Source organism: Sorex fumeus, unplaced genomic scaffold (assembly GCF_029834395.1).
Source record: "Sorex fumeus unplaced genomic scaffold, SorFum_2.1 ptg000177l, whole genome shotgun sequence".
Taxonomy (NCBI): domain Eukaryota; kingdom Metazoa; phylum Chordata; class Mammalia; order Eulipotyphla; family Soricidae; genus Sorex; species Sorex fumeus.
The window spans coordinates 1,976,397-2,045,087 of record NW_026606234.1 but is presented as its reverse complement, the minus strand read 5'-3'; the positions used below and the strand labels follow the sequence as shown (position 1 = coordinate 2,045,087).

Below are 68,691 nucleotides of genomic sequence, written 5' to 3'. Positions count from 1 at the left end.
GGTGAGATCCAGGAAGGAGAACTCGGGCGTCCTGCTGGAGCCAGAAGGCAACTCCGTGTCGGAGCCTTCGTCCGACTGGTTGCTGTAGCAGGGGGACTGGGCGGGGGAGGCACTGGAGGTGGTGCTGTGGGCGTCGGAGTCTGCGGAGACAGGACACTCGTCAGCGGCCGGAGACCGGACAGACCGTGGGCCTTCACCACCCGGCCGGCCGCCTCTCCCCCGGCAGCTGACCCCTCCTCAGGGCAGGGCTGGGCCCAGGGCCTGTCACATGTGCAAGGCAAGAGCTTCACCTCTTTTTTTTTTTTTTTTGCTTTCTGGGTCACACCCGGCCATGCTCAGGGCTGACTCCTGGCTCTGCACTCAGGAATCACTCCTGGCGATGCTCGGGGGATGCTGGGAACCGAACCCGGGTTGGTCGTGTGCAAAGCAAACACCCTCCCTGCTGTGCTATCGCTCCCGCCAAGACCTTCACCTCTTGAGCAACAGACCTCGCCTAGAACAAAAACATTTTTTAATTTTTATTTTATTCTGTTTCTGCTTGAGAGCCACACCCAGATCTGCTCAGGGCTCACACCGGGCTCTGCACTCAGAATTCGCCAGCTCGGGGAAACAGAGGCTGATGGGGTCGGACCCAGGCTGGCTGCGTGTGAGGCGAACGCCCTCCCAGCTGTTCTACCGCTCAGGCCCAAGACTGCAAACACGTCTGGGAGAACAACTGAGCTCGGCTCTCAGGGTGAGAGAAAGGGCTCTTCCCCGCCTGCTCTCAGGAGAGAGGTGGCCGCCGAGTGTCTCATCCAAGCTCAGACACAGGAGGGCAGGCCTGAAAGGCCACTGCCACCTGCCATCAAGGGGACAGGCTGGTGGGCACGAGCTGGGCCGGGAACTCTGGGGCGTGGCACCCCCTGCCCGGCACAGGGCGAGGCGGCAGGAACCCACGGGCGAGGAAGCTGCCACTTGGCCAGACAGCCCCTGAGATGCAGGGAGCCCAGCACAGCACAGAGGGTCCAGACACCAACCAGGGGCCCAGAAAGCCCGCAAGTCAAGGAAGAGACTGCCCAGTGTCCCCGGGACGTGACCCATAACGGACAGTCTCCACCGGCAGCTGCGCCCGCAAGGATGCAGGCGGCGACGGGGACCAACAGCTTCTGCCTCAGAGTCCTGTGATGCCAAAGGGAGAGGCACAGCTGCGCGGCGGCCCTCTCTGGGGCGGGCAGCCCCAACGGCCACCTCCCTGGACGCAGCGTGTCCTCCGCGTTCACTCTTGGCCCTGCCCGGCTCTGCCTGGCTAACGTGGAGCTGAGACTCTCGTGCCCTACATGACACAGCCAGACCCACCCTGGTCTCCGCGGCCTCCACCACGCTCAGCGGACACACCCCGGGCCATTCCTCCCACTCTCCCTGTGTGTGCGGCTCAGGCTCTTCGCGTGTTCCCCATCTGCACATGCCCAGGTGTGTGTGTGCGCTCGGGGCGGTCCTCCCCCAAGAAGCAACACGCCTGCACTTCTCCAGGACGAAGGACGCTCAGCCCCCACGAGGTGCCCCAGAACGGTTCAGCCACACCCCACGGCTCGTCCACGCGGCAGCGACCATGAGAGCCTCACAGGAGAGGCCCTGGGCAGCCGAGGAGGCGCCTCACGTCACCGCACATGGACTCACGAGCCCAGCCAGCCATGGCTGACCACACTCCAAACCCCACACGCACCCCCTCCGGGAAGGACGGTTACGTCCATCGGCACTTGCCCTCGGAGCAACAGAGCTAACAGCGCAAACGAGGATGACAATCGCCAGCCTTCACGGGAGCAGTTGGGCCCAGGGCCGCCTGCCTCTCCCGTCCTCTCTGACAGACCCTGCCCGGCTCTGACTGTGCCCCTGCTCCTTCCTGTCCCCGCCCCTGCCCGCAAACGGCCCCTCCCAGCCCCCCCAGGCCCGATCCCTGAGCACACGGTCCAGAGCAAGCCCCGAGCACCGCTGAGGGCGGCCCCACAACCAGACAAGGAGACCACGCAGGACAGACATCGCAGCTTTCAGGGGCATGCCGGGGGGGCCCTGGCCTTGCACGTGGCCGACCGGGGTTCAACTCCCCGCCCCCCCGTTGGTGCCCTGGCGTGCTAGGCGTGGTTCCGGAGCACAGAACCAGGAGTGACCCCTGGGCACCACCGGGCGTGACGCCCAAACGAAGCAGAACAAGCGTGTCCTGGTCTAGGAAGGGGGAGCGCAGCCGGGCCCTGCGGGAACGCCCAGTGCCGAGCTGTCAGCCGCGTGCCGGGAGTGGCCGGGCCCCGCGCCCCGCGCCCCGCGTCTCAGAGTCCCGCGTCCCACTCACTGTGGCGTTTGAGCTCCTTCTGCAGCTTGCTCATCTGGCTGCTCTTCATCCTGCTGCCCGGCAGCGGCTTCACTTTCTTTGGCTTCAAGGTCGTCTTCAGACTGGGGCCTGCCCTCGCGTCCACCACCTGGAGGGAAACGCTGGGTGTCGGGGTCCTGGCCAGCTGACGCTGGCAAACTGGAGGGCGAACCCCCGAAGTCGCCAGACTTACTCCCTAAAGGGGAGGGAGCGGGGAGGGGAGAAGCCTCCGCCTTGACCCTCTCTCTCTGCTCCGCGAGATTCCTGGACTCCTGCCACCGCAGAGAGAGAGACCCACAGGGGGAGTCTGGTGGTCAAGCAGTTCTCCATTTATTGGCCCCTACCCAGGGGTCCTTAGAGTACACGGGTGGGGGGTCCCACATTCTGGGGGTGCAATCCCACACACAGTGCATTGCTCAGGTAGGACTTGTACAGATGTCAGTCAACGATTTCCATGTCCTACTCGTAGGGCCCGGTTAACAATATGGGTAGGTGGGCACAGTCATGCCCCTCATTCTTGACCAGAGTGCCCGCCTGTGAGGAGTGCTGGAGCGGGACCCCTGGGTCTTTGTAAACAGGGCCAGCTCTTGCCTCCGGGGGCAGGGGATTTGGTCAAAGTCTCAGGCTAGCTGCTGAGCCCCCAACATCTGGGCGGTCCCTGCCGCTCAAAGGCCCTGCCCTCCCCGCGACCGTCAGCCCTGGGCCCTCTGCCGGGCAGCACCTGGGCAAGACCGAGCCAGGGCACCCGAGCCTTCCTAGCTGCACCTGGCCCCCCAGGTTGTTCTGATTTCAGAAAACCTCCACATTCTTGTACTTTCACTTGACCTTCACCACCCAACTGTAAAGGGCCAGTTTAAAGTGAAGGAAAACAAAGCAAAGAGGAAATTATGTATTTCCCCGTTTTTCACTTATCTCATAAATGAGCTCAAGGACAGGGGGCTGGGGCGGAGGGCAGAGATGGGCTGAGTGTCCGACCGCCCAGGGCCGGTGCTCCCCACTTCACCGAGGCCGCCCCCGCTAGCACGCTGCCCGCCACACAGCGCGGCCACCACCAGACACAGAAGGAAGCGGCCCTGGGAACCAGCCTGCGGGCCAAGCCACAGCCACACGGGCCCCCGACCTGCTGCCAAGGGCCACCGGCGCCCCTCCACGAGGCCTCGCAAGGGATGAAACAGCACGGGGTGTGGCGCCGGCCTTGCACGCGGCTGTCCCGGGTTCGATCCCCGGAACATATCCCCCGAGCCTGCCAGGAGTGGCCCTGAGCACCCAGGTGTGGCCCCCAAGAAACCAAGAAAGTGGGAAAAAGAACAAGAGTCCCACAAGAAATCTAGCGCTGTGAGGCAGAGCACAGCTGCATCCCAGCCTGGTCCCGCCCAACCCGACCCGCACGGCTGCCTGCATGGGCATGTGACTGTCTGGGGGTCACACCAACAGGCTGGGGCCTGAGGGGTCAAGCTCGGGGTGCTGGGGTGGAACCCGGGCCTGCCGTGTGCCTGAGCCGTCCTCACGGGCGCTGCCCACAGCACACAGCCGAGGGGACGGTGGGGTCAGGCCACCCGGGGCTCATCAACACAAACGTGGCCCCAGGGCCGAGCCAGGTCCAGCTTCAGGTGGCCGGGCACTGACCCTGGCGCAGCTCTGTCAGCCAGGACACGCTGCTTGTCCAGCGAGGGCCAGGGAGGTCACCCGAGCACGCCGGGGAGACAGCGAGGGTCGCACACTCACGTGGTTCCAGTTCTTCTTGGAGCCCGCGGGCAGCTTCTTCCAGCGTTTCACCAGCAGCACACAGGCGTTGCAGATGTCTCCCGAGCGGGTCTCGTGCAACCTGCCGGGAGCACAGTGTTGGGAGCCAGCACCGATGGCGAGCGTGTGCGTGTGCGTGTGTGTGTTAGGGGCAGGGCACTGGTGGAGAGCGTGTGTGCGCGCACACATGCGTGTGTGGGGTAGCTAGCGAGGGTCCCCGGGCAGGGGGTCCCCGTGCCATCATCTCCCTAACCAAGAAGCCCAAGGGCCTCCACACTCCAGAGTTCACGTCCAGCGTCCTAGACAGGCCAGTTCCAGGTCTCTGTGGTGTAGTTCTCACAAGCCAGTAACTTCTAGACCAGGGAACCAATTCTTTGTGCCACAGCTTGATCACTTGAAAGATCAGGAACGTTTTTTTTGTTTTTATAAAATGTTTTTAATTGTGCTTTTTTTTTTTTGCTTATTTTTTTTGGGGGGAAGGGTCACACCCGGCCATGCACAGGGGTTACTCCTGGCTCTGCACTCAGGAGTCACTCCTGGCGGCGCTCCGGGGACCATATGGGATGCTGGGAATCGAACCCAGGCCGGCCGCTTGCTTGCAAGGCAAACGCCCTACCCGCTGTGCTATCTCTCCAGCCCCATCAGGAATGTTCTGAATCAACAGCAAAACGTAAGGCCTAGACAGAAGAGGTCCTGGGGAGTGTGGTTCGAGTGACACAACGCCACACTCTGGGTCAAACACTGCTGGCTGCAGTTCCCCAATCGTCCAGCTAAGGAGAGCTGCAACTCAGAAGTCCTGGGGCCTGAGTGACAGCATGGGGGGGGGGGGGGTCTGCCCTGGCTTCCCCCTGCAGAGGAGGGTCCCCAAGTGCAGAGACACGAGCCCAGTTCCGAGCACTGCCATTGTGGCCCCCAAACAAAACTCACAAAGAGCAAAGCCAACGGAAACTGGGACAAGGGTCAAAAATGCGACCAAGGGCAGGACTGACCCCAGAGGCCACTGTCTGGTTCTGGCGTCTGGCTGGGCAGTGGCTCCTCTGTGGACCAAGGACGCGGCTCTGGAAGCCCCCCCGGGGGCAAGGACAGCGAGCCGGACACGCCCCTCAGCAGGCCAGGCAAAACTCTATTTCTATGGGAAAGGGGGAACAGGGGAAGGGGGGGCGGGGGGGGGGGGGGGAACGAGAGGCCCCGGGGCAGCTGTACAGGGCGCTGACGCGGCAGAGACGGGCTCACCCGAAGCAGCTCTGGAAGTCCTTCTCGTAGCGCTTGCTGTCCGTGAACCGCGAGCTGGACGACTTGGCCCTGCAGATACAGCAGCCCTCGAGACTCCGGTACATCTTTGGCTTGTGGAAACCGAACATCTTTCCTCCCGGGCGACAGTCTGCGGGCGGAGGGAGGGACAGCCGTGAGGTCTCGGCTCTGAGACCAGGGTTCTGAGCCCCTCTCGGCCCCGCCCGCAAGAAACAAGGCGGGACGGGCCTCTTAGGGAAGTTCCTGAGTGCAGTGACAAAACTCCCCCTCAGGGAGGCCTTAGGAAGATGCCCGCAGCCACACACACAACAAAGAAACACCCTAAACTTCAGCAGGGCCCCCTGCCCGGCACCTCTGCTGGAGGGGCACCCACTGGGGGACGTTCTCAGCACTGGCCGTGCTCACTGACCCTCAGAGCAAGAGACCCTGGCGCCGGCCGCCCCACGCTCCGGCAGTGGGAACGCAGAGAGCACTGATTCGGGCAGGGAGCGAGCGGGTTCTGGACAGAAAGCACTGCACAGGATGTGAACAGAGCAGCACAGGCCCGCGGGAGGCCGAGCAGGATGCCAGGAAAGGGCAGGAGATAAACGCGCCCCACGCCCCCAGAAGGGACAGGGGGCCGCGGGGACCCTGACCGCCCCGTCCAAGGCCAGCAGCAGCCCCATCTCCGTGGCCAGTCACCAAAGCACCGGCTCAGTCCACACCAGAAGAGGGACACCACGCCAGCGCCCCACAAACCCCCGAGCAGGCCCCAACTGCCGTGCGGGTCTGGGGTCCAGTTCTGGAGAGAGTGACGGGGCGAGCAGATGGGAAGGCGGACGCGGGGAACACCCGGCGGTCAGGAGAGACAGAACAGCTGGAATCTGCTTCCAAGGAAACACAAGCACGCTCGGGGCTGCGGATGAAGCTGGCCCCTCAGGGCTCCTGCCCAGAGCACCACGCCCAGGGCGGCCAGGCCGGCCCCAGGCCCCAGGAGAGGACGTGAGCAGAGGCAGGTCGCCTTCTAGGCGGGGATGGAGGTGCCCTGCACCGCGAAGGTGATCCCAGCTGCGACTCAGCCTTCCCGGCCACACCCGGGCCGCAGTTTTGAAGGACCCCCCCCACCCCCCCCCCCGGCACCCGGCACCTCCCAGAGTGTGGACAAGCCAGGCCCCGACAGCAACGGAGCTGGCCGAGTCGCTGCAGGCCTGGAGGCCGGGGAACGCCATGGCTACTGCTAACCGCAAACCAACGCCATCCTGCCCGGCCACCAGGAGCCAACCTGGAGCCAACGGTCCCTGCACTGCTGGGGGCAGGCAGGGCGGGGGGAGGGGAGGGGGGTGCAGAAACATGCAGGAAACTTGCCCAGCCGCCCCCACAACGACACGCCCCCCCTCCCCGTGCCCAGCGAGGGCTTCAGCCAGAAACGGGAGGGAGCAGCGGCCGGAGGCGTCTCCAGACACTCTGCGGCCTCCGAACCCCATCAGCCTTTCCCCAGCCTGCTCGCCCGCCTGGAGGAGGCACCTGGGCTCGCCAGGGAATCCACAGGAGGCTGGTTCGGGGTTTGTTTACAGCAACCCAGTTAAGCCACGGAGCTTTGGGGAAGCCAGAGATAAACTCAGTTTCCCACAAAAACCTACAAACCCACTAATTAAAAAAAAAAAAAAACGCCTTATCTCTGGAGGAAAACCAAGGACACAAACTGTCTCTGGAACCCAGTTCGGGGACGGGGGCAGCGCCTGGACGCCCACACCATTCCAGCTGCTCCTAGTGACACATCGTGTGCAACTGAAGGATTCTGGGGCAAGGACCTGCCTCACTCTTTCTGACGAGGACACTCTGGCACGGGGCTGTGACGGAAGCACGACCTCCCTGCGAGGGGTGGTAGAACCCTGGCAGAGAAAACGGAGCTCTGGGATAAAGCCCCAAGCCAGGAAAGATTCGGCTGTTTAAATGCTGATCGAAGCCGGCATCTGTCTGCCAGGGCTAGCGTGACCGTCGTGAACCCCTGGCTCTCCCGAGGGCCACAGACACGACACGCGCACACTTGGAGGGTGAACTTCACCAGCTCACTGTCCGGACAACGCGGGCCCTGCGGCGAGCCCGCCCGCGCGCCAACAGCACCAGGATTCACACGGTCCAGGCGTCTCCGTGACGAGCACAGTGAACGCTGGCACGGACCCGCCGCTCCCGGCTCCCCAGGGCACTTTCACTCACACCCCCTTGGCTACCGCGGCCACAGCACCGGGCTTTTAAAGCAGTTTGAGACTGATCAGCTGGGCGTGAGCGCGGCGGCAGGGAAGTCTCGGGCTGGCCCCGCCTCCCGCTGAATGAAAGGGGAAGCGGCAGGGGAGGGGCGAAGGCGGGCGGCGGGCGGCGAGGGCCCGCGTCCCCCAGGCCCCCTCGGAGCCAACACGCGGAAGCAGGAAGTGAAGAAGCTCATTCTATTTTCCCCGTCCTTTAACACTCGGGAGATTCCTACCGCTGCAAAAGTAAACTCAAAAGCGTGAGGCTGGAAGGGCGGCGAACACCCAGGAAAACGGAAAAAGTCCGGAACCCGCTCATCGAACAAGTCAGACCTCAAGGCCCCGGCGTGCTTTCCAGAACACCCACAGCTCAACATAACAAAGACCAACTTCTGGGGGCCCCAGCAGTTGCACAGCAGGGAGGGGCCGGCCCTGCACGCGGCCGACCCGGGCTCAAAGCCCTGCACCTCCTGCGGTCTCCCCGAGCACCGCCGGGAGCAATCCCTGAGCGCAGAGCCAGGAGGAACCCCGAGCATCGCCAGGTGTGGCCCCAAGCCCGCCCAAGTCTCCGAACTGTAGCCCGGGGAGGAGGCTGAGGGGTGGAGCAGACACGTGTCCGTCGCCTCCCGGAGCAAGAAGACCTGGGGCAGGAGCTGCGGAACCCGGAAAGCCCGGGGCCTTACTTTCGCTCCCCCTCACCCCCCAGCCCCCACCTCCCGCGGGGAGGGGGCAGCTCAGCAAACTTCCTCCGTGCCCACCCCAGGAGCGGCCAGCAGGAGGGCAGGAGCGGGGAGGAAGCTGGCAGGAACAAAGGCGCAGGGACGAGCGAGCAGGCGAGCACACGGGCCATTTCCTCCCCCTGCCGCCCTCCGGACTGGGGTCCCCACTTCCTCCCTTTCAAGGACCGCATCCCCCCACCCCCCGCCCCAGGACAGAGGAAGAGGCCCAGGCTGGCTGCACTTGTCCGGCAGTCCCCGCGACGCCCACCCGACCCAGAGCCCCTCCTGCAGAAGGGGTCAAGCTGGGTGTCCAGCCGGCCCCAGCTCGGAGCTCAGAGCCCGCAGAGCCGCCCCGGACCGCGCGGCGGCTCAGGGTCACCGACCGGAAATGGCCACGGGAGCCCGGCGCGACAGCCCGGGTCCCGCCGGAACTCCCGGGAGCGAAGCCGCGTGAGTCCTGGGCCACGGCCAACGGCAGCCGCGATCCCCAGGAGTCCGTCCCCCCCACAGTCCCCCGAAGCCCGGCTCCTGGAAAGAGACTCAGCTTTCCAGGTCCAGCACTAAGGCCAGCAAGGTGGACCGTCCCAAGGTGCCACTGCCCGCCTTTCGGGAGGGGGTGTGCTAGCTCCCGGCCACGTGGCTGCAGCTTCACCGGGGCCAGGAGGCCTAAGGACCCTCCTCCGGACGCACCCCAGCCCACAGCAATTCCCAAGTGGGGGGGACTTGCCCTGCACGGGGCCCACCCAGGCTCCGTCCCTGCACGCCATCGGGCGTGACCCAGACTCCCGCCTTCCGCGCCTCACCTGTCCTGCCCCCCTGGTCACAAAGGCCACCTGGCAAGCACCCCAAGCCATAGCCCATAACCATCCACCAGGAGCCCGGCTGGGCCCACCCCCCACCGTGCACGTGGGTGGGCTCAGGACAGCATCTGGACTCCTGGCAGAAGGGCAGAGCTGCCCAGCACGTGGGGCCCTGATAGTCCAGGAGCGTCCACATCCCTGCCCAACTTCTGTCTGAGCCGGGCAGCGGCCGGAACTCAGACCCTTCTAGAATTCCTTCCCCCGACAGAACGCTGGGGTGGCTTTACGGGACACCCACCCAGCACACGCGGCCGGCCCCTCACGCTGGTGTCGCTGGCGTGCGAACCCCCCTGCTCAGACACAGAACCCGCAAGCCTGACGTCACGCGGGGCCGGGAGCAGCGTGCATGGTGGGGCGTCCTGCCAACAGCACCGGCCCTGGGCGGGACGGGAAAGGGTGTCCACAACAAAGGTGGGCATTAAAAAGCCCATGTTTCAGGGGGCCAGGGCACTCTGCAGAAGGCACCGAGGTGCGACCACCCCCACCCCGCACTGCAGGTACCCACAGGAGAGAGATCCCAGAGCAGAGCCAGGAGCGAGCCCTGAGCACGCCGGGCATGGAGTGGAAGAGTAATGATCTTACAAAGCTGGTGTTTCAAAAGGAGGGATTTTCCCCTTTGAATCCTTTTAGCCTGGGCATTTGGGCGGAAAACGGGGAGGTCTAAAGAAAAGGTAAACTGAGTCAACTGCTTCCAGGAGCGATGACTGGCAAAAGCAACCCGAGGCAGCAGCGTTGGGAGCGACATCGATGACACACTTCGCTTATCTGGGCAGGCGTGTGTGGGGGGAGAGGACAGGGAAGAATCTCGGCCGGGGCTCCCGCCGCGGAGGGGACACCCCGAGAGCGCCCCTGGGAGCGGGCAGCCCCGGAACTTCAAAGCCCGCCCGGCCCGGCCCGGCCCAACTGGAACTTCTGCACTGCAGGGGCGCAGCGGAGCAGCTCCCGGGCGGGACAGCGAGGACCCCCTGCCCTGCCCTGCCCTGCCCTGCCCGGAGCCCCCTGCCCCAAAGCGTGACTCAGGACGGCCGGGGGTCCTCGCGCGCCGCCCCCCAGACCCACCCACCCACACCCGGGCCGCGGTCAGCGCCGGGCCAGCACGCGGGCGCGCCGGGCCGGGGCGCGTCCACTGCCCCGAGTTGTCAGGACAACGGCGGCCGCGCGGCCGGGCCCGGCGGGCAGGTCGGGCTGCGGGGGCGCGGGCGGGCGGGGGTCCCGCCACCTGCTGCACGGCCGAGACCCTCGGGCGGGCGCGGGCGCCGGGCGGGCGGCCCCCTCCCGGCTGGACCTGCAGCCGCGGGGCACCGTCCACGTGCGGGACCCCCGATCGCGGCCACGTGCGTCCGGGACCCCGGGTCCGCGTCCACGTGCGGGACCCCGGCCGCGTCCACGTGTCCGGGCCCCGGAGCCGGGCCGGGCCGGCGGGCCGGACCCCGCGGCCCCCAAGGTCACGCGGCCGGGCGCCAACAGGTGCCGGACAAAGCGCGGGGCCCGCACGCGGCCCTTTGTCTCCCGCCCGCCGCGACCCCCCGGCGCCCGCGCGTCATTGTCCCGCGCACGTGCTCGCGCCGGGCCGGGGGCGGGCGGGCCGGGCCGGGCCGGGCCGGGGTCGGGGCCGGGGCCGGGGCCGGGGTCGCCGCCGCGCCCGGCCCGCCCGCCCGCGCGCCCCCGGCCCGCCCGGCCCCCGGCGCCCCGGCCCGCCGCCCCCGCCCGCCGCCCGCCCGCGCCCCCGGCCCGCGGCCCGCGCACTCACCGCGCCGACGCGCCCCCCGCGGCGTGCACGCTCGCCAGGCCCCCGCGCCGCACCTCGGGGTGCAGTTGCCACCGCGGCCGGGAAGGTGCAGCCTCGGCGCCTCTGCGCACGCGCGCCGCCCGCCGCCCGCGGCGCTCCCCGGGCTCATTTGCATGCGGGCGCGCGCGCGCCGGCGGGGGCGGGGCCTGGCGGGCGCGCGCGCCCCCGGCGCCTCTATTGTCCTTTTAAGGGGCGACGCGGCGCGGCGCGGGAAAAGCGGCGGCCGCGGCCCGGGGCGGGGCCTGCCTACTACGGTGACGTCACGTAAACAAACGCGCGCCGCGGGGGCGCGGGGCGGGCCGGGGCCGGGGGCGCCGCGCCTGGGTGGGCGTGGCCGCGCCGGGAGGAGCGGGGCCCGCCGGGAAGGGCGGGGCGGGGGCGGGGCCACAGGTGGGGGCGGGGCCTGCGGGACGAGTCCGAGCAGCGCTGGGAGGGGCGTGGCTACGCTTGTGTGGGGTGGGCGTGGCCGATCTGGGGGCGGGGCCTGCGGGACGAGCCCGAGCAGTGCTGGGAGGGGCGGGGCTACGCGTGTGTGGGGTGGGCGTGGCCGACCTGGGGGCGGGGCCTGCGGGACGAGCCCGGGCCGCGCTGGGAGGGGCGGGACCTTGCTCGGGCGGGCGTGGTCTAGCGCGAGTGGGCGTGGTCTGCCGGCCGCGCACCTGCGGCGTTTCCGGCCCGCGGAGGTCGGGCTGGCAGGGGCTGGCGCTCAGCGCGTGCGTCCAGCATGGGGGCTCGGAGTGGCGCTGCGGCTTCTGCACCCGGGGAGAGCCCCCCGCCTCCGGGCCCCCACCCTTGGCACGTGGCGGGACCGGCCCCAGAGGGCAGCAACCTGCAGGCCAGCTCCCACCAGACCCTAGCTGGGCAGTTGCGAGCAGTGACCAGGCACTGACCGCTCTCCCCGGAGGGCCCTGCCCGGCAGCGTCGCGGGGGCTGGGCGGCCTGCGCACGTGCGCGCGCGCGCGTGGCCAGCGACGATGGACACGCAGTGACCACTCGGACGGTGGCATGTCCCCAGGCGCTGTCCTGGATCCCAGCGGCCGGCCTGAGCGGACACCGCCTCGCCTCGCCTCGGATGTTCGGGTCCCAGCGCCCTGCAGAGCCCGCGAGCCCCCCGCCCCCTGCCCTGCGTCCCGGCTACCTTCTTGCCCGGCCCCTTCCCAGGAGCGCTCCGGGGCTGTCCAGCCCAGACGCAGCCGCTCGTTTATAACGGACCTCCCGGAGATTATTTCCGATTTGTACATTTTATGATCACGTAAGCATGTTTAATGAAAATACAGCTTGAGTGCCGTTTTCTCGCAAGTTAGTGTGAAGAGTGTCTCCTGTAACCGGGGAGCTCGTCCAGGGTCATCCTGGTCAGCAAGTGGTGTTCACTGCAGCGTTCTGGATGGATCCCAGCTGCTGCCCCAGCACCTGCGAGCAAGCCCCTCAGTCCTCCACGGCGGGCTTGTCTCTCTGAAGGACGAAGCCCACCCTCGCACAGAAACCCACCCACCGCCTTCCCGTTCTCCTTCTGAACCACTCCTGATCCTCCCAAAACCAGAGGCATGGCCCCAAGGTGCCCCCATCTCTGTCGCTGGCCTTGGCTCCATTCAGGAAGGACCCCTCACTCGGAGACCCCTCAACAACCTCCTTACCTAAGTAGTCCCGCCCCGTAGCCTACGTGGACCAGCAGGGAGAACGTTGGCTTTGCACACAGCCCGTGTGGGTTCGATCCCCGGCATCCCACATGGTCCAAAGAGCACCACCAGGATTGATTCCTGAGTGCAGAGCCAGGAGTGACCCCTGCGCAACACCAGGTGTGGCCCACAAACCAAATAAATAGTCCCACTCCATTTTCCATCTTTGAAAAGGGGGCAGGAGAGAGAGGACAGTGGTCAGGGCACTGGCCTTGCACACGGTTGACACCGGCTCAGTCAGGTTCGTTAGCCTGTCAGGAGTGAACTCAGCACCAGAAATAAGCTCTGAGCACCAGGGGTTGCGACCCCAAAATCAAGAAAAGAAAGAGAAGGGATAAGTGGGAGGGAGAGAGAGAAGGGACAGAAGGAAGAGAAAGATTGTAATGTCTAGATTTGTATTAGAGTATTAAAGCAGACTTTATTGTTTCTTTTTTTTTCCCACTTTTTATGGGGGGGGGTCACACCCGGCGATGCACAGGGCTTACTCCTGGTGGTGCTCAGGGGACCATATGGGATGCTGGGAATCGAACCCGAGTCAGCCACGTGCAAGGCAAACGCCCTACCCGCTGTGCTATGGCTCCAGTTCCGCTCACGTTTGTTTTTAAAATCAAGGCTGATGCCCTCATAAAGCAGGTCCCAAGCAGCTCAAAGCATTTTGCTGAGCTCAGGAAAGTTAAATACCGCATTTAGCGTGGGGTTAGGTTCCTTAGCAGAAAATGCCTGAAAGACTAAAGGTGCCTCACATCCAAGCATGTATGGTATTTTGTTACTAATTTGCCTAAATCCATTTGAAGTTCACATAGCAAGTGGTCAGAGCAGTGGGGTAATCTTAAGCTCCGAGGAACAGAATTGGGCCATTTGATGGAAAAATACTCCAGCCACCGTTAAGAGCTGCCAGAGAAAGATATCTGTTACTTAATCAAAATCAACTTTTCGAATTTCTGAACTTCTCCTTGGTGTGTTCCTAGAAAGAGTAATCTCTTTATTCATGGGAAAATTAAGCTTTAGGTAACTGTCTTGTGATAATTGAATAACATACTTGAACCATTTCCAGGTAGAATAGTAATATTACTGGTAACGCTCTGCTAAGAAAGACAAGGGAGCTCCCAGATAGGAACCAGAGAGATCTTACTGGGACAAGACTCCAGACCCCTCCTCTGAGCAAGGGGGTCTGGGGCATACTTGGCAGGAAGGAGTGTGAGAAATCAGAAGCCAGAATGTCATTCTGGGGGCTGGAGCGAAAGCACAGAGGGTAGGGCGTTTGCCTTGCACGCCGCTGACCCGGGTTCCAGTCCCAGCATCCCATATGGTCCCCCAAGCACAGCCAGGAGTGATTCCTGAGTGCATGAGCCAGGAGGAACCCCTGAGCATCCTGAGCATCGACAGGTGTGACCCAAAAAGCAAAAAATAAGTAAATAAAAATATTTTTTTTTTAAAAAAAAGAATGTCATTCTGGCCTTGTCCCCTGCAGCAGGTGATAAAGCCCCCCTGGGGGAGGTTCTATCCTGACCCCCACTACCGACCACTTGTCCTTATCTGCAAGACAAAGACAGGCTTTGGCAGTTACAGGCTCTGCACGGCCCCTTTCTCAGGCCCCTTTCTCCGAAATGGCCAGCGGCTCAAGCCAAGTAGAACCACCCAGGTGGGGGCCGGAGAGATACTCCAGCAGGCTGACCCGGGAATCATTTCCGGCACTCCTGACCCCTGCCCGGAGGGAGTCCTAAGCACCGCAGGGTGTGGCCCCAAAACTAAACCGAGTGAAATGAAAAGATGCCCCAGGCCCTGTCTCCTTTCTCTTGCTGCCAATGCCTTGGGCTGAGAGACGTAAAACACTCGTCTGTCTTCCCTGTGGTCCAGCCCTGAGCACCTCCAGCTGAGCCCCGAGCAGCACTAGGTCTGACCCAAGAATCAATCGTCACTAATTAAATCAAGTAAAGTAAAATACATCGTGCCAGGGCCCATGGAGAGAGAGACAGGAACCCCGGGTTCCATCCCTGACATCACATATTTCCTGAGCACTGCTGGGAGCAACCCTGGAGCACTGAGTTAGGGGTAACCGCTGAACACTACTGGGTGTGACCTATCAAGCACCAAAAAAGAAACCCCAAAATAAATAAACGAACCAGCTTACAGCCCAGTGACCAGTGGAAAGAGAACATGTGTGCCTGGCACGGTGGTGTCGGTCATCCTGAAGGACGCGCACCTGGCCGAGTGCGGCTGACTCTGGGGCCGCCCACGGATCTTTGCGGACCCCCATGTCTCCCGATACCCACCTCATCTCTCACAGCCACCATTCCTCAGTCCAGACATGGAATTGGAGCTCGAGAAGGAAGAGCAGAGTTGAGGGGGGGCCGAGAGGGCCCGGACAGAGAGGGCGCCCCAGGCTCACCCCACCAGGCCCCCCGCCCTGCAAGGCCCCTGACTTAGCAGATCACAGTGGGGGGAGCTGGGGACTGTTTCGTGTTCCCGTACAGCGCGGAGGGATGGCCCCAGAGTACTGAGTGGCCACAGCACTGACCGTCCGCGGGAAGGACCGAGCAGTGCAGGAATGCGGCTGGACAGGACGGGCCGTCAGATATGGAATTTCTCAGCCGAGCGCAGCCCCTCGGGGAGACCCATTTTCCTCTCTTTCACTTCGTCTCAGACAGGTCCCTGTGCCGTGTGACCAGCCCAGCTCTGTGAATGTGTGTGCACACACGTGAGTGTGCGTCCGTGTGCGTGTGCGTGACAGAGCTAATGTTTTATTTACACTGTCTTTGTGTTTGGTCTCGGGTCTCCCCAGGCGGTGCTGGGGCTCTCTCCTGGCTGGCCTCTCCCGGCTGTCCCCGGGAGGACTCAGGGACCCCATGTGGTCCCAGAGGTCAGACCCAGGTCTGAAAGCGGGCGGCATGTTAATCTCAAACCTCCAGCTCTGTGGCTGGAGCAATAGCACAGCGGGTAGGGCGTTTGCCTTGCACGTGGCCGACCCGTGTTTGATTCCCAGCATCCCATATGGTCCCCCAAGCACCACCAGGAGTAATTCCTGAGAGCAGAGTCAGGAAGAACCCCTGTGCATGGCCAGGTGTGACCCAAAAAAGAAAATTAAAAAAAACACAAAACCTCCAGCTCTGCCTCGCCCGCCTTTCAGCTTCACTTGCAGTGTGGAGGAAGAGGATGGGGGAGGCACTGGCCCTGCAGGTAGCTCACCTGAGCCGGACCTTGCGGTCCCAAGAGCCCTCGGGAGTGACCCTGAGCGCAGACACTGAGTCCTGAGCACTGCCGAGGAGTTGGCTGTGAGGCATTTTACAGAGACCCTGGCGTGAGGGCACAGGCCATCCACACCCAGCCCAGGGTCAGTCCCTGCCACCACACTGCGTGGCCCTGAGGTCTCCCCACAAGACCTTTGCCAGGTGGCTGAGTGTCCCCAGAAGTGCTCCCTGAAAAACACAAAAATAAAGAGGCTGGTCGGAGTGGGGTCAAGATCTACCTACCTCCCAGGGCTCCCCGAGGAACACCACCTGGACACACAGTTCCAGGCTCGCTCCCCCGCCCCCTGCAGGGAGCAGACCTTGGGAAGGGCTCCTTACAGAAGCTGCGGGCGGGAGTGAGGGCAGGGGCCGCCGCGTGGGGTCACAGGGAACCACCACGCCGAATCATGCAGGAGCACGTGGGATCATCACACAGAATCACATGGATCACGTGGAACCACACGGAACCATCATGCGGGAGCATGTGAAATCACGCGGGGTCACCCAGAATGCAGCACCCCGTGGCATCAGGCCGAGTCCTGCAGAAAGCCTCGTGGCGTCTGGCGCCCCAAGGACGCCCTTCCTAATGGTTTGTGTTTTGGGGCCACACTGTTGGCACTCAGGGTGACTCCTGGCTCTGCTCTCAGGGCTGGCTCCCGGTGGGCTGCGGGGACCCCCTGGGGCGCCGGGTGGAACTCGGGTCAGTCTATGCACGGCGGTCCCCCTGCTCACGGGCTGCCCCAGCACCAGAAGGACACCTGTCTGGGAACCGGCTTGGGTGCTCTGAGTCTCTTGTTGGGACCTCCTAGGACCCCCCAAGTCAGAATATAAAGATACTGAACTGGAGACTCTGGAGCTCCGAGCACTGGCTGAGGCTGCAGGAGGAGCGATGGTGGAGCACCACCTCACCTCACCTCCCGCTCACCTGCACACCTCACCTGTGCGCCTCACCGGCCCGCCCAGCGCCCGTCCCTTCCTTCCTGCGTGCCACTGAGTTCCACCCTCCATCGGGCAAGGGCCAAGCAAAACAGCACCGAGAGCCACATGCAGCCGCGCCCCCTCCCGATAACCCACAGCAGACCTGCCGGTGACAGGCCAGCACAGGGACCGTCCCCGCCTCACGCCGGCACCCCTGCCTGTAGAGGATGGGAAACGGGCACGCTGCAGAGAACGTTGCCTGCGGACGCCACTCACCGGCGCTGCTCAGCCCACACGGCCTCAGCTTGAGTCTGACGCCCGGTCGCTAGGGACAGGGAGACTGGAGGGGGACCGAGGGGACACGCAGGGGTGGAGAGGGAGGGGCACACGGATGGAGACATGGGCGTGCAGGGGTGGAGGTGGGCTGGGGTGGGCCCTGGGAGGGGCTCTTGGCTGTCTGCCGTGCTTAGCCGCACCTCTGCCTCCTGTCCAGCCCCCGGGCCAGGTGCTCCCTCCCCTGGAACATTCCGTCCAAGCACGCCCCCTCAGATTCCCTCCAGCTCTACCAGAGGCCTCGGGGGGCCCTAGCAGGCATGACCCGTGGGGCCAAGTTGGCTCTGAGCACTGCTTGGGAGCACCCTCCAAGTCACCTGCATGGAAGGGCTGCCGTCGGGACCATCTGTGACATCAGGGCGGGGCGTCACTGAGAGGGAGAGAAGACGGGGTGTGTCCCATGCGGGTGCTCTCTCCCGGGGGCCGGAGACACAGGCTTCCACCCTGGGAATGTCCGTGACTCGCCCGCTTGGCCTGTGTTCTTCACCCAGCAGCCGTTTCCAGGGTCCTCGCTCAGGGCTGGGGCAGTCAGAGGCCTCAGTGCCCGGTAAATTACCAGCCCGGCGTTTTGGCAGTGGTGCGGGGCGGTACTGGATGCTGCAAGGCGGGGGCCAGCCCCCTCCCCAGGCAGACGGAACCACAGAGGCTTTCTGCAATTAGCTGGGAACTGCCTTAATGGTTTTGTTTTCCTGGGAAGAGCCCAGCTCTCGATCCTGATAAACTGGTTCTCAGCACGCAGATGCCCAGAGCAGGGTCTCCCCCGGGCCCCCAGCCAAGCCTGGGCCTCCTCTGACCTCCCCCCACCCACAGGGCTGCCACTGTGGCAGACCCCATGGGAGTGGCTCGGGGGCCCTCAGGGAGCCCCTGAAGGATGCAGAACACCCCCGTGTGGGCCCAAGAACGGCAGGGGGCAGGGGTGGCCGGGGTGCCAGCATGCATGTCCCCTCCAGGCACCCTGAGTGTGGCCACGGAGGCCCCCGGAGCACTGCAGGAGTGGGTCTGGCGGCCTGGCCCCATGGGCAGCGCGATATCCGGGCCCAGCTGCTCAGGTGCCGCGGGGAGAGCCTGGGCCCCGAGCACTGCCGTGGGGGACCACAAGGCGGGGACCACAGACAGGGAACTGCTGTGGGCTCTGGGCAGGATGGCCACACTTTGGCAGTGCGCTGGACTGAGGGTCGCACAAAGGCCAGGGAGCTGGGTGGGTGGCACCCAGCTCTGCATGGGGCCCACTCGACCCCCCCCCCCCGGGGAGCATGGCCTGGGATGAGCCCCCGCACCATGTGGAGCCCTGTGTGCAGTTCAGCAGGGAGGAAGCCAGAGGAGGCCTGGCGTCCACTGGGTGCGGAACACAGGCTCAGTGGACTTCGGCAGAACCGAGCACAGAGCCAGGAGTCAGCCCGGAGTGTCGCCGGGTGTGGCCCCAAACAACAAAATGGCCAGAAGAGCCTCACGTTCCTCTGGGGCTCGAGCAGAGGGAGTGCCCACACGGGCAGCCGGGGCAAGCGTCCTGCGGCAGGACGACCCACAGACCCCGAGCGCCGCAGAGACAAGGCAGCGAGGGGGCTGGGACCACTCAAGTCACACCAGAGGCCCATCCACCCTCTGTGTGCCCAGCACACAAGCCCATCTGTCCATGGGTGACGCTCCCCGGGACCTCACAGCCCCTGGGCCCCTCTCTGTCCCCTGAGCAAACAGTCATCTTCAAGGCACTGACTAGAACCTTCCCACAGGCACATCCGCTAGTCCCTACATGAAGGACATTCTAGAACCTTCCCACGGCACGTCCGATAGTCCCTACATGAAGGACATTCTAGAACCTTCCCATGGGCACGTCCTATATACATACCAACACAGAGAACATTCTAGAACCTTCCCATGGGCACGTCCGATAGTCCCTGCATGAAGGACATTCTAGAACCTTCCCACGGGCACGTCCAATAATCCCTACATGAAGAACATTCTAGAACCTTCCCATGGGCACGTCCGATAGTCCCTGCATGAAGGACATTCTAGAACCTTCCCACGGGCACGTCCGATAATCCCTACATGAAGAACATTCTAGAACCTTCCCACGGGCACGTCTGATAGTCCCTGCATGAAGGACATTCTAGAACCTTCCCACGGGCACGTCCGATAATCCCTGCATGAAGGACATTCTAGAACCTTCCCACGGGCACGTCTGATAGTCCCTGCATGAAGGACATTCTAGAACCTTCCCACGGGCACGTCCGATAGTCCCTGCATGAAGGACATTCTAGAACCTTCCCACAGGCACATCTGATAGTCCCTGCATGAAGGACATTCTAGAACCTTCCCACGGGCACGTCCGATAGTCCCTGCATGAAGGACATTCTAGAACCTTCCCACAGGCACATCTGATAGTCCCTGCATGAAGGACATTCTAGAACCTTCCCACGGGCACGTCCGATAGTCCCTGCATGAAGGACATTCTAGAACCTTCCCACAGGCACATCTGATAGTCCCTGCATGAAGGACATTCTAGAACCTTCCCACGGGCACGTCCGATAGTCCCTGCATGAAGGACATTCTAGAACCTTCCCACGGGCACGTCCGATAGTCCCTGCATGAAGGACATTCCAGAACCTTCCCATGAGCACGTCCTATATACATACCAACACAGAGAACAGCCTAGAACCTTCCCACGGGCGTGTCCTACAGGCCCTGCATAAGAAGAGTCTAGAAGCCTGCCCGGGCCTGTGAGCTGAGCCCCTCCACCCCAGGGAGCCCTTGGGAGGGGAAGGCAGTGCCGTGGCCCCGCCACACTGCACTCGCCCCCGGCGTGGCACTCACCCTGCAGAGGAGGGAGTGGGGGGTCCCGTCCCGCAGACAGGCCACCCAGGGTCACTTGCGCGGAAGGACCCAGCGAGTGCCACAGCAGATGAGGGTGCCGGGGAGCCTGGCCCCACTCTGGAGCTGTCGTCTGCCGCTTCCTCACCTCTGTGAGTGTGTGTGTGAGAAAGACAGTGTGAATATATGTGTGACAGTGTGTGTGAAAGTGTGTGAGTGGGAGTGTGTGAGTGTGAGGGAGTGTGTGTAACTATGTGTGAGTGTATGAGTGTGAGAGTGTGTGAGGGAGTGTGTGTGACTATGTGTGTGTGTGTGAGTGTATGAGTGTGAGAGTGTGAGTGTGTGTGACTGTGAGTGCACGTGTGTGAATGTGTGTGTGTGTGTGCATGACTGTGAGTGTGTGAGTGTGTGTATGCGAGAGTGTGTGTGTGTGTGAGTGGGAGTGTCTGTGTGAGTGTGAGTGTGTGGGAGTGTGTGTGACTGTGAGTGCATGTGTGTGAATGTGTATGTGTGTGTGCGTGTGACTGTGAGTATGTGAGTGTGTGTATGCGAGAGAGTGTGTGTGTGTGTGAGTGGGAGTGTCTGTGTGAGTGTGAGTGTGTGAGAGAGCGTGTGTGAGTGTGTGTGTGATAATGCCGCTGTCCCTGGCAAAGTCCAGGCGCAGGACTCCCTCCCAGAAGGCAGTGGCAGGGCGGGCCGAATCCAGGCTGCTTAGCGACCAGGCAGAGTGACAGGTCTGCGTGACCCCACTGGGGGCTCCGGCAGCTTCCGCCAAGGGTCACAGGGCGTCTCTTCCACCTGCATGTCCTCCCTCGCGCCGTGCGCCTGTCAGGAACCGTGGGCAGGAGCCACCGGGGCCCAGCCTGCTCAGCGGCCCCAGCAGACACACGGTCGACCCTGGGCTCAGTCGACTGACCTTGGTCCATGGCTCCTTGGTCTGGGGGCCTGGGAGTGGCCGTCGCTCCTGAGCAGGGAGACGCCACAGCAGGACTGTCCCCGCCGGCAGCGCAATGAGCTAAAGCTCTAACGTTGGGCATTTGGGGGGCTTCCGCGTCTGTCCACAAAGGGTCCCAAAGTCTGAAACATTCTAGTTTTATTCATGTGTGAGTGTGTGTGTGGAGGACTGTGTGTCTGGAAGCATGTGAGTAGTGTGTGTGACTGTATGTGTGTGTGACTCTGTGTATTGGAGTGCCTGAGTACATGTGTGTGCAGGTACGTGCCTGTGCGTGCGTGCGTGTGTGACCATGTGTGGACGCACTGAAAACGTGCGCATGACTGTGAGCACATGTGTGTGCGTGTGTGTGACTGGCGTGTGGAAGCGTGAGCACGTGTGCACGTGGCGGGCGGTGTCCGTGTCCTCCCGGCGCTGGGCGTGCTTTCCGCTTGAGTCACGCTGCCGGCTCCTCTTGGGAAACTCTAGAAGGGGACCAAAGGTCTCCCGAGACCTGCAGCAGTCACTGGTCATTTCCCAGGCTCCTACTGATCTCTACCTCGCTGGGGAGGCCCACGACAGCATCCTGTGACCGGCCGTGTCCCGCCCGGACCTGCCGTCTCGTCCCCTCGCCTCTCAGTGCCTGACCTGGTGGCTCAGCTTTCCCCTGGCGCGGCCCGCGACTGCTCCCAGGGGGAGGGCAGTGGTTCCTGGCATCCCACTTTGTAGGTCGCTACTGAGCACGGGTGCCCCCACATCTCTCCCAGTGTGGGTCCCCACGGGCGCTCATGGACATGGGTGGGTGGGATCGTTACAGCAGAGCCTTGGGCGTGGAGCCCCGGCAGGGCCTGGCCTGCTGATTTTCCTCCTGGGTGCCTGGCCACGCACCGCACCGCACACAACCTGTCCTTGCCGGAGGGCAGAGAGCAGGAGATGCGTTCAGGCAGGGCTGCCCAGAGACCCACCCTCGGCGCCTCCCGCACGGGGCGGTCTGCAGAAGCCCGAGGAGTGCGCTGGAGCCAGGGGCGGCTCTTCCACATGCCGGCGTGTGAGGAGCTGGGGTTCTGCAGGCAGAGAGCCGTGCTGGTGGGTTTCCACTCCTGAAAGGAGCACTCTGGGGGTGCCGGCTCCCTGGGGGCCCCCCGCGGGGCTCTGGGAAGGCTGCTGGGTGCTGCCAGCAGCTGCTCCTCACCAGCTTCTGGCCTGGAACCGGGGCCAGGCGGCCCGGGGCACGCCTGCTGCTGCCTGCTCACTGCTGCGCTCCCTGCTGGGCCGGGGCCAACCCAGAGCCTGCGCCGGAACAAAGTCCAAGGGCAGCTCCACACCCGGGCTCGGGCGGGCCCCGGCATGCCTGCTCAGGCTGGAGCGGCTGGATGCACCGGAGCAGAGGAGGCGAGGGTCGGTCTCCACCCGCTCAGAAAGGCTCCCGACACGACACGGGCCTGTGTCTCCCTGCTGCACCACCGCAGCCTGAGCTGGGTCTGAGCTGGGTCTGAGCTGGGTCTGAGCTGTGCCGGCCGCCCAGCCAGGAGGCACCGAACTCCAGGTTCCAGACCCCCAGCCAGGAGGCACCGGGTCCCCGGGTCCCAGACCCCCAGCCAGGAGCCGCCAGGCCCTCAGGTCCCCGAAACAGTCGAGGGCAGCCAGCCCAGTGCCCTTGGCACAAGCCCAGCCCACAGGTGAGCAACAAGTGTCCGCGCACATTCCGGCAGAGGGGCCGAGACCGTTCCGGCGAGGACCACCACCGGGGATGCTTTCTTCCCCAATGGGCGAGTCCCCACCCACGCATCATGCCAGACTCTACCCACAGACGGGAGGGCTGGGCGGAGCTGGGGCGCGCACACACACGGGCATGTGCAGGCGCAGACACGCACACACACGCACACACACACACACACACACACACACACACACACTCACGTGCATGCACGCGCAGATACCCGTCCCCTGCACAAATGACCCCCCTACCCACGCCTGGACAGGGCCGTCCGGCTCGGAGTGGCGTGTCCAGCCCCATGCTGAGAGGCTGTGCCTGCCCTGCATGGCCAGGAGCCGCAGCCTGAGTGGGGCTGTGTGTGGCCGACAGGCGTGAGGCCGGCTCCCTGGACACTGACCCCTGGGCCCACTGTCATGGGGAAGGGAGGGAGAGTCTGGTGCAGATGCACGCCTGGGGGCGGGGCTCCCTGACGGGGCGGGGCTTGTCACCCAGGGGCGTGGTTTCCTCATGGGGGCGGGGTTTCTTCCTGGGGGCGGGGCTTCCTTCTGGGGGCGGGGCTGTCTGCCCTTCCTTGCAGCCTCGGCAGAGCGTCCAGTGCGGCTGGACGGGGAAGCAGCTGGACAATGGGGCCGAGACTCCAAGGCTCCAGTAGTTAGAGGGGCTGCCCCGGAGGGGGCCGCCCTGGGACTCAGGCTTCCTTCCCTTTCTCTGGAGGCCTGGGCGAGGGTGGAGGTGCTCCAGACTGTGCCTGCAAGCACTTGAGCAGAGGCAGTGCAGGGTTGGGGTGGGGGGGGCACAGGCAGCTTCCGTCACCCTGGTGCTTCTCCCCGCTGCGCCCGGCGGGCACTGCAGAAAGGAGAGGAAATGGCAGTGCCCCCAGCATACCCCCCCCCCCAACCAGGAGAGAGGGGTGGTGGGTGGGTGGAGCCCGGATGGATGGGAGGGGCTGAAGCCCAGCAGGGCAGGGATGGGCAAGGGGCCTTTCAGAATGCAGATGCACGCTCCTGGGCAGGGCGACGGGTCCTCGTGTGGGAACCAGCAGGACAGGTCAGTGGGACAGAGCCCCAGGAGGCTTCTCCAAGCTCCCAGGCTGGGCGTCCCTGGGGCTGGGGCTGGTTTCATCCCTGGGAGAATCCAGCGGGCCCTGCCCGGCTCAGTCCCGTCCTCGGAGTTCACAGCCTGAGAGCTTTCACGTATCTCTCCTACGCTGGGAAGGGAGAAGGTGGCGGAGAAATGAGGAGCCCACTGCTGGCCGCTGCCGGCTCATCGGGAGATTCTAAATCCAGCACAAACTCGCCCACGTTTCAGAACTCCTGGCCTGCCACGGAAGTGCCGGGCCTGTCCTTAGGGACTCACTCAGGCGGCCAGTGAAGGAGCAGCAGAGAAGCCAAAGGAACGTTTCTCCCCGCCCCTCACCTGGTCTGGCTCTCCAGGGCCGGGCGGCCGAGCTGCACACCCCAGGTCGGGAAGGACTCGCAGGAGACACCTCCGACCAGGCCCAGGCCCTGACACTGCTTCTCAGCAGTGGCGCAAGAAGCCAGAAGTCCTGTGGTAGGCTCGCTGTCCTCGGGAAGGGGCGGAGAATCTCCTCCGACTCCCTGGAGAGCGGCCCCGCCACTGTGAGCACTGCAGACGGGACCCCAGGACTTGCCCACATGGTCCCATCATTCCACGCAGCCTGACCCTGCCGTCCTGCAGACTCGGCCCAGAGCTGCATCTGTGCCCAAGTCCGCTCTCAGAAACAAAGGGGCAGCGCTGGCAGCACCCGGCCAGCTGTGCTGCAGACCCTCACCTCTGCTGTGACTCTGATGCGCTGTCACCACGGCTCTATGTTGTATGCACCCGTGCATACATGCCCGTTGGCCTGGGTGTATTGTGTGTCCTGCTGTTCGTAGCCTGTGTATTCCAGGACTGCATGCTGTGTGTATATTATGTGTACCTGTTCATGCATGCCCGTGTATCTGTGCACGCATGCCTGTGAGCCCATGTGCATGTGTGCTGTCCATGTACCTATGCACGAACGCCTGTACCTACACATATGCCTGTCTCCCCGTATCTGTGCCTGCACCCCTGTGTGTTCATGGGTATGTCATACATACCACCCGTGTATGTACCTGTGCATCTATGTCCTGTGTGTATCTGTGTGCATGCCTGCGAGCCAGGTGGATGTGTGTCCCCAACGCATGCATACGCCAAAGCCTTGTGTGTGTGCCAGCGCCAGCACGGTGAGCACGCACCTGTGTGCCCACGCATGCATGCATGAGAGCCGCGTGTGTGCAGCCTGGGGTGCTGTGGGTGCCCGTGTCCGCTCACCTCCACCCCACATGGCTTGAGCTCTCCCCGTGTACCAGGCGTGTGCCAGGCTACCATTCGGGTGCATCTTGCAGCCAGGGGCTGCCTGGCCTTTGGGGGGGCCCCTGTGTGGGGTTTGGGGCTCTGTGACCTCTCGGCCTCGCGTGCAGAGCCCAGCAGCAGCAGACTAACGCCTGTGGGAGACAGACGGCGGGAAATGGGGCTAGGAGTGGAGGGCAGGTCGCCAGGGATCGGGTGGCCGATGAGTTCACATGACTGAAAATGGAACGTCTGTGCAGCAGAAAAATGTCAAGTGAGAGCACATGCACATCCACTAGAGAAAAGGAGTGACAATTTATGCTACAAGTGGAGACCAAAACCAACCAACGCACACTAACAAGAAAGTGGTCATTTCCAACTCACATTGTCTTGCTGGTCCCTTCTCTATCCTAATCTTGTATTCCGATCACCCTGGACAAGAACTGCACGCTGAACATAGGTAATGGGGCATACTTGATAACCGCTCAGTGCTGTTCTGCAAACCATAATGCCCCGGGGGGGGGTGACAGGGAGAGAGGGAGAAAGAGAGAGAGGGAGGGAGGAGAGAGGGAGAGGGAGCAAGAGACGGGGAGAAAGAGGGAGAGGGAGAGAGGGAGAGAGAGGAAGAGCGATGCCACAGAGGCAGGCCGGGCGGGAGGCGGCAGGTGGGGGTGCTGGGGGGGAACTGGGGACACTGGTGATGGGACATGTGCGCTGGTGAGGGGACGTCAGGCAGGAAGGGGGAATGCTGGTCACCCCCAGGTGAGGCTTTCGCCCCCTTGGTGGGAGGCGTCCGGGGCAGAGGCCAGTGTAGGCAGAGGCAGGAGGCACGGGCAGCCCAGCCTTGCCCGCCCGGTCAGTCAGGCGAGTCACTGCCTGTGAACCAGCTGTGACGCGGGGTGTCGCTCTGGGTGCTGGGGGAGGTGCCCACGTGTCCTGCAGTGCTCAGGCCGCGGGGCTGTCCCCGGCCCTCCCATCTGTCTTCGGGGCCACGTGCTGCAGGCTTTGAGCTCTTCCTGCTGCTGCCAGCGCAGCCGTCTCTGGAGGGTTCTCTGTCCCCTGCGTGCCCGTCCCGCGTCTCTGCTCTGCTGCCCTCTGACGCTTTCCAGGCAGCGTTTGGGTGCCTGAGGCGCAATCCTGTCTCCTCCTTCCCTCGGAGCTGGGCAGGGGCACACCATGGGCCCGCCGTGCCCGGGGCTTCACGGCCACTCCTCCCTCTGCTCAGCGTTTCCTCCCACTGACCACGCTCCCCCGTGGCGGCCAGCTAAGCCCGCAGACGCTGCGTTTCTGGCTGGTGTCACCAGGCCCCTTTGTTCTGCCGGTGCTTGGTTGGCTGCACTTGTACACAGAGTCGTCGGGGCTTATCACATTCCTGCGCAGTCTCCCACCCGCCGCCGAGCGAGCGTCCATCTGCAGGGGCCGGAGGGGCAGGACGGGGCGATGGCACTCGCTTCACGCGTGGTCAACCTCGGTTGGGTCCCTGGCACCATACAGGAGTCCCCAAACTCCACCAAGAGTGACCTGGAGCTAGGAGTGAGCCCTGAACAGACACTGCTGGGGATGGTCCAAACGTTAAAACAAGTTTACAATAAAGCAGCAAAGCGAAGTATCAAGCTCACTGTTTTATTACGAAGAACGAGCCTGGGAAGTCTGACTGACACGGACCCTGAAGCCCGAAACCCACACGGTGCCTCGCTCAGGCACATGATGCCAGGTCAGAGCGAGAGCACAGTGGGGAGGGTGTCTGCCTTGCACGCAGCCGACCCGGGTTCAATCCCCAGCATCCCACAGGTCCCCGAGCACTGCCAGGAGTAATTCCTGAGTGCAGAGCCAGGAGGAACCCCTGAGCATTGCTGAGTGTGACCCAAAAAGCAAAAAAATAAAGATTTAAAAAAGAAAAGTGCGTGATATCACAGTATTTTCTAAATCACATATGTGGGTGAGGGTGGAAGAAATCCAGTTATGATGTGTGCTGTAACCAACACAAGGAAAACCAACGAAGTCAGAGTGCAGGGATGCTGGTTGAAAACACACGGGGGCAGGGCTGGAGTGATAGCACAGCGGGGAGGGCGTCTGGCTTGCACGCGGCCAACCCGGGTTCAATTCCCAGCATCCCATACGGTTCCCTGAGCACTACCAGGAGTGATTCCTGAGTGCAGAGCCAGGAGGAACCTCCTAGCATTGCAGGGTGTGACACAAAAAGAAAAAAAAATTAAAATAAAAAAATAAAATGAAGGGGCTGGAGCCATAGTACAGCAAGTATGGCATTTGCCTGGCATGCAGCCAACCGGGTTCCATCCCCAGCATCTCATAAGGTCCCTGAGCACCGCCAGGGGTAATTCCTGAGTGCAAAGCCAGGAGGAACCCCTGTGCACTGCCGGGTGTGACCCAAAAAGCAGAAAAAAAAACACATGAAGCACGTGTCTACATGACACATGACGCATGGGATGCGGGTCCTGGCAGGCGCTTCCCACCAAGGCATGTCCCCACCGAGCCTGTCCATGATGGCCTCGTGGTCCTGCAGCAGGCCGGACTAGACCATCCGCCGGGCCTCGGTCATGCACCCGGCAGGCGCCTGTCTCCTGGGCTAAGTGACAAGCGCCCAGCCACGCACAGGGACCGGAGGAGGCCTGGACGGCAGAGAGCTGCTCACACACCGGGAAGGCAGGCTGAGCCGGCCAGAGCCGGTGTGGATACTGTGTGCTGGGCTGGCCCCGCTCCTACCGGCCTGAGAAGGTTCTGGCAGCCGCTGTGTCGCAGAAAGGGAAGCTGGTCTGCAGAGCTCCTGCCCAGGGCTGAGTCTGGACACTGGGGCCAGCCCCAGCTGCTCCAGACACTGACGGGACCAACTCGGGCTGGCAACTTGCGCGCAGCTGCTGAGACTCCGCAGGAACCCAGAGGAGATGCTGACCTGGCCAGGGCCCAGCCGTCACCCACTCTCCGCCCAGGCCAGGCGGCAGGCTAGGGCCCAGAGGGGGCACCGGGTACCCGGGATAGACTTTTGGAATTTCTGTCAAGGCAGTTTCTTCTTAAGCTGCTGTGAGGTGAAAACATCAAGTCCTGAGGGTTACTTGTAGTTTATTTTGAGGGAGCAATGTCGTTAAGACGGACGTGGGGCTGGAGAGAGAGACGGGGCTACTGGCTTCGCAGGGCGCCGCGGTGTGGACCCAGAATCAAATGACGTGACCTAAACCTACAGTGACCCTACGTGATCCCACATGCAACTATCCATGAAATTTTACAGTGATTGTGCACGTGGAGGGTGGTCTGAAGCCATCCTGCCCCGGGCCCTCGGGGCAGCGTGTCCCTGAGACTGACCCCGTGTGTCTCAGCATTGGGTGTGGCCTCCTGGGGTCGGAGCTGGGGACGTGAACTCCGTACACGGCACAGGGACCCCCAAGCTCGGCTGGGCGAAGCCCCCAAAGACCAGGGTAAGCCACGCAGGGATGAATCTCCTCGCAACTGCATTTCCCGCCTAGGAAACTTGCCGGTCCGACAAGCACTTCCTCAGGTCTGAAGGGTCTTTTTGTCGCTTCCAAATATTCCATTTCTTCTGCCAGGCCCAGTGCTCGGGAGGGGCTGGATACCCCCGGGGACAATCTGGAAAGCCTCAGTCTGAGGAACTGGGGTCCTGGGATCTTGTAAAATCGGGCGTTTCTCCCGTGGGAGGGAACCTGGGGGTGGTTTGGGGTGGGGCTTCCTCCACCGCCTCCCTCCAGCCCTGGGGTCTAGTGGGAGTTGGCCGGGGGTCTCCATAGCCTCGACCTTCCTCTGCTCTTCTGGGGCCTCCGGACGGTCTGGACACCGGGACCGCAGGAACATGGCAGAAGGTGGGTTCTGGGGTCTCCCATGACAGCCAGCCCCAGTGCCCCTCCTTGCTCTACCAGGCCCCCGTCCCGGGTCAGGAGGGCGTCGGGGCCTGTGAGTGGCATCTGGGGCCCAGGGACCTTCCCACCCCAGCTCGGCACCCAGGACTGTGCCTTCTTCCCGAAGGCCCCCAGGACCCACCTGCCACGTCACTCAGCCCTCGAGCTGCTTCCTCGTCCACCGGCCTCCTCTCCCTCCCCTCCCTCTGCTACCGCTCATCCTGGTGGACAAACACTCCAGAGCCTGGAGGGCCTCGGACATCCCTCAGCTTCCTGCAGGGGCTGGGCAGGGCCAGGGCCCAGGTGCCGTGTGTCCTGCCTGCCCGGGCCTCTGAGAGGCAGAACCACGGGGTGAGAAATATGGCTCGCCACAAGGGCCGCCGCTGGCACCTCGGGCAGCTGCCGGCCCGATTAAAACCCAGGAACCTCCTTCACCTTCACCCATGGGGAACTTCCTACAGAACGCAGGATGGGCTCACATCTGAGGGGTGAGACCGGGACTCGAGGCTGTGTGTGAGGACGGGCGCACGTGTGGGGGGTGTGTGTGTGGGGGGGGTACGTGCGTGTGCATGCATGTACGTGTGTGTGCGTGTGTGTGCACGCATGAGTGCGTGCGTGTGTGTGCGTATGCGTGTGTGTGTGCATGTTGGGGGACACGCAGGCCCATACATGATGCAGATGCTGGCCCGGCCGCAGGGGCGGCTCCTTCCTGCCCGCACCCTGCCCGGGGCAGCCGTGAGCCGCAGGACCATTCCCGCACCCTGGGCCAGCCTCCCGGGGGGGTGTCGCTTCTTCAGGAAGAGCCGCTTCACACACCCAGCACATGAAAATACTCTATTTCATACTAAATTCCAGGTTCAAATGAACTACAATACAGCAGTGGCCTCGCAGGGCGAGGCTGGTCGGGGGCGGCAGGGCTGGCCCCGCCCGCCCGCTGGCTCAGATCCCGGGGGAGAGGTCCGCGGGCGGCGGGCCTACCGCGCGGGGCCCACGTCCACGCCCTTGGTGAGCGAGCCCTCCAGGACGATGGGGAAGTCCTGCACATTCTGCAGCACGCGGATGAGCGTGTTGACGGCCAGGTGGTCCCGCAGCAGCGCGCCCTCCTCGTACATGCGGGTGACGGCCGGGCAGGCGGCCAGCAGCGGCACCCACTGCGGGAGCAGCCGGTCCCTGGGGAGAGCGGCCTGAGCTCGCGCGCCCGCCCGCGCCCCCCGCCCCCCGCCCACCCGCCTGCCCGCGCCCCGAGTACCGTGCTCCGAGGCACACCAGGATCTGGAACTTCCCGTCCTTCCCGATCTTCCGGGGCGCCGTGTTGATGGCGGCGACGTACTGGCAGAAGGCCCTGCGCGGCGACGTGGGCCCCAGGTCGTCCCCGCGGCCCAGAAGCTCCTCGTCCGTCTCCTCGAAGTGAGCCACGGCCCGCTCTGCGGGGGACAGACGGCCGCTCGGCAGGTCGGGTCCGGAGGGGCTGCCCGGGGGCCCGCGGCTGCCTCACAGACCCACAGACCCACGCGCTCCTGGGAGCAGGAGCACAGCACACCGGAACCTTCCGTCTGTGCCGGCGTGAACAGGTGGGAGGGGGGAGGTGCGTGGACAGGTCGGAGGGGGGAGGTCTGTGGGGCAGGTCAGGGGGCTGGGCTCAGTCCAGAAGGAGGGGGCTCCTCTCGGCCCCCCTCTGCTGACTGTCCTTTGTGTGCCGTCCAGGGAGGGGGTCGCTCCTCCCCAGGCCTCGTGGGCAACAGGAAATGACGAGTGGGGCCGGGAGGCTCAGGGGCCGGCCCTCGCACCATCCGGGCTTGGGGGGATCTCAGGTCCGCTAGGTCAGGGCCGGGGCCTGGGGCTGAGGCCGTGGCTCCCTCCAGGGTGTGGGCAGCCTCTCGGGGTCAGTCTCCGGGGGACAGAGACCCCCAGGGCGGGCCCCAGACTGGCCCTCACGCGGCCCCGCCCCCTCTGTCCCCCCAGAGGCCCCCTCACACCCTGACCCCGCCCCCTCCAGCCCTCTGAGTCAACGGGTCCCACTGGGGTCGAGGCGCCCGTGGCCGCCCTGTCCCTCCTCCCCGGGCGCCTCTGCACACCTCGGGCCCCGCGCCGCTCACCTACGAAGTCCCAGACGAAGGCGTTCCTGTGGAAGATGCGGGCCGAGCGGAAGCCATGGTAGAAGGCGAGCTCCAGCGCCGCCACCAGCCCGTGCTCCCCGCACAGCAGCACCGTGAGGCTCCCCCGCTGCGGCACAGGCGGACGGAGAGCCCCTCAGCCCCTCGGCCCCTCGGCCCCTCGGCCCCCACCCGGCCCCCCGGCCCCCCCCGCCCACCTCCTTCTCGGGCTTGTGGAAGTGCTTCACGATGTTGTTCACGGCCTCCCCGATGCCATCCTGGATCTGCTCAGCGCTCGGCTCTGCGGAGCAGCACAGGGACCCGGGATGAGCACCCGGGAACGAGTCCCGGAGCCACAGCCCCTCCCCCAGCAGCCCGGCCCACGGGCAGCCCGCGCCGACGGGGACACTCGGGCCACACCAGCCACAGACGGACTTGCAGGGGCTTGGAACGCAGGACCGGGCAGGCCCATGTCGCGGAGGGTGGCAGGGGGGACGGCCACAGCCGGGCGTCAGGCGGACACACTCCTCTCTGGTGAGGGCTGCCCCAGCTGGACGGCCCAGTCAGCGGACACAGTGCCCCGGGGCCTCCGCGGCCTGTCACCCTCCTCGCCACGCTGAAACGCGCCTGATGTCGTGGCCTGGCCATTCTCCCCACACGCGCCCCACGGCCACTGTGCGTGCCCCCAACCTGTGCATGGCCACGCCCCATCATGCGTGACCATGTTCCCGTCAGGCGTGCTCACGCCCCCTCATGCGTGGCCACGCCCCCATCACGTGTGGCCACCTTCCCATCCTGCGTTTGCACAAGCGCTGTGAAGAACCACCGGACCCACGGAGCTGGTGGGTGACCTGCGTCCACCAGGCACTGCCCAGGCCCCGCATCCCCCCGAGACAGGCCCGCGGTGCCCGCGGTTCCCAGCGCTGGGCAGGTGAGGCCTGAGCCTTCCGCCTCCGGGACGGCTGCCGTGTGCCTGAGGGCCAGAGAGAGGCTCAGTGGTCGAGCGCGTGGAGTGTGAGGGGGCCTGGGGTTGCCCCCACAGGGCCCAGGGCCGAGCAGGTTGTGAGCACCCAGCAGGGTGACTCCCAGGTCGAAGCCAAGCTGAGAAGGCGGCACAGGCCTGCACCCAGAGGGGAGGGGCGAGGCGGGGGTGGGGGGCACCTGGTTCTGGGGGAGGGACTGGATGCGGCTCTGCTGCCCCACGCGGTGTCGCTGGCCCCATGTTGGCATCCCCATCGGCCCTCTCCGGCTGCCCAAGTCCCCACCTGGTGCCAGAGACGGCTCACGGAAGGCCGTTCCCATAACTCCCTTTGAGGACATTTTCTGGGGGGCTGAGGGGATTCCCGCCACACCTGGCAGTGCGCAGGGCTGACTCCCTGCTCTGTGCTCAGGGCTGACTCCCGGCTCTGTGCTCAGGGCTGACTCCCGGCTCTGTGCTCGGGGCTCACTCCTGCTGGGGCCTGGGGCAATCGTGTGGGCTGGGATGAAGTGGGTCGGCCACACGCAAGGCCAGCACCTTAAGCCTGCTTCGCTCCTCAGTCTGAACTCTTCACGGCGCTGCGGGCTGAGTGCCAGGGACTGCCCAGGGCCCGGCATGCACATCACGTGTCCCGACAGCCTCTGCCACGCCCTGCCCGCGTGTCTGGGCTGGTGCTCGGGCGACACCTGGTGGTGCTCAGGGGACCGTGCAGTGCCGGGAACGGGCCAGGGCTGCCGCCTCAGTCTGCGGGCCACACTGGGTGCTGGGCTCACGCCTCGCCTGGCGCTCACCAACTTCCCCCCGACCCCCCGGTGGAGACCATCCACATGCTGGACGCCCCCCACCCCGTCCCCGTCCCCCTGGGGGTAGGGAGCTAAGTCACCATCGGCTCTGCCGGAGGGCAGTGTCGGGTGCCAGCCTGGCAGAGTGCCTGGCCAGGGGCCCCGTGCCCTCCCTCTGCCCTCAGGCGACCTCCCGCGCCCTCTGGGGGACGCAGGTCACTTACTGGCCGTCCTTCCAGACAGGGAGGTGACACTCGCCCTCCGGGCCGTGGGCGGGGACTTCTGCTGGGGGGGCGTCCGGCACGGCTTGCCCGGCTCCTCCTCGGCCACCGCCGCCACCAGCTCCCCGAAGAGCACCCGCTCCAGGCTGCCATCGTCCACGCCCTTCCCCAGCCACCGGCCGCACGGGAACCTGCGGGGACCAGCGCTCAAGGACGGGCGGCCGGAGGTTACGGCGCCTCCCACGGAGAGCAGAGAGACGGGCCACAGCGACCCGTCCCGTCCACGAGGCTCTGGGCACTGTTGCAGTCTCGCTGTCTGGTGTCTGGGCGACCTGGCGGGGCTCAGGCTGACTCCCGGCTCTGGGCTCAGGGCTGACTCCCGGCTCTGTGCTCAGGGCTCACTCCCGACTCTGTGCTCAGGGCTGACTCCTGGCTCTGTGCTCAGGGCTCACTCCTGGCTCTGTGCTCAGGGCTCACTCCTGGCTCTGTGCTCAGGGATCACCTGGTGGTGCTCGGAGGCCTCTAGAATGCCCGGGATGGAACCCGGAAGGTCCCGCTGTCCTACTGCACTGCCCTGAAAGCCCTTCTGAGTGGGGGTGGCCCTGAGGTAGGGGGAGCCTCTGGGCGAGAACAGTCGCCGTACTCAGGGGCAGCTGGTGCCACACAGAAACCAGGCGAGACCCGGGGCCGCCGGAGCCTCAGGGGCAAACAGGAGGGCGGGTGTGGGCGCCGCCCACCTGTAGGTGTGGCCTGTGATCTCGTTCCTGACTACCACGCAGTCCACCAGCCACTTGGTCAGCAGTCCCGAGTTGTCGTGTCCGATCTGCACTGTGCTCAGCCTTCCCAGGTTCTGGCTCTGCGGAGAGACGCGGGCGGTCAGCCGAGTCGCAGAGAGGGGACGCCCCTGCTCAGACGGAGGCCGGGCGGGGCTGGGGCCGGGACCAGGGCTGTCTGGCCCTGGGGGACAGTCTCGGGGAGGCCAGCGGGAAGCAGCCCCCCGCCAGCAGGGACGCCCCGGGGGCTGTGAGCACACCCAGGCCGCGTTCTAGAACATTCCATCCTGCAGCGACAAGGGGCAGGGTGCAGGGGGCTGCGGGGAGGGCGGGTGGCTGGGGCACCCCTACCTCGAAGGTCATCTCCAGGAGGTTCTTGGGGATCTGCATGACGCCCGTGTCGCCCAGCTCCCCCGACACGCAGACCCAGGGCTTGGAGGTGACCATGGCGCTGCTCAGCTTCTTGATGGGCACGACCACGACCCTGTAGGGGATGACTGCGGGGCCGGCGGGTGAGCGGGGGCGCCGGGCCGTCTGGGGTCGGGGCCCAGGCTGGGCTCACCCAGGCCCCCCAGGGACGCGCCGAGCAGAGCCGCTGGACGCCAGCCCGGCCCCAGCGCCGAGGTCCCTTCCCGCACCCGAGGGGCCGCCCGGCTGGTTCTGAGCCGCTCCGACAGAGCTTCCCCAGGCCACACCCGGAGCACAGAGCGCGAGCCAGGGCCCGCCAGCAGCGTCCCTCCCACCCGAGGGACAGAGCATGGGCCTGGGGGCGGGCCGGGCCGGGCTCACCGATGGTGGAGAAGGCGCCGGTGAAGCAGAAGTAGTCGACGGCGTTGAGGGCCAGCAGGTGGTACAGGAACTGCTCCCGCTCGTCCTCGCAGCGCAGGAAGGCGTAGCGCTTGTACAGCTTCCTGCGGCAGAGGGCGGCGGGCAGACGCGGCACCTTCCGTCCCCCGGCCCCCCGGGGAGACCCAGGAACAGGACAGAAGGCCGCGGCCCCACGCCACAAGGCGGCGCCCACAGCACCCCGGGGCCAGCCCAGCAGCACCTCTGGGCCTGGGCCACTCGTACCCATGGCAGCGATGGTGGCACCTCACAGCCCAGCATGGGCCGCGGATAGAACAGCAGCGCCTTGGCCCGGCCTTTGCGGGTTCTGGGAGGCCCCCATGCCTGGGCGAGGCACGTGGCCGCCACACGACACCCCCCCCAAACTCCACCAGGAACCCCGCTGGCTCTGGGGAGCCACGGACCCCCAGGGGGCACGGACAAAGGCTCGTGCACAAACAGACGTGGGCACCGAGGGGGTGCAGGGCCACGGGGCATGTTCTCTGCACACTTGGCTGAGGAGAATGAGCACAGGACACGGCAGCAATGCTCTGGGGTGCAGGCCACAGAGGCAAGGCCTGGGCCACAGGCCACAAAAGCAAGGTCCTGGGGTGCAGCCCTCAAAAACGAGGCCCTGGGCCATAGGCCACGGCAGCGAGGCTCAGTGCAGGTGGCGCCCAGCAGCACGGGCTTCCTGCCCCACTCCGGGGTCTGCTGCAGCCTCTGCAAGCTGAGTCTTGGGGGGGGGCAGCCCAGTGTGGCGGGCAGCGTCCCAGGAAGTGTCCCCTCCCGACACGCAGCGCAGGTGCTGGGCCCCACGTACTTGGTGAGCGGCTGGTCCGAGAGCAGCTGCTTGAGGTGCTGGGACAGGAGCTTCTTCTCCAGGGACAGGCGGATCCAGGTCCGCGCCCGGCCCACGTCCGTCTTGATCTCACTCATGTTCTGCACGTGCCTGCAGGGGCGTGAGGGCGTGAGGGCGGGGAGGGGGGAGGGAAATTCCCAGGGAGACCGGCCTGGGCTGGGGGCCTCCATCAGCGGGGAAAGCGAGGCCGGGACACGCCAACACCCAGGCCCAGCTGGCACCCACCCAAGCCAGGGCCCCGTCCCGTGTCTCCGCTGCCACGGAAACCCACGGGTGGAGCGTCCCTGCCAGCAGCCGGGGCTGCGAGGGTCAGGACGTTCCCAAACCGGCAGGACCACCCTGAGCTTTGCGCGTCCCCCCTGCCCTCTCCCCAGGCTGGGCGGCGGGACAGACAGCGACAGGGCCAGGACGGGCGGCCCCAGGAAGGCACCTCATGTCCTGGGTCAGGGAGACCCTGAGCGCCGGCAGCACGAGTCCCGAGTCCGACTTTCTCCTCTCCGGCCCGAGGGAAACTGCGAAAAGATGTCAGCAAGGATGAGGAAATGGGACCTGCATGGCTGCCACGTTGAGACGACACCAGAGCAGCCGAGGCGCAGGGCAGGGTGGTGCCACCCTCACCCTGAGTGCCAGAGCCAGTGGCCACTTGCAGTGCTGGGGCCGTGGTGGATGGACTCCAGCCACCGTGTCCACTGGCGAGGGGGGATCAGGGGCCTGCAGTCCCCAAGGAGGCCCAGTGGCGCGTGGCACCTCGGCTGCAGGCGAAAGGCCTCGAATTGCCGAGACCTTGGGGAGACTCGGGGGCCACAGCCGCGGCGCCCAGGGTCTCTCCCGGCAGGGCTCCAAGCCAACGCCCACCCCGTGCCCCTCTCTCTGCCGACCTCGGGAGATCTGGCCGTATACCCGTGGGTCACCCACGGGCCGGGCCCTCCTGGCCACCGGGCAGGTAAACTTGTCTCTCTGTGTCTGATCCCGCCACGAGCACCCCCCTGCCCGCCCTCGGGAGCCCCCAGTCTCCGGGACCCCCACTCAGACTGTTAAAGCCAGTCCGCAGGAGGCCGTTACAGTTGGCAAATAAAAACACTCATTTACGGGGGCTGGAGAGATAGCACAGCGGGTAGGGCTTGGACACGGCCTACCCCAGGTCTGGTCCCCAGCATCCCATAGGATCCTTCAAGTACTTCTGGGAGCCCTGAGCATCGCCGGGTGGGACACAAAAAGCAAAAACAAAACAGAACAAAAAAGTAGCACTGTGGGGGCTGGAGCAACAGCACAGCGGGGAGGGCATTTGCCTTGCACGCGGCCGACCCGGGTTCGATTCCCAGCATCCCATGTGGTCCCCCAAGCACCGCCAGGAGTGATTCCTGAGTGCAGAGCCAGGAGGAACCCCTGTGCATCGCCGGGTGTGACCCAAAAAGCAAAAACAAAAAAATAAAAACAACAAAAAACCCCCACTCATTCATTAACGACAAAGTCAGCAAACCGCTAATCTGTACGTAATTCGGCCACGTTTCTCCTCGATTACGGAGCCGTTTGCCGCTTCCGAGCTTCTGCTTTTCATACGTATTTCGCACCATGGTACTTTTTAGTCCCAGTCCCACGGCTGAGTCACCCACTGGGCGCGTTGGAGCAAGACTCATCAGCTCTGCCCCTTGGAGCCAGACGCGCCGACTTCCAGAGCGACACTCGCCGCACCTCGGTGGGGGTCGCCAGGAGCTCACGCCCCTCTGGGGACGCACAGCAGGGACGGGGCCCGGGCACGGTCAGCCGGCGCCCTGGACGCCTGAGCAGAGACACGGACAGAGGGGTCCGGCCCTGCGCAGACAGACGGACGGAGGGACCTGTGCCCCAAGACAGACGGGCAGAGGGGTCCCAGCCCAGTGTCTCTGGGGACTCCCAGAAGCTCCGTGGGTGCTGCCCGATAGGCTTTTCCCCTCCTCCGCTGCCTCTTCCCTGGGGGGCCGTGCCCAGGGGGGCTCTGGGAGGCACATTCTGTGGGCGAAGGCAGGGACAGTGTCGGGACCCAGGCCAAGGGGCGACTCCCACTCTCCTGGTGGAAGCTGGGGTGGGGGTGCTGCTGAGAGGGGGCAGGCTGGGCACAGGTGGGGCCTGGTTTCTCAGGAGTGCTCTCAGGGCAGTGCTCCCCCTAGGGACGGAGGGGCCAGAGCAGGCCCAGGAGGTCCACAGCCCAGGACTGAAACCGCTTCCTTCAGAACAAACACCAGAGCCTCCTCCACAGACAACGGGATGACCCAACGCCCGCCTGGCATGAGGTCCCGGCCTGCGCGTCCCCGAGAGCTCAGACCCCCACACCAACCTGGGGGGCTCAGACCCGTGACCCACTTGGGCACGGCTCAGACCCCTCACCCACCTGAGGGGGCAGCTGGGGAGGAATCCAGCTCGCGCCTCACCCATGCAGGCCCTGCACTGTGCCCTGGGCCCCCCCCAAGGTCTTGGCCGAGACCACCCTCTGCTCCCAGCTCAGCTGCCCAGGGCCCGGCCAGAGACAGGGAGAGCCCCACCCCACCCCCAGCTCACCTGGGGACTCGGCGACGTGTTCCTGCTTCTCCTCTCGGTCCTGGAACTGGATCAGGTGTGACCACAGCGCGGACTTCCCCTGCGGGCAAGGGCACGAGGTCTGAGACGCCTGCCCCCACCCCGCCACCGCCCCGCGGCCACTCAGGTCCCGACCCGGGGTCCGGGTCTGGCGGACACACTCAGGTCAGGCTCAGGTCAGGGTCTCCAGGGTGTCCGAGGGGTGGGGGACATGCTCGGGCGGGGCATGGGGCAGTTTCCATTCAGGCTCTGCACAGCAGGGCGGGGGGGGGGGGCCGTGGCACTCGGCACCTGCCGTGGGGGGGGCAGGGCTGGGCACCGCGGGGCTGCCAGGGGCTGGAGCTGCCGGCTCTGCCAGAGGATCCATTGGGCGGACGGGCACAGGGCAGCCCCGGGGTGTGGACAGGGCCTGGGCAGCCCCCCGTGGGCTCCGGGTCAGGCCCCCAATGGGCTCGGGGTCAGGGCCTCCTCCTCCCCCTCCCCCCCCCCCCCCGGGCGCGGCCCGCACCTGCTTGACCTGCAGTCCGTGGCTCCAGATGCGCTCGAGCAGGTGGCACAGGCTGGCGATGAGCGTGTTCTCCTCCAGGCCCGTGATGCTCACCTCCCCGTGGCCCAGCTCCACGGCCTCGCGGCCCATCTTCTCCACCAGCATGCGCTTCGTCTGCAACGGGGGGCGTCACCGCGGGCCGGAGCGGCCGGGGCCCCCCACGCCCGGACCGCCGGGTCCCTCACGGGGCCACGCGGCTGCCAGGATGTGGGGGTGGTGGTCGCACCCGGGCCCGGGCCTGCGTCTCACACTGCGGAGAAATCCGCCTGAGCAGGGCCGCCGGCACGTTCCAGAACCTTCCCTGCCGGCACCTTTCCCGCACCCCCGTGTCTGCTCTCACACGTCACAACACGGAACGGGGTAGGGGGGTCCTAGCCGCCAGCGGCCCCCGACACTGTTGCTAACTGAGGGGCCCCCACCACAGCCCGCAGGCAGGGCCCTCCCTGAACAAGGGCAGCGTGGGTGCACAGACACACGGACACACAGACATGGGCACATGGACATGGATAGACACAGGACATGGACACACAGACACAAACACGGACACGGACAGACACGAACACGGACACACAGACACAGACACAGACACGGACAGACACGAACAGACATGAACATGACACACAGACATGGACACGGACCCACCCTGACACAGACACCACAATCCAGACACACGGACCCACACAGAGGAACACGCATAGGCAGACACACGGACACGGACACACAGACCAGAACACGGATACAGAGACATGGACACGGACACGGACACACACAGACACAGACACCACAATCCAGACACACGGACCCACACAGAGGAATACGCACAGGCAGACACACGGACACGGACACACAGACCAGAATACGGATACAGAGACATGGACATGGACACGGACACACACAGACACAGACACCACAATCCAGACACATGGACCCACAGCGAGGAACACGCCCAGGCAGACACACGGACACGGACACACAGACCAGAACACGGATACAGAGACATGGACATGGACACGGACACACACAGACACAGACACCACAATCCAGACACACGGACCCACAGCGAGGAACACGCCCAGGCAGACAGCCGCGAGCACCCGGCGCACCTTCAGGCGGCACTCCCTCAGCAGGCCCTCCACGAACTTCCGGTTGGTGTGCGCGATGACCGCGGGGGACAGGCCGGACAGCTGGGGCTGCCCCAGGCTCTTCCCTAAGCTCCGGGCCTCCTGCGCGTGTTTCTAGAGAAACGGGACCGTCAAGGCACAGTCGGTCGGACAGACAGACAGACAGGGAGGATCAGGCCGGCCTGCGGGAAGGGAGGGGATGGGGCGGGCCTGGGAGAGGGAGGGGATGGGGCGGGCCCAGAGGGGGACAGGTCCGGCTACATGGCCTGTGGCTGCGTGGGGCTGCCGTGTGGTGTGGCATGCAGCATTGAGTGTGCGGGTGTCCCGGGGTGGGGCTGGGCTGCACTGAGTGTGCTGTGGGTACGGGGGCGGGGCACGTGTGGGGACCCTTGGCCCTCAGTGCCGGCTCTCCCCGTCTCCTCCCTCAGCCGGGACCCTGAAGTGCCCCCCCACCCCCAGTCTTGGCACTCTGGGCGCGACCCTCGGGAGCAAAGGCAGAGGAGGGGCAGCCGCTGACAGCGGGGTCTGTACACCCCATGCAGGTGGACGACCGCTGGGGACGGGCAGAAGAGCCGCCTGCAGCCCAGGCGCGGGCATGAGTCTGGCCGGGAGCCTGGAAGGGCCTGAGCACCACAGGCCCCTCAATGCCAAAGTCACGCAGGGAACAGAAGTGACATGAGCTTGGCCAGCACTCGGTTCCCGCGATGCTTTGATGACCGTCCTTCTCTCAGAGCAGAGAGGCCCAGGGCAGAGCCCCAGGGAGACCAGAGCCCTGGGTCCGAGGGGATCCCTGGAGGGAGCTCCCGCCACATGAGGAAGGGATGGGAAGGGTCCCCGCGTCCAGAGATGACCATCCCGGGTCCCTGTGCCCAGAGGTGACATCCTGGTGATCTGCACCCAGAGGTGACCATCCCGGGTCCCTGGTGAGCCTCGTGTTAACGAGGGCCTGGGGCGACTGGGAGTGCACTGGTTCACCAAATGACAGATCCATGAATATAGCGGGTGGGCTGGGTGGGGGCCAGGGGCTAGCAACTCGGGAAGGCGACACCCACCTCCCTGAGGTCGTTGTCCAGGCCCGAGTGCTCGCAGTGTGGCCGGAGACGCTCCTTCCGGCGCTGGGTGCTGCCCCCACGGCCGGCCCAGCGGCTGCCAAAGAGAACAGAGGTCATGGGCGTCCCCCTGGAGTGAACACCCATGGCAGCAGCTCGGCCACGGTCAGCGCTGGGCTCCCGGGAGAAGCAACGGGGCTTCTGCTCACGGCTGTGAGGCCTGTGAGCGGTCACTGGGAGGGCAAAAACAGGCAGAGGCGGGACCTGGCCTGGACACGGCCCACGCGCCCACAGGAGTGACCCTGGGCACGGCCGGGTGCAGCCCCGCAAGGAAGTGTCCAGGTGGCGGACGGGCTGGACCGGCACCTCCCCCAGCGAGCGGGACACTATCTCTGGGGCCCCGGCCTCAGCAGAAGTGCTCAGGGCACGCAGGGCAGCTGGGGACCCGCCAAGGCCCCAGGATGCCGCCCTGCTGGGCCAGGGCCGCATCCAGCAGTGGGGGCGTGAGGAGGCGGGCATGGGGCCGGGCCACAGCTGCCAGCACGACTCTAGGGCACGCAGCCTGCGGGGGAGTCAGCACCAAGACCATGTACTTCCGGGGCCGGCCTGGTCATGCTCTCTGCCTAGCAGGACCCTGACCGGGGGCGAGAGCCGGGCCGTCCACCCTGGCGGGGGTAGGGTCCGTCTCGCACACGGTGCTTCACTGTGTCTGTCTGCACACGGCCCTCTCCACTGTGCGCTATTTATTCCAAGCACACAACCCCAGAATCAGAACTTCCCCACGATGTACCCAGAAGCCACCGGGCCAATCCACACTGGGATGAAGTGACCTGGTCTTCAAGGGACCAGGAGGAGGACCCAGGGTGAGAGGTCGGGGGGGCGGGGAGAGGGGAGAGGAGGGTCCTCACTTGTTGCCGGCGGGCCCCGAGGCCAGGACCTCGGCCTGCAGCCGCGGGAAGAAGCCTTGCTGGTACTTGCCCTGCCCGATCTTCATGTCCAGGAGGTGGGGGTGGACGGCCGTGTGGTCCATCTTCAGCAGCCGCTGCTCGATGGGCTGGGCTGGGGTCAGGACAACAACCCGTCAGGGGTCCGGGCCCGAGCGCACAGACGCGACACTCACTGGCGTCCGCTCAGCGCCAGGGGCCGGCTGGGAGGGAGATGCCTTTGCCACACAGCCAGGCCCGGGTGTTATCCGTCGCCCACTGCCTGGGACCCAGAGGACTAGGTCGGCCAGCCCCCACACTGACCCTTTCTCAGTGTGGGAGCCCGGAAACACACCCAGTACATGTACCCCAAAGCATGTACGCGCGCACACACACACACACACACACACTCACAGCACACACACACACACCTTATAGCACACACATACCCCACAGCACACACACACACACCTCACAACACATACACACAGCTCATAGCACACACACACACACACACACACACACACACACACACACACACACACGCTGTGTCAGCAGAGGGTGCCCTGCGAGTCCCTTCTCTAAGGGAGGCTTGAGGGCTGCCGCATTTCTCAAAGCAGGGCGTCACTCGCAACACAGTGGGGTCCGAGCGACAGGACTGTCTGCGAACAGCCAAGGTGACGCGGCAATAGAGGACAGGCTAGGGTGACGCTGGGGAGAGCGGGGGGAGGGTCAAGGATGGGTCCTGATGCTCATCTGTCACAGAGAGGCCCTGGGGCTGGGCCCTGGGAGCCCCGCTGGGCTCAGTGGGTGGACGGGCAGGTGACTGCAGGGCAACCCAGGCTCTGCTCTGTGTTTTTTTTTTTTTTTTTACGGCTGCCCCGTGTGCCCTGATGACGCTCAGGGCTTCCTCCTGGCTCTGCACGCAGGAGTTACTCCTGGCGGTGCTCGGGGGGACCCTATGGGATGCCGGGGATTAAACCTGACTCGGCCACGTGCCAGGCAAACTCCCTCCCCGCCGTGCTATCGCTCCGGCCCTGCATCTCTGCTCCTTGTCGCTGAGCCGTGTTTCTGGGCACAGGGTGTCCCCGACTTTGCCCCTCAGGGTGGACCAGAGTCGGTCCAGCCCAGAGCCCGCAGGCTGCCCGGTCCCGAGTCCAGGAGTGGCCCCGCGGGGCTCACGTGGGCACCAACCCACCAGGACCCTCGGGGACGGCCCGACCGGCCCCCGGCCGGGTGCGCTCACCCACGTCGCTCAGGGCGCTGGGGGTCCGGTGCAGGGACGGCCGCAGGCGCAGCCTCTCGATGCGCGCGTCGAAGACCCGCAGCAGGGGGTCCTTCTCCTCCCACTGCGACACGATCTTGCTGTCGACGAAGGAGGCGAACATCTGCGTCTCGATGAAGCGCGACAGGAAGGGCAGGAAGGGCTCGGGCTGGTCCGAGAGGAAGGAGGCCTGCAGGGGTGCGGCGGGGGGGGGTGAGTGGGGGGGCGCCGGGGGGGGGGCGGCAGGGGCGGGGGGCGCCGCCCCCGGGCCGCGCCCACCTTGTCGAAGTTGTGCGCGTGCTCGCGGCTGCTGAGCCAGGCCTCGGGGTCGGCGGCCGCCTGGATGACGAAGGCCTCGTAGTCGGCGAAGAGCAGCGTGAAGCGGCGGGCAAAGACCTCGCGCAGCTGCGCGCCCAGGCGCTGCTCCTGCAGCTCGGCCGCGTCGCACGGGGCCCGGCCCTCGCGCCCGTCCGCCTTCTCGGCGCCCGCCGGCCGCTCCTGCTGCGCCGGCGCCCCCGGGCCCGGCGCCCCGAACTGCTGCAGCACCTGCGCCAGCTCCTGCAGCAGCTGCGCGCGCTGGGGAAACTGAGGCAGCTCCTCGGGCAGCTCCAGGAAGCGCGCGTCCAGGTCCACGAAGCACAGGTTGGCCTGCGGGCGGGCGAGGGTGAGGGGGCGGCGGGGGGCACCGGGGGTTTCGAGGGGGACACGAGGGGACGGCGGGGACAGACGAGGGGTCGGAGAGGATGGAGGCCGCGTGATTGGGTGTGGTGAGGGGGCACGGGGAGGGGCACGGGGAGGGGACAGTGCCAGGGCCCCGGGGAACCAGGACGGGCTCTGTCCGGGTAGACGACCAGCCACAGGCAGATCTCAAGGGGCTTTAGCCTTTCCCAGGTTAGAACCTGGGGAGGGGAGCGGCTAGCCCAGCAGTGGGCAGGGCACGCACCTGGCTCAGTGCTCAGGGGTCACTCCTGGGTGGGCATCTGGGGACAGAGGTCAAGCCCAGGCTGGCTGCGTGCCAGGCAGATGCCCTGACCGCTGGGCTACCTCCCTGGCCGGGAGCGTCTCACTCTGCACCAAGACTCTCGGGCTGAGAACGCAGCTCAGTGTCCAGCTCGCGCCTGGGGTATGTGGGCCCTGGGCTGACCAGCAACCACAAACCGGAACGGACGCTAAAGTCCGTCAGGAAGACGCAACACATCTCCGGGGCCAGCATTGTGGCTCGCGGGGCCAGAGCGCACACCCGGCCCTGGCTGGACGAGCCCCTCCCACCCACGGCCGCCACCAGCCCCACTCCCGACTGGCCTCCCCTGGTGGGGGCTGTTGGTGCCACCTCTGTCCAGGTGGGGACGGCTTCCTGTCACTCACTGCACCACCCACGCCAGCTGTGGCCACACGCGCGGTCTCTGCTCCTGGCACCCCCTGCCTGGAGCGTCCAAGGCGCTCTGTGGTCGTGTCTGCCACAGAGACCGAACACGCACCACCAACCTGGCCGCAGAGAGAGCCCAGCTCACGCAACCTGCCAACTCTGTCCCCAGCTCTGCCACCTCACGGCACACACGTCAGCCATCACAGGAGCCTCGGGTAGGGGTGAGGACCGACACACTGGATGGATCTACACACATGTGGATGCATGCCTTCTGGTGCTCCACGCCTGTACACGCGTGCTCACAGCTGCCTGTGAACCACGTCCGTGAGCACGTGTGTGCAGTTTCGCTGAGTCCGCTCTGTACACAGGCACATGCACGTGGCCTACCACAAATCCAGGTCTACAGACATACGTACATGCTTCTGGCATTCATCTGCACATGTGAGCTCATATGGGCTCCTGTGACCCCATGTCAACACACACACATGTGCGTACGGCTTCCTGTAAATCCACGACCGTAGACGTGTTCACGGCTCCCTGTAAATCCACATCTATATATGTGTGTCCACGTGGGTTCTCTTGAATCTATGTCTGCATGTGTGCACACGGCTTCCTGTCAATCCATCTCTGGACATGTGTGTGTGCAGCCAGACAGCAGCTCATGGGCCTCTCTGTCCCACCTCATACACGCGTGTGCAATCCAGAGAGCAGGATGTGGGCTGCTCGAGGGAGCAGTAGGTTCTGGGGCTCACGTGGCAGCCCCGTCTCTGCCTACTGCGAGGGGAACCCAGGGAGGGACGGACACAGGCCACGGCGTGGCAGGGCTGGCGACCCCCACGCGAGGCCTGTCCCATCCCGGCAACCCAGTGCGGCCTCAGGGCTGCACCCAGACCAGCACCCCAGCCCGAGGCCCAGTCTCACCATCTCGGGCTCTGAGAATCCCACTGTGGCCAAGTAGGGGCTCCGCGGGGGTCTCACGCCCATTGGGACCTGGGGCCCCCACCTAGCACAGACAGATGCCTTTCCCTGGAATTCTTGGCTTGGAGTAATAGTGCAGCGGGCAGGGCAGTTGCCTTGCACACAGTCAACCTGGGTTCCAGCCCCAGAACCCCACCTGGTCCCCTGAGCCACGCCTGGAGTGAGCCCAGGACACAGAGCCAGGAGTGACCCCTGAGCATCACCGGGGGTGACCCAAAACCAACATAAAAGACAAAGGCCTGCTTCCGTGCTTAAAAGTCCAGCATGCAGAAAGCCAAGGGGTCTGCATGGCCCCGGGCCCCAGGGTGAAACCCTGTCCTGGTCCTCAGCCCAGGATGTCTGGGGGCTGAGACCCAGGCTGCGGGGACAAGGTCTGCTGTGGGACAGAGGCCACGGACCCGGTCCCCCCAGCGAACACGAAGCTGGACACGCCGAGACACAGGACGGTGATGTAGGGGAGGCCGCAGGACCCCACACCCGGCCCGCCCGCCACCCCCCGCGTCACCTCCTGAGGAAGTTCCAGCTTGGAGCGGTCAGCGCCGCCCTTGGCCTGCAGGCCCATCAGGTAGGGCACGGGGGCGTCCAGGAACTGCAGCAGGGACGCGGGCAGGATGGGCACGTACACGTGCTGCCACTGAAACGGGAAGAGCAGCGCCGTGACGCTCTCGGCCACCGTCATCAGGCGCTGGCAGTCTGCGGGAGGACAGACAGGCGGTGAGCACTGGCCGCGGGCCGGCCGTCCCAAGCGTCCAGTCTGCGGGCAGCCCCGTGCGACCGCTGCCCGGAGGCGCCTTCTCTGCACCGGCAGCTGTTCGAGCAGGTCCTTCTCGCTCCTCTCTGGGGTTCAAGCCACACCCGGAGGTGACTCTTGGCTCTGTGCTCAGGGGTCACTCCGGGCGGGCATGGGAGAGCAAATGTGACGCCGCGGTTTGAACCGGGTCGGCCGTGAGCAAGGCCAGCGCCTTCCCCGCTGAGTCCTCTCTGGCCCTCACCCCGGCCTGCCCTTCACTTTGTGGTGAAAGAGCTCAAACAGGCGCTGGGGACTCGACTGTCGGAGGCCTCCGAACAAAGGCGGGAGGAGCGGGGAGAGGCAGGGAAGCCCAGTAGGCCCAGCGAGAGAGCTCAGGGCTGCCGTGCACGCGGCTCACACGGATGGGATGGATTCACCCGAGTGAAAAGCGGGAGAAGCAGGTGCTCCCCGGCCCCGCCCCCCACAGCCCCCCAGTGTCAGGAGGTCTGGCTCAGGTGGGGACCAGGCACACACGCACACACACACGCACACACTCATACATTCATACTCACACACACGCACACGCTCAAATGCACACGCAAACATGGACAGTCACACAAATACGCACACACACACGCACACATGCACATGCGTTCACACGTGCACTCTCACATACTCTCACACACACACGCACACACTCACATGCACTCATGCACACTTACATGCACACTCACACACTCATACATTCATACGCTCACACACACTCACACAAATGCAGTCACATGTACACAAACATGCATACACATGCACAAACACACACTCATGCACACTCACACATGCACACACAAACACACCCAGGTGTGTCACATCCAGCGTGTCACACACTTCTGTGGTCACACGCACACCCAGCTGTGTCCCATCTAGCCCGTCACACATTCCCCACTGTAGTGTCACAGACACACACACACACACACACCCGGCTGTGTCCCAGCCAGCCCATCACACACTGCTGTGGTCACTCACTCACATACACATGCACACTCACACTCACACCTGGCTGTGTCCCCCAGCCCGTCACACGTGCCCTCTGGACCCCGCTGTCACGCTGAGCGTCCAGCAGCACCACAGGGCTATGAGGGCGACAGCTGGATGCAGGGCTGGGGGTCTGTGCCTGGGACGGCGGCCAGCACACTGCAGGGCACTCAGGCCCCGGGGGTCCGAGTGAGCTCAGCGGGCACCTGCTCTCAGTGCCCGGGCAGGACACATGACGGTGCAGACACAGCCGCGCCGGACGGCCCTGCTGCCGGCTGCCCGTTTCTGAGTGAAGATGCCAGCTTGGCTCTCCCGAGGGAACTCGCCGACAGCCGTTCCCACGCGCCTCTGGGACCATTTTTAGCCCGTGGACAGCGCCCTGCAGGGCTGGAGCACCGAGGCTCCGGGCAGCCCAGGGGCGCCTCCAGCCTGGTTCAGGGGCCCCTGGTGCACCAACGCCCGTGTCCCCCGGAGTGACACGCAGGGTAGAGGGGCCAGAGGCACGGCCGGGAGAGACGGGGGCGTCCCCACGGGAAACACCAGTGGAGCCACAGAGGAACACAGCCGTGGGGGGCCTGCGGGAGCGGGGGGAGCACCAGGCTCACTGGGAAGCAGCGTGGGGGGGTGACTGCAAGGGAGTGGGGACGAGAGGCAAAGGGTCAGAAAGGGGAAAAGCCCCAAAACGCAGACACCAGGGGCGTGGGGAGCTCGGAGCGCTTGGGGAGGACCCTGCCGGCTGCCCGGAGCCTCGGTGGGGGTGAGGCCTCTCCCGGGACACACGCCGGCCCAGTGGGCAGACCCGGTTTAGGGAGAGCCCAGAGCACAGCGGGCTGCTCACAGCATGACGGCCACGCAGTGACTGGCAACAGCCATCGGGTGCTAAGGGGCCGTGCTGCCGGGCGGGCGCTCAGACAGACAGGCAGGCAGGCAGGCAGGCAGGCGGACAGACAGACAGGCGGCGCGCGCGGGGGCCCACCTTGGGAGTAGAGCAGGACCTGCATCTCCAGCAGCACGCAGGTCAGCACCTGCACCAGGCTCTCGGACCCCAGCAGCTCCAGGGCCTCCCGCAGCGAGAAGTCGGCCAGGGGCAGCTCGTCGGGGCCGGGCCGCTGGCACACCACGGGCTCGTACACGCCGTAGAACTTGAGCGAGCGGCCGGGCGGCGGCAGCGGCACCTCGAAGAGGATGTTGTGGATGTAGCTCTCCAGGGGCAGGGGCGGCGGCTCGGGGGAGACCACGGCCCGGTGCAGCTGCAGCAGGAACTTCCTGCAGGCCCGCATGAAGGGCAGCGGCACCACCAGGCAGATGCTCTTGGACACGTACAGCGTGTCCCGGGCCGGGTCGAAGGCGCCGCCCGGCGGTGGCGGCTGGGGGGGCGGCCCGCCCTCACCCTCGCCCTCGCCCTCGCCCGGGCCCGAGCTGCCGGCCAGCGAGTCCGTGCTGCGGCGGGTGGACGCGCACGTGCTGCCCGCCTGCTCGGCCTGGTGCATGCGGTACAGCGTCTGCATGGCCGTGCGGATGGGCCCGCTGGTCACCTCCTCGTAGAAGGTGACCGCGAAGCCGTAGGTGCGCGAGCTGTCCTCCCGGGTGATGAGGAACGAGTGGAACTGCGGCTCCCGGCTGTCGGCCTGCGTCCGGAACGACAGCCCCTTGGGCATGCACAGCTGCGGGGGACAGCACGGTCAGCCAGGCCGCGGACGGAGGGACGGACGGGCGGACGGGCGGGCAGATGGACGGGTGAACAGATGGATGGATGGACAGAGAAACAGACGTATGGACAGACAGATGGACGAACGGCTGGGTGGATGGATGGATGGACAGGCAGAGAGATGGACGGATGGACGGACGGACAGATGGACACAGAGAAAGACGTATGAACAGACAGATGGATGGACAGATGGACGAACAGACGAACAGATGGACGGATGGATAGGCAGATGGACGGACAGAGAAACAGATGCATGGACAGACAGATGGACGAATGGACGGATGGACAGATGGATGGATGGATGGATGGATGGACAGGCAGACAGACGGATGGACGGATGGACAGATGGACACAGAGAAAGACGTATGAACATACGGATGGACAGATGGACGGACAGACGAACAGATGGACGGATAGACAGGCAGGTGGACGGACAGAGAAACAGATGCATGGACAGACGGACAGACGGATGGACGAATGGACGGATTGGAAGATGGACAGACGGATGGATGGACAGACAGACGAATGGATGGACGGACGGATGGATGGACACATGAGACGGATGTATGGATGGATGGACGGGCAGATGGGTGGCAGGTGGGTGGACAGACAGACAGAGGGAAGGACACGGTCTCTCTGGCAACCACCCAGCCACAGAGCCCACCTAGCCCAGACCCGGGGAAGCCGGGCGTCCTCACTGCTGCTTTTTGGGGGGTTGGGGGATCCCCGGCAGCGGGGGCGCCCAGGAGCTGAGCTGGGGGTGGCGTCCACCCATGGGTCCTGCCTCAGCCCCGGGGTGCCCTGCTGGCCTGTTTCTTTCCATTCGCATGTTTGGGATCTTGAGCCTCACCCTGTGGTGCTCAGGGGCTGCTGGGTGGCTGGTGAGACCCACGCCCCGGCCCCTTGCCGGCCCCTCCTCACGACTGGACATGCAACCCCAAGACAGACAGGAAAGTGCCCCCCCACTTTCCGGGGAAGCTCTGGGCCGAGGGCAGACACAGCCAGAGCCAGGTCAGGGCCCCCAATCACGGCTTGGGCCGGGAAGCTTAGTGGGCACCATCAGGCCCTGTCCCAGGCAAGGTGGGGTGGTGGCGGGGCACAGGGACTGGGGGCGGGTCCCTCTGCCTGTGGCCGTTGGACCAGTGCTACAGAAAGGGGACCAAGGCAGGTGGGTGCAGCGTGGACACCCCTAAGGAAATGAGGTGTGGCTGGGGCAGGAGCCCGCAGGGAGGAGGACAGGAAGGGGCTTCGGGGGGAGGGGGCAGCCCCCATGAGGCCACGCAGGGCAGTGCCACGCCAACGGGGTGGGTGGCCAGGGCGGGGACAGCGTGAGGACACAGCGGCACGTGGCTGGCTGCCTGCAGAGCTCCCGGCGTGCCCAGAGCAGGCCCCTCGCGTGCCCCCTCCCGGGCTGACCGCCAGGGATTCAGGGACCCGCTCCCCACTGTAACCCCGAGGCCCCAAGGGTCCTGGCCGATCTGCAGACAGCGGAGATGGCCCTCGGGACGGACATCCGGGCGGGTGCTGCGTGGTCCCCACCCTGCCATCACCGCAGCTGGCTGGCGTGCGGCCAGTGAGCTGCTAACTGCCTCTCACAGGGCCAGCACAGGGACCCCCAGCCCTGCCGGAGGAACCCCAGAGAGCTGCCCGGGCCAGAACCACTAGGGAAAGCACAGAAAGGGCCTCCCCGGGTCTGCCCGCCCCGGGTGCCAAAGCACCATCCCCCCGTCCCCGCAGAGGAGGGAGAGCCAGGCCGAGTGCTTCCGGGCTCTGGCCATCTAGACCCCGGCCCGAGTGCCAGCGAGCGGTGGCCTCAGCCCCGTCCTCTGGTTTATCCTCCGTTCTTCCTTCGCCGGAAGGACCCAGCTTCAGTGAGCAGCCAGGAGAGACCAGAGACAGCGGCCTGGGGCACCTCCCCCGCGCTGATCGCCCCCACCCTGCCCCGTCTGCAGGACATCTGGGCACCCGGGCTGCCGTGATGTCCACTGCTCGGGGCCTCAGACTCCGTCCCCACTGGCGATCACCGTCATGGGTTCTGCTCAGGGCTGACCCTAACCTAACGACCCTGACAACTTCAGGTGGAAGCGAACCCGCCCTCCCAACAAATGCACCAGTAAACCAAGGGCGAGAGAGGACAGAGACCGCGAGGTGAGATTCAGGGTCGCGGAGGCTGGCCACAGTCAGAGCAACGGGCCGAGAGAAAGTTCAGGGACGGGGGCGCTGGCCCCGGTGCCCCGGGCCCCCAGATGGCCTGGCGCATCCCAGAGCTGAGGGGTGGTGTGTCCTGCCTGCTCCCAGGAGCCCGGCCACCCCCGCCCTGCCCTCGGCCCTCCGGGCAGCTGATGACCTATTTTGGGCCCCTGCTGTCTGCTATTTCGGTCGGTGCCAGCTCACACGTCTAACGGCCATGCCCGCTCTGCTGAGGCACTGCGGGGGCGGCCGGGCACGTCCAGGGCGGCTGCGAGGGCCGGCGACAGTGCAGGACAAGGTCTGCCCTCGGCACCCAGGACTGCGCACACATATGTGTATGTGAGTGTGTGTGTGTGGCTGTGTGCCTATGAAAGTGTGTGTGTGTGTGTGTGTGTGTGTACATGACTGTGTGTGAGTATGTGTGTGTGTTGTAGGTCGGGCCGGGGTTGATGGCCCGTTGGCGTCCTCCGCCTGCCCCCCACTGTGCTCCCTGCCTCCTTTCCTAACCCTGGGCCCCTGTTCTTGTGCTGTGGCCCCACACTTACACCAATCCCACTGGGGCCCCACAGGGGACGCACCATGACGAGCTGGAGTGTGAGAACGGTGTGGGGTGAAGACCAGAGCCTGCACGGGCACGGGGGACCGGGGGCGCAGGGGCCCGGGGCGCACCCCATCACAGTGGGCTCGGGACAAAGCCGGCCTCACACAGCCTCAGCCTCTCATATCAGGGTGGGGATGGGGGGCCCCTTCAAAGCACGCATGACCCCTTTGCAGCACTGCAGCGTGTGGGGGAGGGGGAGGGGTGCTAAGATCCCCAACCCATGTTCCAGGGCCACCTGCGCTTCTTCCCTCTTCCCAGCAGTGCTCAGGGGCTGCCCTGGGGCTGCAGGCAGAGCCTGGATTCCCGCGTGCTGGGCCATGTCCGCCTCAACCCTCAGGGGTCCGGGGTGCGCTGAGCTGAACCCGCGAATCTCACCACTCAGCTAAACCGCTTCCTATCCCTCCCACCCCCTGCAAGTGGGCACCATGGGGGGGTCTCTGCGCCTTTCCCTGGGGGCACAGTCAGCCACAGCACCCCCTCTCTCCCCCACCCCCCCACCCGCAGAGAAGCCAAGCATGAGACCCGGCACAGAACCGGCCGGGTGGGAAACACAAGCTGTGCCACCCAGTGAACCCACACGACCCTGTGTCCACGGGAAGAGACGTACCAGGTTGACGGCATCCTGGTCGAAGGGGCTCCACTCCACGTTCTGGGGGTAGTGCGCCAGCACCTTGGACTTGAATGTTCTCCTCAGCGGGCTCTGCTCAAAGTTCTCACCTGGGACAGACAGCAAATGATGTCAGCTCCTGGCACTCTCGGCCAGCCAGCCCAGCGCCCAATGGTGGCAAGGCCTGATCACAGTGCGGGTGGCGGGTTCTCAGGACGGTGGGGGAGAGCCCTCGGCATGTGGTGTGCATCTGAGGCCCCAGGACCCGGACGTGGGGTCCGGGCTGGACAACAGATGCAACCCGCGGCTGACCCGGGTTCGATTCCCAGGTCACGAAACGCTGAAGTCGTGTTGAACACGCGTCCGTCGGGCCGATTCCCTGCGTGGGCGACCCAGAGGGGACCAGGGACGGGACGCGGATGCCCAAGAAGACTCCCAGGCTCCTCACTCCTGTCCACGCGCTGTCCCTGTGCGGTGGGTGGTGATTGAAAAAAAAATCTATTTGGAGACTTTGTCTCCCGCGGTGACAGTCCCGTCCCCCGGTGGCAGGGCTCGGAGACGGGACAGCAGGGAGGTCGCGGCCGGGCACGCAGCTGACCCGGGTCTGGACCCCTGAGCGTGGAGCCTGCGCTGGGCCCTCAGCACGCGGGGTGTGACCAAAGCGAAACCACAGGAAGTCAAAGTCCCGAGCGCGGGGACCGGCACCTCCTGCCTGTGTGGGGACGGCAGGGCGGTGAGGAGGGAGGTGGAGGGAGGGACGGCAGAGCCACGGGGGTCAGGGATGGACACTCGGCTCTGTGCGGAGCCCGGTGAGTCCAGGGGGATGGGACTGGACGTGGCCTGTCCACGGTGCCTGACGAAGTGCCTGGCCCGGCACAGGCCCCCAGAGTGAGAAATAAAGAAAAGGACAAGAAAAAGGACAAGAATTCAGATCCCTGGGTGACAGGTCGGCGGAAGTGCTGGTCCGTCCTTCCTTCCTGCGGGAGGTCCAAGTGGTCACTGGCCAAACGGGCAAGTTCACGAAACCGGGAAGGGGGCTGGTCCTGGCCTGACGCTAGTCAGGGCCAAGAACATGATGACAGCTCCTCAGCCCGCCCCTGCAGGCCTGCCCTGGAGGCTGGGTCCCACAGTGACAGCCGCCTGGGCAAGAAGAAAATCGCCAGGGGCTGGAGCCATAGCACAGCGGGGAGGGACTTTGCCTTGCACGCGGCTGACCCGGGTTCGATTCCCAGTATCCCATATGGTCCCCCGAGCACCGCCAGGAGTAATTCCTGAATGTAGAGCCAAGAGTAACCCCTGTGCATCGCTGGGCATGACACAAAAAGAAAAAAAAAAAAAACAAGAAGAAAATTGCCAAAAGGTCCAAGATCAAGTCTGCGGTGAAACTCCATGACTGCACTCACCTTGTGCCCACACGGTACCCCGTGGACACCCCCTGGACAGAACCGTCCTGCACAGGTGTCCGCAGAGACCCTCTCCCAACTGCAAGGCCCGCAGAGAGGCCAAGGCCGCGCTCGCCGAGATACGGCTCCCCCAGAAGTTGCGCTTTCACACGCTTTGTTTCCATCTTAAGAAATAAAATCAAGGCCGGAGCGATAATCCCGGGGGGAGGGCGTCTGCCTTGCACAAGGCCAGCCCACGCTCACCCCGGCATCCCACAGGGTCCCCCAAGCACCATCAGGAGTGATTCCTGAGCATCGCCAGGTGTGACCCAAAAGGCCAAAAACAAAACAACAACAACAAAAAGGTCAAATCAAGACTAAAAGAAAAAAGAATTCTGGGCTGGAGTGATAGCACAGCGGGTAGGGCGTTTGCCTTGCACGCAGCCAACATGACCGACACAGGTTCGATTCCCAGCATCCCATATGGTCCCCCGAGAACCGCCAGGAGTGATTCCTGAGTGCATGAGCCAGGAGCAACCCCTGAGCATCGCTGGGTGTGACCCAGAAGGCAAAAAAAAAAAAAAAAAAAGAATTCTGCCGTAGCTGTGGGCTCTGAGACTCGCCCTGATGGTCACACAGTAGTTCTCTCGAGACCCAGAGCGTTATTTCGTGAATATTTTCCGTGTCAGGGCTGAGAGCTCAGAGCAGTGGGTTAGGAGCCAGGCTGGGTGCGGAGTTGGCTCAGTGTCCACCTGGGCAAGGACACTCCTGGTGCCCATCCACACGCCATCCTCCGCAGGTGAGGACACCCTGGGCCGGTTCCCGGCCATGCGGAGCCCCCCAGGGGCCCATTGGTCCTTGCGCCCCCCCTCCCCCAAGGAAACCCCGGGCTGTGGGAGAGAGCTGGGGTGCAGATACCTGGGATTTCCATGCGTTTAAAAACATCCACGTTTCACATAATTTTAAGATGAAACAGCAAAGAGCGGAGGCTGGCCCTGGGCTACAGGCTGAGCTGACCCATGTGTGCCTGGCATGGGGGCCAGGGGCTCCACGGGCGCAGGGCAGAGAAGCTCCCCACCCACTCACCGTGCGATGGGCTCCTTGAGTGTGGGGGGGTGGGCAGGCCAGCTCTCCCAGTGGGGCCGTCTGTTAACTGGGGTCCCCATGGCCTCGCGGGCACAGGGAGGGACACCACTTAGGGGAAGTCGAGACGAAAGGGGGAAGCTCACACATCCGACAGAGACAGAAGCAGACCCACCACCGCGCAAAGCACCGTTACCCGGCCCAAGTGACAACGGCAGGCCAGCCTAGCACGCCGCTGACCCGGGTTCCGTCCCTGGCATCCCTCAGGGTCCCCCGAGCAGCGCCAGGAGTGAAGCCTGAGTGCAGAGCCAGGAGTCAGGCCTGAGCATCGCCGGGTGAGACCCAAAAAGCATAATAAAAAATCGCATTACCGCCACCAGCATCACGGCCACCGCGAGAACCACCATTCTCACACCGCCACCATGAGCACCGTCACCACAGCCACCGCCACCATCGCCACCAGGACTTATCAGGCTGTGAAACAGGGGAGCGAACAGAGACGATCATTGCTCCCTATTCCACGGTCTTGGCAAACATCGTTTTGAAGGAAACTAGGGCAATCAGCAATTCAGAGGCCCTGCTGCCGCCGCCAGGGTTTAGGGACGAGTGGTCAGCGGCCGCGAGAGGAGAGTGGACGAGGCAGCCCCTCCGGGAGGCGGGAGGGGTCCGCTCCACCTGCGGCCCCAACTGCCCAGACTGAGCAGAAGGAATGATTCAAAGAGCACGAATTCCCGGGAAACGGAAATGATAAAGACGCGTCTTCACGGAATGTCAAGTCCTCTCTCGAAAGCCCGTCTGCAGTAAGCAGGGGCCACAGGCTTATTCTTCTCGCCACTGAGACACGGGACCTTTGAGCGTGCCGGGCGTCTTGGAACGCTTATGCTGTGATTCTGCTTTGCTCCTGGAGGCCCGGGGCCTACCAGCGCTTAGACTGAAGGAGAGCTTAGTCGAGGCCGAAAGCAACGGAGATCGCATGAAAGCTTAGATGCGCATGAGAACAGAAACGGAATAGCGAGTTTCTGCCCAAGCCAAGCAGAATCCAGGAGACAGTCACGACAGGGCGTAGGGGGACTTGGTGATCCGGAACACCCCAACTGCACTCTTGGCATTTTTACCTGGGTCCACATCCGCCGCGTCCGGGCTCCTGGTGTTCGGGTCTGCTTGGAGCCATTGGAACAAAACTGATGATGCAACAGAAACAAAAGGCAAAACGGACGGATGAGCAGGCACGGACACACGCTGGATGGACACGGACACGCGCACACACACTGGGTGAACAGACTCGGACACACACATGCGCGCGCGGGCTGGATGAACAGACTCCGACGCGCCCACCAGCCATGGCACCTGGACGTGGAAAGTGAGAATGAGGGGGCTGGAGCGACAGCACAGCGGGGAGGGCGTTTGCCTGGCACGCGGCCGACCCGGGTTCGAGTCCCAGCATCCCATAGGGCCCCCTGAGCACCACCAGGGGTAATTCCTGAGCGCAGAGCCAGGAGGAACCCCTGAGCATCGCCGGGTGTGACCCCAAAAGCAAATAAATATGTTTTTTTAAGAAAGAAAGAAAGAAAGAAAGAAAGAAAGAAAGAAAGAAAGAGTGAAAGGCCCAAGGCGACGCAGTTACTGACTGCACACGGCAGCCTTCACAAGAGGCCACCGTCCCCTCGTCCCCTCGGACCCAGCACAGGCTTGGCTCTCCTGAGGCCAAGATGAGGGGTCCCGGGAGAAGGCCCCGGCTGCAGGACCCGCCTGCTAAGACGGGACAGTGACACGGAACCAGTGCCGTATAAGGGTCTGCCCCTCCCACGGACGCCCTGTGCCCCAAGACCCTCCCACCAGGAGGGTGGGACACCCACACCAGGCCTGGCTCTGACGGCGAGGCCACCGAGGCAGCGGGACACAGGACAGGTGGCTGTGGGGCTGGACTGGCTGCAGGGCCTACACTCAGGAGACTCCTGGGACGGCCGTGAGCAGACGTGCAGACTCCAGACGGCTACATCGCAGCCACGTTCTTGGAGTCAGAGGCAGCCGGGGCCGGGAGGACACCAGGGAAGGCGCTGGAACTCGCCGCACACACAGCCGACCCGGGTTCCCACAACACCCCACAGGAGACCCCGGGGGGACCCCCGAGGGCAGGGGCAGGAGGAGGCCCTGAGCACCACCAGGTGTGGCCCAAAAGCTGAGGAGGAAGAAAATGAGGCGGAGGGCGTGGCTGCAGCCAGGACGCGGAGCTGCCCGCTGCCCAGTGGCCAGGGCGGGAGAGTGTGGCCACCTCCCAGCAAAAGCCGCTGGAAGCCCAGATTTGGATGCACACGGGCGTCCCCGCACTCGGGCCAAGCTCCGTGCAAAGCCTCGAGGGTCAATGGCACCCCGGGCTGTGGTCAGACACGGCGTGGGTGGACCAGAGGCTGGTCGGCTCTGCTGCAGACATGCCCAGGTACCCAGCCCTGAAGTCCCACCCCCACCCTGGGGTCAGGCTGCAGCATCCACCCCCAGCCCCGGGGACAGGCAGGAGTGTCCACCCCCACCCCTGGGGACAGGGCCGTGGCCTGTGTGACCCCACAGCCCCAGAGCCCCGGGGCCGGGAGAGCAGGTGGGAGTCGGGAGGGACGGCGCCAGGGCTGGACACGTCTCCGGCGGCCCTGCCACGTGTGCATGTGTGTTTGCACGTATGAAGCCTCTGATACTACATGCAGCACGTAGGGCCCACAAGGACCACCCGGGGAAACGCCCCCAACTTGGACTCTCCCCTGAATCCCACCTGGAAAGCCACTTCTTCGGAATCAAGTCGCGCCCGCATTCCAGGGACGAGGCCCAAGACGCCAAGGGCAGGTCGCACCCAGGAAGGCGACGGCCACTAGCACACGCTCCCTGGGCCGTGGCGGCCAAGCCCGGGTCGGGGGGTGGGCGCGTGCTGATATGGGCGAGGGGCCCATGCGCCTCTCTCCAGATGCCAGCAGACAGGCCCACTGAGAGCCTCACACGGAAACGCAGAGCGGGGTGTGTTGGTGTCACTATTCCATTTTTTGGGGGGTGCTCATCCCTCAGTGCTCAGGGATTACTCCTGGCTCTGTGCTCAAGAATCACTCTTGGCTGGGCGCGGGCACCCGAGGGCATGCCGGGGACGGGACCCAGTGGCCCCGTGCGAGGCAAGTGTCGTTCCCGTACCCTCCAGCCTCTGTATCTCTCCAAACAGCATGGGGGGGGCTCAACAGGAGCCCCCCGCCGTGCAAGGGAGCCCCGAGACCCACCCCGGCACCGCATGGTTCTCTGAGCACCTCTGGGTGCGCCCTGGCCGCTGGAGGCCCAGTGACCATTTGTTTTGTTTTGTTTTTTTCTTTGGGGTCACACCCGGTGATGCTCCAAGCTTGCTCCTGGCTCTGTGCTCAGGCATCATTGCTGGCGTTGCTTGGGGGACCCTACGGGTTGCTGGGAATCGAACCTGGGTTGGCCATGTGCAAGGCAAACGCCCTCCCTGCTGTGCTATCACTTCAGACCCTAATTTCATTTTTTTTCTTTTTTGGTTCCCACCAGGCGATGCTCAGGGGTTACTCCTGGTGTTGCTCGGGGGACCCTATGGGTTGCTGGGAATCGAACCCGGGTTGGCTGTGTGCAAGGCAAACACCCTCCCCGCTGTGCTATCGCTCCACCCCCTCTGTGTTTATCTTTGACCTCTCCTTTGTGCTCTGCTTCCCCTATCTGCTAATCAACCATATCCCCAAATCAGACCCTGTGACTTGTAAAGTCAAATTCTCCCGAGGGCTCTGGGTTTTGTATGTGTAAATGAAATACTGCTTTTCTCCTTCCTTTATGTCCTTTGCACGGTTTTGCAGTGTCCTTTTCGTAGAGACACAGGAAGACAGTTGGTGCTATGCTTTTATAACTTGGGAGTTAAATGTCTCCACATAATATTTACTCCTGGGCAACCATCATATTTAATATTTACTTAAGCCTCCGCTGTCCTTTCTTTTTTTTTTTTTTGCTTTTTGGGTCACACCCGGCGATGCACAGGGGTTACTCCTGGCTCTGCGCTCAGGAATTACCCCTGGCGGTGCTCAGGGGACCAAATGGGATGCTGGGAATCGAACCCGGGTCGGCCGCGTGCAAGGCAAACGCCCTCCCCGCTGTGCTATGGCTCCAGCCCTGGCCTTACTTTCTAACACTCCCAAAAGAAGGGTCCCGGTGAGGGGCTTGGATGGACGCAGGGCAAGCCGTAAGCCATTCTGCATGGAAAAGGAATAGGCTGAACGCCACAAGAAGTCTAAGAGCCTGACATGGAACAAACTGTCATGACCCAAAAAGAAGTAACTGAATAAAGACTTGATGGAGTCAGGAAAGACTAACCCGGCCTGAGGACTGTGGTCTGGGATAAACAGCAAGGTGTCCCCAGGAGAGCCACCCCCTTTTTTTTTAATTAGTGAAACACCATGAGGTGCAGTTGTAGACTGACAGATTTTTGTGCTTGGGTTTCAGTTATACAATGATCGAGTACCCATCCCTCCACCAGTGCCCATTCTCCACCACCAATGATCCCAGTAACCCTCCTACCCCCTACTCCCCCCACTCCCCCCCCACCCCACCTCTGTGGCAGGGCCTTCCCTTTTGCTCTCTCTTTCCTTTAGGGTGTTGTGGTTTGCAGTAGAGCTACTGAGTGGCCATCGTCTTCGGCCTATAGTCTACTGTTAGCAAGCATCTCGCATCCTGAGTGAGTCAGGAGAGTCTCTCACTGTATGACCATGATCGTACAAAATGACCAGAAATACCAGTATTCAATATGATTGTTTAAATGGATTACCAGCTAAGGAAGGAGAAAACAATGTGCCCTTAGATGGAATCCGTCCTTGAGCGGATCTCCTGATGATCTCGAACGCGCAATCCCCAGTGAGATTTTGTCCTTGAATTAATCCCCCAGAACTCGCCCTGAAGGAGTGACTTTATATCTTCACCATCATGCCCCACCCCACCCGTGTATCCGCACCCCTCAAGACTTCCATATGACTAACGCCGTGAGATCCGAGTAAGGGGCCCCCAGCCTGTGGCCCCGGGCCTTCGTCTGTCTGTCCCTGTTGGCCGGCTGGGGGACAGTTCTCGGCCACCGAACGCACCCACGCGTGAACTCGTACCCATACCAGGGACCAAAGTGACGAACAAGAGGTAGGGCGTTTGTCTGCTGTGTGTCCAGATGCCATGTCCGGAAGGGGCAGTGGGTGAGGACAGGTGAGTGACCGACTAGAACGCTGACGCGTACCAACACTCTGGCCCGTGTCAGGGTCCCACCCAGAGTGACACACACAGATCACCTCAAGTCACATTCAAGGTCACACTCAAGGTCACACTCAAGGTCACACTCAGGGGCCCCCGGGCATCGGGGGGGAGCAGGTGGGCTGGAGCCACCTCTGCGTCACTGTCTCTCCTCCCCGTGTCACCGGGTGGTGGCGACAGTCCTCATGCCGGCAGGAACAGGTGCTGGGTCCAGCGCTGCAGGGACCCTGGGGACCTGGGTGACGTCCCCACCCACACAGAGTGTGCCCAGCAGCACAGTGACTCAGGTGTGAGCAGGTCCACACAGGGGTGGGTGTGCAGCCTGGGCGGCTGTCACCACCACCAAGCACCCCCCAGGCCACAGTGTGCGGCTGTTAAGGGACCTGCCGGTGGCTCTCGGTCATGAGCCCGATGTGCGCCCAAACGGGAACCCGGCCCAACACAGCACCTGGTCTGACGTGAAGGGGTCCGCCCTGACACGGACTGGACAGGCCGACTGCCACAGAGAACCTAGTCCTGTGGCAGGCGAGCGTCCTCCGGAAACGGATCCTCGTGGGGGCCACGTCCCGCCCCCCCGTCTGGGTCAGCGAGTGGCTGAGAATCCCAGGGGCCAGGCACTGGGGGGGGGGGGGGCGCCTGGCACTGAACAGGGTCGGCAGGACCCGTGGAAGTGACTCAGCTCGTGACTCCCAGGAGGCTCCGTCTCCCCGTCCCCAGGCTGTCCCCGTCCCCAGACACTGAGAGCCGCGTCCCCTGAGGTAGAGCCCCGCTGGGATTCTCCACCAGCGACACACACACAGACACACACTCACACACACACGCACACACACAGACACACACGCACTCATACTCACATACACCATACTCACACAGACACGCATACACTCATACACATAGATACACAAACATTCACACACAGACACATACATACACACTCACACGCCAACTCACACCTGCACAGACACACAAACACATTCACACACACTCTCACACACACCGACTCACACCTATACAGACACACAGACACATTCACACACACTTTCACACACTCTCCCACTTGCACTCACACTCACACACAGACCCACTCTCCCTCGGTCCCCTGAGCAGAGCTCACTGTCTGGGACCCTGCACAGCGGCCAGCGGGGCCGGGCTGACGCCTTCTCGGTCGCTCCTAGGTCAGGCAACACATGGCAATGCCCCTGCTGCACCCGGCAGGAATGCGCCAAAGTTCAGGGGCCCGTGATGACCGAGACACCGCGGAAGCACCGAGGCCGCTCTGGAAGTCACCGTGAGGGCCACGGAAGGCGGGACGGGCGAGGCGTGTGCCGTCAGCGTCTGCGTCCTCTGAGGGTGAGATCACGGGCGCAGGGAAGGGCCGGCCCCACCCCAGGCCAGGGCCAAGGGCAGCCGCATGCCCTCTGCCACACTGACACACACTCACACCTGTGTGTCCTCTCACACTCAGGCACGTCCACGTACGCTCACAAGCTCACTCTCCTGCACAGAGACACTCACACTCTGACACTCGGACACAAACAGTCACGCACACACATTCACTCAGGCACTGACACTCGCGGATCATGGCCGCACATACACACCCCCCCTCATGTATGCAATCACACAGGGAGGGAAGGAGGGGAGGGAGGAGGAGGAGGCAGGGAGGGCCGAGGGCCCGTCTGTGCACACGTGAGTCCAGAAAAGAATCCCTCGGTCAGTCTCGGTGGACGCGAGCCAGCTGACGGCTCCTCCGTGCTCTCAGGGGCTGTCGCTGCCACCAGAGGTGGCCTGTGTCTTGTCTGCCCGTCCTGCCCGCCCTGCCTGGTGCCCGCTTTCCCACCCTTGCCCGCGGCCGTCCTTCCTGGGGGACCGGGAGGGGGGCTGTCTTCAGGGTCCCGAGACTCGGGGCCTCCCCGGGGCCGCTGCCCCTCCAGGCTCGCTGCTGGGCAGGCTCGATACAGGAGCCCAGGGCTCAGGGGGCACCGGACCCTCCGGCTTCGCCCCCCTGACTGCAAGCACAACAGTTCCCAGGGGTCACTCTCTGCCTCCTCGCCCCCAGCCCAGGAGCAAAGGAGGGCTGGGGTCATCCAGCAGAGCCCAGTCGGGCAGGGGGACAGCTCCGCAGGGGGCGCTGGCTCGAACGTGGCCGACCCAGTCTCAACCCCCAGGACCCCATACGGTTCCCTGAGCACCACCAGGAGTAATTTCTGAGCACAGAGTCAGGAGTAACCCCTGAGCAACACCACACACACACACACACACACACACACACACACGGTACAGGTCCCCCTGGCACATGCACACAAGAACCAAAATCAAAACCAAAACCACATCATTTTCTTTGGGGGGGTCAATGGCTGCACCCCAGGAGCCATTCCCAGCTCAGTGCTCAGGAGTCACCCCTCACCCATGGGTGGCTGGGGCCTGGACGACCTTAGTTCCAGACCCCACGCTCACCCGGAGATGCCGTGAGCCAAGCAGTCCAGGTAATCCGAACCCCGCGCGTGAATGTTTTATTACTGGATTTTCCTTTTTCGGGTTGTGGGGCACCTGGCAGGGCACTCCGGGAGCCTCTGGGCGCCAGGGGCTGGGGTCGGCCTCGGTCAAGGCAAGTGCTCTACCCTCCCACCCGCACTGACTGCTCCAGCCCCTAAGGAGATAACGCCCAAACCGCCCAGGGCGGAGAGCGGAGAGTGTCTCGGAGAGGCTCTCGGGCCTCAGAGCTTCTCTTCAGGGCGCTGAAGCTTCGCAGCTCAAAGGCCCGTAATCTCGGCACAAAGTGTGGGGTCAAAGGGCAGAGGCCAGGCCCCGGGAGCAGAGCGTTCCCACAGGGGGGAGGGGAGGGCGTTGTGGGCTGCAGCTGCAGAGCCCAGGGACACTTCCCTCCGCACGGATGCAGTGAGGAGCGGGTGGGCGGGGGAGGGGGGCGGGGGGGGCCCTGCATACACAGGGTCGCTGCGGGTTTGAGCCCCGGCTCCCCGTATGGTCCCCAAGCCCACCAGAGCTGACGGCTGAGTGCAGAACCGGGAGTTCAGGCCTGAGCTCTGCTGAGCGTGGCCGCCAACAGAAACAGCTGTCCACACCCGAGGGGGCCTACGGGGGTCCCGCCTCGGGAGATCAGGGCACCCACCCACAGGATGGCACGGGATGGAGGCGCGGCCTTCCCCGCAGAGGGAGCCTGGGGGTGGGGATGTGCCCGGGACGAGCCACAATATGGGGTGGGGGGAGTCACCGGTGGAGGCCGGACACAGCCGGAGGGGCTGACCAAGCTGAGCCCCGGGTCCGAGAGGCCCCACCAGCAGCAGCAGCACCCTGAAACCCGAGCAGGGTGGGCAGGACGGCGGCGCCGGGGCAGGGCACGAGTCCCTGAACCGCCAGCTCAGGCCACGCAGGACCACGGCCACAGCCTGCGGCAGGGCCCGGCTCCCCTCTCCAACACGGAAGCTGGAAGCTGTCGCAGCTAACTCAGCTCAAGGGCGAACAAAAGGTACTTAGGAGAAAAGTTAGCAGCTTCCCACGAAGCTTTAGAGGCTTCACTTCCCTTAAGGGACTAACACGGCAGAGCAGCTTGCCTTGCGCGTGGCCAACCGGGTTTTAATCCCCGGCACCTCACGTGGTCCCCGGAGCCCGCTGGGAGTGATCCCTGAGCACAGAGCCAGGAGTCAGTCCTGAGCACTGCCGGGCGTGGCCCCAAGATAAAACCCTCTCGGGTGGATGTGGAGAGAGTCCAGCCCAGCGGACACTTGCCGGGTAGGTGGTTGGCGTGGTCGAAACCCTGGCAACTTATGCTCCCGAGTCCCACCCGGGACGGACCCAACAAGCCAAAGTAAGAACAATTCCGAGGGGCTGGAGAGATAATACAGGGTAAGGCGCTTGCCTGCTCGCGGCTGACCCTGGGGGGTTCCTGGCCCCACATGCCTCCCCCCTCCCCAGGCAGCTGCCAGAAGTGACCCCTAAGCAAAGAGCTAGCAGCAGCCCCTGAGTACCACCAGGTGTGGCCAAAAAGGAAGGGAGGGAAGGAGGGAGGGAGGGAGGGGAGGGGAGGGGAGGGAGGGAGGGATGGAGGGAGGGAGGGAGGGACGAATGGACGGACTTAGGGACCCTGCCCGGGCTCAGGGCCAGAGACAGGTGTGCCCAGCGAAGCCCCAGGCACTGCCCTTTTTTAAAATTTTTATTAGTGAAACACCATGAGGTACAGTTGTAGACTTACAAGTTTTTGTGCTTGGGTTTCAGTTAGTTTTTTTTTAGATTTTTTTTCAAATTGAGAGAGCTGCAGTTACAAGCTTTCCGGATTAAGTTCCAGCCTTCAGAGGCCCGTCCCTCAGCCCTGGTCCCTCCCTCGTGTCCCTTATCCTCTGCTTTCCTAACCCCCCCACGGAGGAATAAAAACAGAAAGTATCAATTATTCATTCACTCGCTTTTATCCCTTCCAGCCTCCCTGGCGGGTAGAGTGTTCCCCCTGCGGAGGGGAGGGGAGGGGAGGAGGGCGGGTGGGGGGCTGAGCCTCACCCACCGGAGTGTCCCCCCACTCGGGCTCTGCCAGCAGCTCCTAGAAGGGCTCCTGGGCACGTGGGCATACCCCAACCACCACCCGCAGTCGCTGTGCCCAGGGGTCCGGGGCCCTGCGGAGGGCCTTGCCCGAGGAGGTGGCCCCTCCAGAGTGCCATGCTGGGGGGTGAGGGCCCCCACCCACCCTGGGCTAACCCGCTCGCGTCCACGTGGGCACCAGCAAACCCGCAAGGACCCCCGTGCCCCGGCCCAGACGATGCCGCAACCTGCCCTGAACTGGGTTGTCTCCGCAGCCGCACAAACGTCTGGCTGGCGTCTGTGCCCGTGCTCGGGCCGAGAAGGTCGTCTCAGGCCCTACTCGGCCACCTGGACCCCCAAGCCCGCCGGGAGGGGCCCGGAAGAGGGGGGCGTGAGCAGGGAAGGGTCCGCAGCACGCAGGCTGGCAGAGAGGGGAGTGGACATGGTGGGGCCTTGCCAGAGACCCCTGGAGGGGGGACAAGGAGCGGATGGGGAACGGCCATGAGTGCCCCAGAATCCCACCCAGACACACCCCAGCAAGGGCAGGGCCGGACCCAGGCTGTGGAGGAGGGAGAGGGGAAGAGAGTGAGAAGCCGGAGAAGCGGGAGGCCACACGGACACCGGGTCCGACCCGGCACCTCACATGGTCCCCCAAGCCCACCAGAAGGGGTCCTGAGCACTGAGCCAGGAGTCAGCCCTGAGCACTACCAGGTGTGGCCCAGAACAAAAGCTTCCAAAGAGGAGAGTGTGTGGCAGGTTCTTGAGCTGAGGGGAGCTTCTGGGTCACTGGCCAGCGGGGCCATGGCTGGGCAGAGCTGGCCCTGCAGCGGCGGTGACAGGAGCGAAGGTGGGACGCCCGGAGACAGGGTCCCGGGGTGCAGGGCAGACCCTCCCATGTGACCCGCGAGGCTGCGTCCCCCCCCACCCCCCAACTCCAGTCCCTGGGTCCTTACAGCAGCGGGAGTCCCCCGGGGCACCCAGCGAGTGACGGCCAACAACGGCATGACCAACAGTGAACCTCAGGGGAGGCCGCAGGGCCTGCCCAGGGGGGTGGCGACAGCCACGGACCCCATGAGGCATCAGTCCTCTGGGGGCTCCCGGGCTGCCCCCTCGGCCCCTCTAGACCCGGGGCGTGACCAGCCTGCTCCAGCCCGCCACATCCTGCGTCCACTCGGCTCCTTCCTGCGGCCTCCTTCTTCCCTGGACAGCGCGGCCCTCCCCATCCGGCCTGCTCTGGACACTTCACACCGCCTCCCCCGCCCGCCGCACAAAAGGAGGCGCCTCCTGCTGACAGGCCCTGGGCGGATCGGGGGTGGGGGGGCCGGGGCGCTAGCCACCGCCGATTTCTAGGGAAACATCCAAGACACCCCAAGTCACCCATCAGATCTCCACAAACAGGACGCGCCACCTTCCCCCGGCAGCAAACCCACAGCCCAGGTGAGACGAGTCCCCGGGCGTCTGGCTGCAGAGACCACGGCCACGAGGGCTGGAGTGAGGGGCCAGGCAGAGCCAGACGGTGCCCCTTTCTGCCTCCGCCCTGATGCCCCTTTCTGCCTCAGGTGAGGGCAGAAGACGGGCAAAGCACCGTCGTCACTCCCCCCTAGCACGCATGTTGGAACCCCTCTAGGCTCCGGTTTCAGATGCAAAAAGTATTTCCGCTCTAGGGACGAACTTTGCCGGGGGCTGTCTCCGCCGGGATGACTTTGTCAGGAGGCCCCGGCGTGCCAGAGCTGGGCCTTCACTTTAGTGGCCGCCAGCAGCCTGAGTTCACTCAGGTGCTGAGAAAAGCCGCCAAGCACTGGGCAGAATTTCTGTCTCCTGAGCGCAGACAGACAGACAGACGGGCGAGCTGTGGACGGGCAAAGAAACAGTGAAGACACACAGGTCAGCTCCAGAAGGCAGAACGGAAACCGACGGCCAAGAACCGAGACGCCGGCCTCGAGACAGGAAACGGCCGCACCTGCCCGGTGCCACCTGTCACCTGCCTCTGGACCCCCCTCCTGCAGCTGGCCGAGTCCCCGAGCCCACGGAGTCGGCCAACATCATCCCACCCTTGTGGCCACTGTCCTCTCCCCGGAGACAGTGTCCCCTCCTGCTGTCCTGACCTGAGGGTCCCCAGCCCCAAGGTCACCTAAGGAAGTGAGCGGCTTTGCTGACTCTGTGCCCCCTCGGGGGCGGACCCCCGCCCACTCTCTGGCTGGCCTCATGGGCCTCTTGCCAGCGCCGACCTCAGCTCCCACAGAGGCTGCCTCTCCCCCTGCCCACAGCCCAGCTTCATCCTGCCGCCCCAGAGCCAGGGGCCAGCCACTGTGGGGGGCACGAGCCCCACACGGCCTCGTGGTCCCCTGTGACCATCACCCCGCACAGCCCCCTCGGAGGCCGCCCCCAGGCTCCTCCTTACACACACATACACCCCAAGGTCCTGCCTTCTCCTTGGCGCTGCCCACGTCTGTGCCCGCCCGAGTCTTCCTTACGCGTCCGCTAACATCTGGCAGAGCGCATATTTTTATAATTCATTTACGTAAGCGGCTCCTGGTGCCGCGGTGCCCCCGCCCCCCGCGACTGTGTGCAGGGTCAGGGGGATGCTGGCTGCACCCTGCCGCCCCTGGGTCCCACCGGGCACCACCCGCTCCCCCCAGCACTGCCAGGAGCCAACACCCAGCCCAGTTTGGGGGGCAGTCCCGCGCAGTGCTGGGCGTGGCCCCCTCAAAACACAATGAACTATTTCTGGAAGAATGAGTGATACTGAAATGGTAGCAGTCAAATGGGCTGTGGGGGTGGAATCACCGCACAGCGCCGGGCCTGACCGGGCGCTGGATCCCGGCGCCGCAGCGGGTCTCCGGCACCCTGCAAGAGCCAGGAGCAAGCCCTGGGCACCGCGGGGGCGGGGTGGGGGGAGGCCCCCCAAAGAAACACCAACAACAGGCGAATTATCAGCTGAAGGCGCCGAACCCCCAAACTCCCCGACGCTCGGGGCAAAGAGACGCCCGGCGGCTCCGGGGGCGGCTCCGGGAAGGGAGCTCGCGCTGCCCAACTGCCCGCGGCCCTGGCGAGGCGGCCAGCGGTGGCCGCGCAGGACAGCAGCCGGGGTCCCGCGCCGGGGACGGAGGGGTCCGGGGGCCCCGGTGCGAGCCCCGAGGCTCCACGCCGCGACCCCGAGCCGCTGGCGCGCGCGCGCTTACGCAACCGCACACCTGCCCGGGCCCGCGGGCAGCGGCGCCGCGTCCTCCCAGGCCCGGGGGCGAGGGGTGACCCTCGCGCCGGGCCGCGCGCACGCACCTCCGCCCCGCACTGCGCCACGACGGGGCCGCGGGGACCCCGCGCGGGACGCCCGCGGGCCGGACGCGCCAGGCCGGCGTCCAAAGGTCCCCGCGGCGCCCGCCACGCCGCCGCGGCCACGGGCCTCCCCGGGCGCGCCGCCAGCCCCGCAGAGCCCGGGCGCAGGCGCGGCCCGCACCGCCCCCCGCCCGGCCCCGGGGCCCCGACACCCCGCCGCGCCCCCCGGCCTGCCCGGAGCCCGCGCGCGTCCCCGCGCCCGCGCCCCCCGCGCCCCCCCGCGCATCCGCGCGCCCCCGAGCCGCGCGCATCCCCCGCGCCCGCGCCCCCCGGAGCCCGCGCGCCCGCGCCCCGCCCCCCGCGCCTCACCGGCCAGCTCGTCGGGCTCCAGCCCGCTGTCCGCGTCCATCCCGCACAGCACGAAGTAGTGCGCGAAGCGGCCGGCGGCCGGGGACGAGCCCGAGCCGGGCCCCGCGTGCCCGCTCATCCCGCGCGCCGCCCGCAGGCCGCGGCCCGGCGCCGCTCGTGTCCGCGCTAGGCCGGCGCGCGCGCGCCCATGGCCGCGGCTCCCCGCGCTGCGGCCGCCGGGTCCGGCCGGGACTGTCCCAGCCCGCGGCGCCCCCGGCCCCGCGCGCCCCGCGCCCGCCGGTCAGCTGAGCGCGCCGCGGGGCGGGGCCTGGCCGGGCGGGGCGGGGCCGCAGGGGGCGGGGCCTGCCGGGGGACAAAGCCAATCCGGGCAGGAGAGGCCGGGCGGGGCGGGGCTTCCGCGGCGGGGCGGGGCCTGGGCGGGGAGGCGGGGCTTGGCAGGAAGCGGCTTTACTAGGGGCCGGGGACGGAGAAGGTGCGAGTCCCCCAAGCCGTGGGCGGGGCCTTGGCGGGGAGGGCGGGGCTTGCCAGGGGCCGTCCTATCCTAGGAGGCGGGGTGGGGCCTGGTGGGGGCGTGGCCATAGGGGCGGGGTCATAGGGGCGGGGCCGCCCCGCTCGCACGCGGGCGCGCTGGACACGGGCCCGGGGGCGGGAGAGGGGGCGTGGGGCCCGGCAGGCGCGGTCCCGGGTGAGCGCGGGGCTGGAGACCCCAGGGCACCCTGCCTGGGCGGAGCAGACTCGGTGCCCCGCGCTTGGCCGGTGGCCTCTGCCGCGCTCGGACATCACTCCCCCGCCGGCCACCGGGATGCTCTGCAGGCCACAGCGCTGACCGGTAGCACGGAGCCGCCTGGCGGGGGTC

At 64.9% G+C, this 68,691-nt stretch overlaps 2 protein-coding genes across 3 annotated transcripts in view; both read right to left on the bottom strand.

Annotated features, from left to right (window-relative positions):
* SINHCAF (SIN3-HDAC complex associated factor) overlaps positions 1-11,101 on the bottom strand; it is a 13,955-nt gene extending 2,854 nt beyond the window's left edge. The window contains exons 1-5 of the mRNA XM_056107823.1: positions 10,890-11,101; positions 5,318-5,465; positions 4,067-4,166; positions 2,324-2,450; positions 1-140 (exon numbers count right to left, since the gene is read on the bottom strand). The exon at positions 1-140 is cut by the window's left edge and continues 11 nt beyond it. Coding sequence (XP_055963798.1) covers positions 1-140; positions 2,324-2,450; positions 4,067-4,166; positions 5,318-5,465; positions 10,890-11,043 — 669 coding nt within the window. The 5' untranslated portion in view covers positions 11,044-11,101. The remainder of the gene's footprint in view (positions 141-2,323; positions 2,451-4,066; positions 4,167-5,317; positions 5,466-10,889) is intronic.
* Positions 11,102-29,584: 18,483 nt separating this feature from the next.
* DENND5B (DENN domain containing 5B) lies at positions 29,585-68,085 on the bottom strand. 2 transcript variants are annotated; one of them, XM_056107820.1, is made up of 22 exons: positions 67,836-68,085; positions 55,520-55,585; positions 51,940-52,049; positions 47,810-48,497; positions 45,577-45,764; positions 43,007-43,375; positions 42,710-42,917; positions 41,449-41,599; positions 40,544-40,637; positions 39,474-39,605; positions 38,332-38,484; positions 37,806-37,884; positions 35,701-35,782; positions 35,232-35,360; positions 34,373-34,494; positions 33,935-34,080; positions 33,548-33,666; positions 32,814-33,001; positions 31,047-31,129; positions 30,832-30,958; positions 29,985-30,159; positions 29,585-29,905 (listed from the first exon to the last, which is right to left on the bottom strand). In XM_056107820.1, the coding sequence occupies exons 1-22, from the start codon at positions 67,951-67,953 to the stop codon at positions 29,710-29,712; spliced, it is 3,723 nt and encodes a 1,240-aa protein (XP_055963795.1). In that variant the 5' UTR covers positions 67,954-68,085; the 3' UTR covers positions 29,585-29,709. The 2 variants fall into 2 exon arrangements, with proteins under 2 accessions (XP_055963795.1, XP_055963796.1); XM_056107821.1 differs by lacking the exon at positions 55,520-55,585 and having other exon boundaries at positions 29,586-29,905.
* Positions 68,086-68,691: the final 606 nt, after the last annotated feature.

Coding starts and splice junctions, on each gene's coding strand:
- DENND5B (XM_056107820.1), bottom strand. CDS start 67,953: ATGAGCGGGCACGCGGGGCCCGGCTCGGGCTCGTCCCCGGCCGCCGGC. Junction 52,050..55,519: donor CGCGGCGGATGTGGACCCAG/GTAAAAATGCCA, acceptor TGTCTGTCCCAG/GTGAGAACTTTGAGCAGAGC. Junction 48,498..51,939: donor ACCAGGATGCCGTCAACCTG/GTACGTCTCTTC, acceptor TGTCCCCCGCAG/CTGTGCATGCCCAAGGGGCT.